This window comes from Dendrobates tinctorius, unplaced genomic scaffold, assembly GCF_039654945.1.
Source record: "Dendrobates tinctorius isolate UK_male_01 unplaced genomic scaffold, ASM3965494v1 ptg000232l, whole genome shotgun sequence".
In the NCBI taxonomy this organism is placed as follows: domain Eukaryota; kingdom Metazoa; phylum Chordata; class Amphibia; order Anura; family Dendrobatidae; genus Dendrobates; species Dendrobates tinctorius.
Window position 1 is genome coordinate 19,197,507 of NW_027361899.1, and position 67,408 is coordinate 19,264,914.

General features: G+C 48.4%; 2 protein-coding genes across 4 annotated transcripts in view; one reads left to right on the forward strand and one right to left on the reverse strand.

Moving 5' to 3' along the window:
• DEGS1 (delta 4-desaturase, sphingolipid 1) overlaps positions 1-9,897 on the forward strand; it is a 15,201-nt gene extending 5,304 nt beyond the window's left edge. Inside the window, exons 2-3 of the mRNA XM_073556397.1 lie at positions 2,284-3,026; positions 7,149-9,897. Coding sequence (XP_073412498.1) covers positions 2,284-3,026; positions 7,149-7,295 — 890 coding nt within the window. The 3' untranslated portion in view covers positions 7,296-9,897. The remainder of the gene's footprint in view (positions 1-2,283; positions 3,027-7,148) is intronic.
• Positions 9,898-25,218: 15,321 nt separating this feature from the next.
• On the reverse strand, positions 25,219-58,306 carry NVL (nuclear VCP like). 3 transcript variants are annotated; one of them, XM_073556399.1, is made up of 24 exons: positions 58,289-58,306; positions 56,353-56,627; positions 55,901-55,974; positions 55,259-55,311; positions 52,901-52,988; positions 52,403-52,460; positions 47,416-47,691; positions 47,119-47,242; positions 38,927-38,997; positions 38,637-38,771; positions 38,041-38,142; positions 37,769-37,886; positions 37,491-37,635; positions 36,478-36,712; positions 36,118-36,336; positions 35,396-35,500; positions 34,886-34,948; positions 33,782-33,901; positions 31,701-31,800; positions 29,579-29,685; positions 28,611-28,687; positions 28,402-28,490; positions 26,699-26,769; positions 25,219-25,526 (listed from the first exon to the last, which is right to left on the reverse strand). In XM_073556399.1, exons 2-24 carry the CDS (start codon positions 56,410-56,412, stop codon positions 25,473-25,475), a joined length of 2,544 nt encoding a protein of 847 aa, XP_073412500.1. In that variant the 5' UTR covers positions 56,413-56,627; positions 58,289-58,306; the 3' UTR covers positions 25,219-25,472. The 3 variants fall into 3 exon arrangements, with proteins under 3 accessions (XP_073412500.1, XP_073412502.1, XP_073412501.1); XM_073556401.1 differs by lacking the exon at positions 58,289-58,306 and having other exon boundaries at positions 38,927-38,994; positions 56,353-56,681; XM_073556400.1 differs by lacking the exon at positions 58,289-58,306 and having other exon boundaries at positions 26,699-26,766; positions 56,353-56,681.
• Positions 58,307-67,408: the final 9,102 nt, after the last annotated feature.

Here is a 67,408-nt window from a genome sequence, read left to right on the forward strand (position 1 = left end):
AGGACGGTCCATAGAGAGGACACCTGCTGTAATTCTAAATGTGGTCATAACAGGACCCGCTGGCAGTCAGTATGGGGGACTTACCAATTGTCCCCTGTTGGAAAATGTCAGGACAGATATGGATTGGGCACTTGGATTTTAACTGCTTCATTATCTTTCTCTCCGGGGGGGGTCGGGAAAGATGGCACTCTGTTTCAGCCATCTATGTACAGGGCATTTACAATGAGGATGGGAATGAACATGAAGGGAATGACCTTTTATAGAACAGGCGCTCGTAGCAGATCAGTGTCACTGTTATTGTAGCATATTTGGCCCCGAGCATAGGATAGTTTGGTGACTTCACTATTCTATGCACATGGTACACATTTTCCTTAATATACTGTCCTATGGGTGCTGGATGCCACCTGAGTCTACCATATTGAAGTTGCCAAATGCCTACCTACATAATGTAGATTAAAGGGATTGTCTTAGGATCCGATACTTGGGAGCGCACCGCTCTTCTGGGTTCTTGTTTTCCTTGAGGCGGGTGCAACCGATGACTTTCAGTTCATTTCGGTAGCATGATTGTGTCTCTGGCCTAATCTCTGCACGCTCTGATGCTGCAAGCAGAGACAGCATTTCCTCTTTGGCATCAGAGTGGTGCAGTGACACGGAGACCGGCTGGATCCAGTAATCTTGCCAGCTTCAGAGCAGCACTTACAAGTTCTATAAAAGAGAGCTTGTAAGCCCATGATCTTTGCCTTGGAAACTAGCCACCACCGATAGACCTGTTTTGGGGCGAAAGCTGTTAGAGGGGTGCAGCCAGGGGGCACTGTTTCTTCCTGCCCACGGGGCGCTGCTTCCTCCTGCCTGGCGGGGCGCTGCTTCCTTTTGGCCCACTCCTACTGAATGCTGGAGGGGTGCAGGGGGAACGGCTTCTTCCTGCCCACTCCTACTGGAGGGGTGCACAGGGCTTTGCTTCCTTCTGTCCCACTCCAGCTGGAGGGGCAGTACGGGGCGCCGCTTCCTCGTGCCCCGCTCTGGCTTTCCCGCTTCTGCTGGAGGGGTGCAGGTGGCGCTGCTTCCTTCTGCCCAGCGGAGGCGCTGCTGCTTCCTGTCCCTTTCCTTACACCTCTAGCCCCTACCCATGTACACTGTATGGTGTGAGCCGTCTCATTGCTCTTCATTATTCTTTGCACCAGTGATAATGATGGTATAATGTGAATGTCATCTGCCATATTTTCCCTAATGGATCTCTTGTGGCTTCCTGTGAATTCCCTGGATATGAGGGAGGAGGTGAATGGGAGGATCGGCCGCCCCTGATGACGGCTGTGGTCTCTGGGTCCATGGATACATGGATATATTCAGACTGCGGCAGATGTTCTGGCTTTTCTTACACTTCAGCTTTTGTGCTGCTGGAATTTGCATTGGGACTGAAATAGCCATCGAGGTTCTCTGTGTACACAGGAGATCAGAGGCTGCGGAAAATAGACCCAGCCACCAATTACCGCTCACCCCATTCCACAGCTGGGAGACTTGCCCTGTATCTGGGGGTCTTACTATACGCCCCCTACCACACCCATACAACTTGCTGCAAGCATGAAAGTTGAGAGTACCATAGTTCAGGAAGTTACTAATTTGTAAAACGTTTTTGGGGACAAAAGCTGATATTTGCGCTTTTAGTCCGTTTCTGTGCTCTACTGCCTCTGGTGTTACTGGAGACCACGAGCTTGTGGAAAATCGGGGGATGAGGGGTAAATGTGCAGCAGGGAATTTAAAGCTACTAGATTCTGTGAATGACCTGCCAGAGTATGGGCAGAGTGCTGTAATCCTCTGCACTGCTGTCTATATCTTTATGGCCTCGTCCACCTTGTGTATGTGTCGTACGTGTCACTCAGCAGAGATAAGACTGTTGGCAGCGTGCACGTGTCTCCTACCTCCTGTAACGCTCGCTCGTTATGTTTGTGTATGCAGGGATTCTGCCATATTGCGGCTCTGGGCTGTTCGTGGTCAGTGTCACCCTGCTGTTCACTAGAGGTGATCAGATTTGGGCCAGTTCTTAGGTCCCCATCAGTTTGTTTTGTAGTGGTCTGCCCTGTGTGGTTTTCCATCTAATGTAAACCTACAACTCCCAGCTTTCCTTCACACCAGCTGCTGGGAGTTGTAGTTTTGAAACAGCTGGAGAGGCAGACATTGGTATTCACTGCTCTGTCACCTCACCGGGGTAGGACATGAGACTATAGGAATGGTCCAGGTCTACACCAAGGTGCCCTCTTCTAATATGTCTGCCCTTCTTCTCCCCAGCTAAGTATCCGGAGATAAAGAGGCTGATGAAACCCGATTCTAACCTGATCTGGATCGTCACGTTGATGGTTGTCACCCAGTTTCTGGCCTTTTACCTGGTGAAGGACCTGGAGTGGAAGTGGCTCATGTTCTGGACTTACGTGTTTGGAAGTTGCATCAGCCATTCCATGACCCTGGCCATCCATGAGATCTCTCACAATTGCGCCTTTGGGAACTGTAAGGCTTTGTGGAACCGTTGTTTTGGGATGTTTGCCAATTTGCCTCTTGGTCTCCCATACTCCATCTCCTTCAAGAGGTACCACATGGACCACCATCGCTACTTGGGTGGGGATGGCATCGACGTGGATATTCCCACCGATTTCGAGGGTTGGTTTTTTTGCACTCCCCTGAGGAAGCTCGTGTGGATCATCCTACAGCCGCTTTTCTACACCATTCGGCCTGTCTGTATCAACCCCAAACCCGTCTCCAGACTGGAAATTATCAATCTGGCAGTGCAGTTTTCCTTTGACGCCTTGGTTTACTATTTCCTGGGTGTGAAGTCTGTGGTTTACATGCTGGTGGGATCCATTCTTGGCCTCGGACTTCATCCAATATCCGGGCACTTTATAGCTGAACATTACATGTTCCTAAAGGGACACGAGACCTACTCCTACTACGGGCCACTAAACTACCTGACCTTTAATGTCGGCTACCACAACGAGCATCACGACTTCCCAAGTGTTCCCGGCAAGAGCCTGCCTCTGGTAAGCAAATCCATTCCCTACCCGCAGCTGTAGATGTATTAGATATACTGTAATGCACCTTATAATGATGCAGATTTTGTCTTTTTTATTTTTTTTCATATATAATTGCATTTACATTTACAGAGATCTTGCCGACAGATCATGAAAATGCAAAAAGCAAATTTGGGTATAAAATGGATTTTTGGTCATTTTTTTACAGATGTTTGAGTAGAAGAAACGTAGGGGGTCAAATACAACTATTTTTGTAAGGGCGGCAGTCTGCTCCATGTATTTTTTTTTTTTTTTTCTTCTTCCTCTGCAGCATGTCTCTTCTATACTGAAACATTTTCCAATCCCACACACACTAGAATAACGGACGGACCATTTCATATTTTAGATAAGGAGAACGGGATCTGGCATATTAAATTTCAACATGTCTGATCCTTTCTTCCCACGCATGAGCCATCACAAATATCTGGCAGCAGATCATTCCCCCTTCATGTTAAGTGTGTGTGTGTGTGTGTGATATATAGATATGGTTTGGCTATAGGGATTGGGCAACCTTTACATTTCCTTAACTGTTTTTTTTTTTTTTTTGTCATTTTCAGGGTCGTGTTTTGTACTGTTACTTCCTGCTTATGATTGGTCCGCATCATAAAGGGGAAAGAAGGAAACACCCCTAGTGAAGACCATCTGATAACACTCGAATTTAACAAAAGAGATCAGATAGTTTTCACTAGGGGTGTTTACTTCTTTCTCTCTGTATGATGCTGACCAATCAGAAGCAGGCAGCAACACAGTGGAAAAAGATTACACCCCTGAGATGTCAGAAAAGAAGAGAATTTAAGCCAGCGCAGTCCCTGTAGTTATATATAGGGACTGGGCTACCTTAAATTTTGCTTTAAAAAAAGAAAAGTGTGTGTGTGTGTGTGTGTGTGTATATATATGTGTGTGTGTGTGTGTGTATATATATATATATATATATATATATATATATATATATATATATATATATATATATATATATATATATAAATATATAAATTTTTTTTTGTCTGTTTGAGAGACATTAGCAATCAAACTATTTGGCTTCTGATGAGTTAAGACCCACTCAGGCTTTAAAAATCAAACAGATCTCACTGGGGACGTGTACTTCTTCCTCCTACATGATGCTGACCAATCATAAACAGGCAGCAACATACTAGAGAGAGAACCCTCCCCCACTGTAGCTTATTGCGGGTTTTTCTGCTTGAGAAATGTAATCACCTTATGTCTGTTCTGCTCTAGCATACTATACAAAAAAGTTGCATTCTATTGTGCTAAAGCATTCCAATGTGAAATATGAATAGCTATACGGCTTCTGAATACTAGAGGAAAAAATGAGACGCTTTACACACAATTTGGCCAAGTTATGTCTACCCATCAACCAACCATCTCATTTTTTTCTAGTATTCAGGAGCTGTATAGCTATTCAGATTTCATATATTTCACATTGACATACTTTAGCACCATAGAGTGCAACTTTTTTGCAGATTATACATGGAGGTAACTGCTCCTAAGTTAGCACCTATTCACACTAGCTTGGATGTGCCAGTCAGTTTTTTTATTTCTATGTTGTGCTCTAGCAACTTGTACTTGCTCTGCAGTGGGATCAAGTTGTCATTATGTCTCACACAGGCAAAACCTGCCTGTTCTGGGCTACTCCTGTGTGAGATGCAATGAGGTTCTGTTATATTCTCACTGCAGAGTGATGGCATGCTGTGAGAATAGCAGAACATTGGTGTGATTACTGACACATTTCTGGCAGATAGTGTGAAGAAAGGGGCAGTACAGCAGAGCTAAAGGAGGAGGAGAGCTGATAGAAGGGTTTGTAAGGTGACACAGCTAAACTCTGCTGTACCGCCCCTCCCCCCACACTGACTGCTCTTTATCTGAAAGGTGTTAGTCATCTTTCTAATCATGGGCAGAGGTTAGATCAGGAGATCGGGGTGTGACTGTCATATCTTGCACACTAAGAAACCCTACTGTAATCTACGCTGGGGGCGTGTTCCCTTTTTGCTGTGTTGCTGCTTGCTTATGATTGGCTAGCATTATACAAGGGGGGGGGGGAGGAGGACACACCCCTAGTGAAAACTATCTGATAACTTTTTCATAAAGTCCCAAGTGGTGTTAACTCATGATGTGTCAAATATTTTGATATTTCTGCAACGGAGAAATGAAATTAAAAGGGGAAAAAAACCTTTTATTCTGCTCTGCAACCGCTATTCGATCGTGTCCCGTTCAACTTGAGAGATTTGGTGAAAGATCCTCTTTAAAGGGGTTCTATAATGTTATTGACTTTCACATGAAGAGGTCAGCGGCACCAGTGACCTCTCCTCTACAAATACCTGGCAGGAGCAAGTTTTGGTAGGAATGTGAAGATGCTACATCATTGGCGCCAATCGCCTCCCAATTTGGGAGAGATCGGAGCCAGAGTTGGAGCTTGTATAATTCTCATAATTTTGAAGTAATGAAGGTTCCTATTTATGGTCTGTGAACAGAGATCTTCAAAGAGCATGAGAAACTCTGATCACTCACTAATGGCAAGGAACAGATGCTCCTCCTGTTTGGTGTTTGTGGTGTCACTTCCCCCTCTTTTCTCCACCGGGCACCCCTGTGTAGGTGTCATGCATGGAGTGTCCCTTCTTAGGTTTTCTTTACTTCTAACTTTTAGTTTGTGTTCTTGGAGAATCCTATGGAAAAGTCCTCTCTATGCTCAGCACCTGGACGCGTTTCCACCCATGGCTTTTCCTTTTCATCTATTTTATAGGACTTTGCAGCTTCATGTTTGTCCCTCAGCCAGGATACAGCGTCCCACCCAATGCTTGTATATGATGACTGCCATTGCCTAGACAACCATCAAAATACATTTCAAAATGTTACCCTTTGCCTAATTATTTTTGTATTTTGGCTTTTTTTTTATCTACAGGGATGAAACTATTAGCAGCGTGGTTTTTTTTTTTTTTTTTTTTCTCCCCTGCTATCTTTTAAGTCCTTTGAGGCATTTAAATATTTGTTTTTAATCTGATTTCCTGATATATCTATTATACCAGCCTCAGTTATAGATCAAATTCGGCCTCCTCCCTGCATAGCAGCGCTGACTGGGTCTCCCCAATGGTCACTGGGTTTGGAGAAGGAGGCACTGTCGGTGCTTTCTATTACTGTACACACAGACCTTGTTCAGTGATTGTGTGTGTGCATGTGTATAGTGATGGAAAAGGCAGAGATGGTAATAAACCACCTGTGCCTTCTCTATAAGGAGTTGTCTGACAGCCAACTCCTGTGATTGCGTGTAGTTGCTATTAGTGATCAGCGAAAGTGCTCTGATGTGTTATCAGAGTATCTTGGGTGTTCTCGACTATGTTAGAGTCCCCACGGCTGCATGTCTCGTTGCTATAGACAGCCGCAACACATGCTGGAATTGCCTAGCAAATAGGCACATAACAAATGTGTTGTGGTTGTCTAACAGCCGTGAATCATGCAGCTGTGGGGACTCAAACATATTATTTGAGCACGGTGAAGACACTGGCTAACACCCGAGCATGCTCAGATAACGTTATCCAAGCCCATTCGCTCATCACTAATAGCAACTGTACGCAAACGCGGGAGTTGGCCTTCAGACACGGCTCCTTATAGAGAAGGCACGGGCGGTTTACGGTTTATCACCATCTCTGCTATATATATATATTACCGAACAAGGTCTCTGTATAGTAATAGGAAACACTGACAGTGCCTCCTTCTCTGAAACCAGTGATCGCCAGGGAGACCCAGCTGCATGATGCCAGCAAATGACACAACCAAACGAGCGCCTCTCCCCTCCCAATGCAAAAGTGACAGGCGCAGGATAATCTCTTTAATGGGAATGACAAGTGCAGCCTTATCTAGGTATAAATGATTTTCTTACGCTCCCCCTTTTCACCCAGTAATTTGCCAGCAGTCAGAGTAGATGAACAGCACTACATTTCCAAATAGCCACAATGGCAACTGGTTTAACAGATTTTTGCATTCACTGACAGCGGAGGATCTACAATAGTATGTTGGAGAGCTGCTTATGTGAAGATCAATTGATATACAGCCATCTCAATTCTTCTGTTTCTTTCTTAGGTGCGGAAGATAGCGGCCGAGTACTACGACCCGCTGCCGCAGTACACCTCCTGGGTGAAGGTGCTGTATGACTTCATCATGGATGACACCCTCAGCCCATATTCCCGTGTGAAGAGGGAACTGAAAGGAGAGATAAATCAGGAATAACTCCTGGCGCCTCTAGGACACGCACTTTTGGCCCACGGGTGGAGGGGTTTCTCATGCACTTCAGTCTTGGGACTATGGACCCCCAAAGTATAACACCAGACCCCCACGTTTTTACACTCCCAAGTGCTTCTAATTTAAGAGCGATCAGAGATAGAAATATATATTTATTTTTTTTTTGTAGTCTAGGCTTTGGTTGTCAGAGTTAAAGCATAATCATGGCAGCCTTCCTGGATGACGGCCGGTGGTGCCGATGGCGGGCCGTATTGTGCACTAGTCAGAATAAGTTGTGCCTCTGTCGGGTCACTGCGTTTTGATCAGCGGCTGCTCATCTTCTAGAAATGTCCCAGTAAGGCCGGGTCCAGGCTGTCATGTTTCACTGCCAATGTACGGACCACAAGGCTATGACCGACAGCGGATCTCCTGAACAGAGTAGCCCAACATGAGGTTATTCAGGCCAGGAGACCCCCGGCCGGACCATCGTTGTGGTCTGTACACAGTGTGAAATACAGAGGTCTGATCTAAAGGAGCACTAATCGTGATTGAGGCTCCGCTAACGGCAAACGCGTCAGATTGCACTAACGCTGCCCCACGTAGCTTCCATTTGTCACATCCCATCGTGGTGGCTGCCTCCAGCCCCTCACGCTATACCCCCCCCCAATGTCAGTGACTGTATAGGACTAGTACTAGATGGTAATCCATGTGTGTAGCTGCAGAAACAGAAAGGAGCTTCTAATAGGAAATATTCAACATTCCCATATGCTGTAGGTATAACCCAACACTGCTGCGGCGGCCATATATCGTCCAGATGGTCATGTATAGGCTGGCACTGTGCATCCCTGCAGACGGCCTGAAGCCTCGGTGCATATAGTGTCAGCCTGCAACATCACATGACCGTGCAGACTACTTGTCACCAGCGCCATATTGTGTGCAATCGGCTATTATGACCCTGGACCATCAGAGTAATGCAAGTCTATATTATATCCTGCTATAGGAGAAGCATGGAGGAGCCCCCTTCTCCTTTATGAGGTTCCTATTGGCAAGTGCCCAAATCCTCAGGGGTTGTCTGGTACTTATATACCGATTGCCTATTCTTACAATGGGTCGCCAATACCAGATTGGAGGGAGTCCGACACTGACGACTTCCATGATTTGCCGTCATCGACTTCTGATATGGCCGGATGTACACCGTGCCAGGACGCGTAGCTCTACACACTATGTAGTGGCCGTTGTTTGGTACTGCAGCTCAGATCACCTTCACTTCAATAGGAGCTGAGATGAAGTACCGAGAATGTCCACTACACTGTGTACGGAGCAGTTCTGGAACTGATAACAGCAGTCCCATGGGGATCATGGGCATCAACCCCCACCTAGGTCCTGGACAACCCCTTTAAATAGATCGATAGGGCATTTTGTTTTTACCAGCTCATAATAAGAAAATCCTATCTCCCTTGAAAAAATAACCTTTTAAGAATGCCCTGAAATGCCAGCAAATCTCTTCCATTGCCTGCATCATAAAACTAAAGAGCCTGTATTGCTTAACGTGTCCTTGGCTGGAGACACTCCACGTGGCTTTCACTTTGCCAGGCACGATTATCTTATCAGGAAGGTGACAGACAGCCCATACGGCCAACCAAGACTCCAAGCGACAACACTGGATTAACCCGATAACCAGAGTCGGGACTTTCACAGGGTGCAGGACTTTGGAGGACTTTGAACCTTGAAATTGGCGTCAAGTGCTAAAGGTTAGGCGTCCTGAAGAACAACCACCCTCAGCAATTATCCCGGCCTGGGAAGATCAAAATATCTTTTCACGAGTGACTTGTGACTGCAGGTTAGCAGCTTTCCCCCTCCCCCACCACCGTCCTCACCCTCTTCACTCCTGTAGATAACAATGGCACTTTTCACCCTGATACTCTATATTGCTGCTGCTTCGGCTCAGCTGATGATATACGAGCCGTGCATGCCAGCGGAGGGACAAAGGATCCTGTGTACATCGCAAGAGCTGATGTGGCATCACATGAAGGAACGATGGCATATATTCATCAGGGTAGATTTGAATCGGCCAGAGGCCAGGTCAGGCAGGTGTGCAGCCAAAACATCCAAAAAAAAAGCCATTTTTCTGGGCTTCACCACCAGCTCTTAGGCATTGAGCTGAATGTCCAGATAATGACCCGGTGTGCAGAATCTATACAGGCCTTCATTATGACTTTTTCCAGTCTCGTCAGCTGTTTGTCACTTCTTTTCTGTATGTATAACAGACACGTGACTATTACATTTCCCATAGAGCAGTAGTGAAATACTCCTCCTTGACTCCTTGAAGCAAGCCCTTGACCGATGCCCTCATTACCCACGGGCCACAGCGAGGACTCGGATATGTGCAAGTTGCCCGACCACTGTGTAATCCGACCTGCGTGGACTGTGGGTCGTTGGTAAGACGGGATCTGGACGGGGCCTGGCCACAAGTTCATTCAACTTTTTTTTTTTTTTGCTTTCTGCAACTTTTTAAACCAAAACGATGTTTCGCTTCATGAAGCTGCTTTTTGTAACTTTTGTCAGTATTATTAATTATGTGTTGACCTATTAAAATGTATTAAATATTCAAGGCCGGGTCCTACTTTTTTTTTTTTTCGGTCTTTTTATTTGCTCATAAATGTGTGTTTTTTTTTGTTTTTGTTTAGAGATTTAGACACCCATGTATATTTGCCCCAATCACCATCGTGGCTACACTTTATGTAAGTGTTATCTAAAGGTCCCCCCTCATACACAAGAGACTAAAGTTTATATCCGGTTCAGCTCAGTCTGTGTACGGAGGCATCGTGCAATTGATGGTCACGTGAGATGCCGTTCATGCACGTCCGATCTGCCGATCTCCTTGTTTTGTTCTCTCGGAGGTTTTGCCGATGTGTCTCCTAGAGCAGTGGTCCCCAACCTTTTTTGCACCAGGGACCGGTTTCAAGCAAGACCATTCTTCCATGGCCCGGCAGGGTGGGGATGGAGGTGTGGCAGGGGCGGGGCTTTGGTCATAAGGGGGCAGGGCTATGGACACGGTTGTAGTGTAGCAGTGCATACTTATAATTAAATAACATTTAGAATGTGACTCAACTCACCATAGGTTTTGAATGAGTGCTCCATCACTCCCTTTTCCCCATCATTGCCTTCACCCCATCACTGCCGTCTCTCCATCATTGCCTTCACCCCATCACTGCTGTCTCTCCATCATTGCCTTCACCCCATCACTGCTGTCTCTCCATCACTCCCTTCACCCCTTCACCCCATCATTGCCTTCACCCCATCATTGCCTTCACCCCATCATTGCCTTCACCCCATCATTGCCTTCACCCCATCATTGCCTTCACCCCATCATTGCTGTCTCTCCATCATTGCCTTCACCCATTACCCCCTCATGGCCTTCTCTCCCCATCACGGTCTTCTCCTCATGTCCCCATCTCCTCCAGGGCCAGGCTCCACCTACACATACAGACACACACACACACACAGACATACATACATGTGCGCGCACACACACACAGACAGACACCACCTCTCTCTCACCTGCCCGCCGCCCGCGCTTCCTCACTCTGACACAGCAGCGGCCGCGCTCCTCTCTGTGTCAGAGACAGGAAGCGCGGCCCCCGGGCAGGAAGCTGGACGGGTCCTTGCAGCTCCGCTCCTGCTATTCCCTCTTGCAGGCAGCGGAGCTGCTTGGATCGCTCCCTGCCCGCCGCTACACATGAGGGCAGTCTAAGAACTGCTGCGCGCCGCCCCAGCCCCCGCTACGCCACTGACCGCCACTGGCTCCCCTTGTGTCCGCGGACCGGCAAGGGCACTGCAGCGGCCCGGTGCTGGGCCGCGGACCGGCGGTTGGGGACCCCTGTCCTAGAGAACCCCGGAGTGCTCAGCCGAACCAGTGCTCCGGTGTATGGGTGAGATGGCTGTCAGCTAAGGCATCTTTAGGCTGGCAGCCATCATGTGTATGGCCAACTTAACAACTAATCTCCAGACTGCTTGCATTTTGCAAGAATAATGTAGCAAACATTTGGTGGAGAATGCGGGCAAATTTTATGTTTTAGGCTAGTTTCACACTAGCGTTTGGAGGCGCAGCGTACGCTCGGCGTGAAGCTCCGTCCCTGCAGCACCTCCGGTCAGCTCCGCCTATCGGCGCATGACACTGCATGCGACCTGCGTACCCTATCTTTAGCATTGGGTGCGCAGCTATGCCTTTGCCGGCGCATGCGTCCTTCTGACGGTGCGCTGACCTGCACCAAACGCAACATGTTGCATTTTGGTACGGCTGGCGCACCGTCAGAAGGACGCATGCGCCGGCAAAAGCATACCTGCGCATGACCTGTGTACCCAATGCTAAAGATAGGGTATGCAGGTCGCATGTAGCTTCATTCGCTCATAGGCGGAGCTGACCAGAGTAGACACGGCAGGGGGCGGAACTTCACACCTAGCGTGCGCTGTGCCTCCAAATGCTAGAGTGAAACTAGCCTTACTCAGTTTTTTTAAATTTTGCTGTGTATTTATCCAGTACAGATGGTGGACCTCACTCCTACCCTCAAAAGCTGAGGCCGGGTTCTGTCCAAATATTGCCAAAATCTATATATATGTAAAAAATAAATACAAATCTTGTTTAGGTGGTCACGAATCATTATACTCAACCTCTAATTTTCATGTTACGTCATTTATCAATGAAAGTTAATAAATTTTGCAGCCTAAAAACTTGCAAAATTGGATTTACCGTAAAATCTATTTTGGTTCCACTTGAAATCGGACCTCGTCCTGCCCATAGTAACAACGATATCGTCGGAAAAGCTCCTTTTCGATCTGTTTATTCTCACGCACGGCGTCGACACATGTTCTCATCTGTACGCCCAGAATTGGGAATTAACCAAGAACATCTGTATTTAAGAATGTCGGATCTGAAAGTGCGATGTCGTGCCACGCCGGCTGTGTGATCACATTAATTTATACATTGCTCAGCGAGCACTCAGAAATAATTTATTGGCACAAACTTATCTCCAGAGCTCCCGTATTGTCGTTTAAGCAGCTTATATTCCCTATTATAGATCATTAATTAGCAGGGAGAAGACCAAACCCACCCAAAAAAAGTGCTAAACTCAATTTATACAACTTGAGGGGGTTAGGCACAAACTGGAAATAGAGGGAAAAATGATGGTGAACACTGTCTAGGGGGGCACTACTACTTCCATGGGGCGGTACTATTGATTGTTACAATGTGGCGGCATGAAGAGGCCACTTTCATGTAGTTTCTGTATCCTGAGTTATTGGTGTTACATAGGACTGCAGGTGACCTCTATTATATCTGTAGAAAGGGCCTTTAAATTTGGCAAGTTTGGTCTCCATTAAGTGCCCCCTTAGAAGCTTTTTCAAGACTCGCAGTAAGGGAAAGGCAGCAGCGAGGACGTGACCCAACACGACGACGCTGCGCAGACATTCCTGTGGGATTGTACATGGGGGAGGGAGGACGCTGGAGGCTTCTTGGCCTTCAGTTTACAAGGTTAAGTAACTGTAGAAGAAAGTCCTTCTGATGTGCGGTTTATAGGGGATGCCATCAGTTTATAATCGGTGGGGGTCCAACAGCTAGAACCCCCAAGTTCTGATCATAAAAATGAAGATCCTGCAATGATGCTTGGGAATCACTGTGCAGGGTAAACAGATGGGGGGACCTTATTTCACAGAATTGGCGGAGGGCCCAGCGATCGGGCCATCACTGTATCCAGCTCGCAGTCTTCTCTAGAATTTAAAAAAATAAAAAAATATGATGTGAAAATCCAGTGACGGCCCATCCTGTAGTCATACTGCGATCTTATGGCTAGACCACCCAAAGACCCACATGGGTGGGCCTGTCCAGTACCTCTGGGTCCCAGCCCTTGTGGGTCTCTCTTTGCTTTGTTTTTAACGCTCGCCTTCCAAGAGGCATTTTTTAATGATCTTTGTCATTAGTTCTATATGTATTGGCTCCCCCCCTTCAGCTGTAGTTTTTATTCACATTTTTTGGTGGGCAAAATGCACAAAAAAACGATTTCTACTTTATTTTTACCATATAGTAAAAAAAATTGAGTAGTTCGGACTGTTGCGCATGATACCAGGTAATTCTTTTTTTTTTTTTTTTTTTTACACTTTTTGTTTGTGGGGAAATTGGCTAATTTTACAAAAAAAATAGTGTAATTTTTTAAAAAAAATCCTTTAATCAATTCCATCTTTAATATTGCCTATTGCGGACTTGAATCTGTGATCCTATGAATTGCTGGAATTGTAATACCGCAGTAGTGCAGTGTATTCTATAACGATCTCCTGTAGTGCCCATCCACAGCCTCCATAGGTACTGTACCAACATGGGATCTTCAGTGGGTTCCTCAGGATACTGTGACCCTGCAATCATAAGGTTTGTGGGGGCACAGTGAGCATTTTCAACCTCTTTGATGCCCCTGTAGGGTCAGACGCGGCCATGCCCCTGTACACAGCAGTGACACATTTTATAAGATTATCTCAGCGCAGGAACATTTTATCTCCACACGTCCAATTGTGGATATTTAATATTTCAAAATCTATTGATTTAAAATGAACTTTTACTCTTGTGAAAACCCTTTTAACTGTTCCAATCAGCTGTTGCAAACTATAGAGCAGGTTTCCCAGCTGCTGGCTCATGCCGGAGTCACCAGTAATTAACGCGGTCTGTGTACTTTGGATTTTAGCAGGACAGTACAGTCATCACTGACATTAGTCACAGTCCTTGTAAGACTGATCTAGAGCCCTTTGTTCTCCGCCCCCACCAGCGCTCACCTCCTCCTAGGTCTCCATCAGCACATAGGAATATGTGAGCCCATGCTGAATACGGCAGATGCCACACAAACAAATCAGCATGTAAAAATCTCCTCCTCCGACTGAGCAACATGCAAAATAAAAACCAGAATATTGTATCCCGAGCCTAAGTGACTGCCGCACCAATGAGCCCCTCGTGTGCAAGACCCCGTATGCTAATAAACACGGTGGGGGGAGCGGGACTCGCCTTTCAACAATTACTCAGACGTGACCACTTTTGCACTTATTTTATCGTTGTTGCTCCCCTAAATATTCATTTTTTTTTTTTTTTGGGGGGGGGGGGTGTATGACTCAAAGAAAGGGTGAGGAGACTAAGGACGCACCCCTGCGGAGCCTGTGCATCATCCTCCCTTGTAGACTGTCAAAATTAGTACTGAATTAAAAGACCCATAATTCTGGGACTCTATGGCGAATAAAAAAAAATGGAACACTTGGGCTCAGCGTGAATAAAATAAAATCTGGCTACTATTGACCTGGAGACAGGTTCACTTGAAGGCCACAGCCCTAAAAAGAATCACGGCAGCGCTCTGTAGCCTCCTCTATACCCATCAGGCTGTTGCGTTCAGGAAAGGAGCTCCACAGCCAATACATAGGTCAATTCCATAAATCCATGTATCACAATTGACTAAGGGGATGTGTAGACTTCTGCAATATATATATTTTTAAATTGCATCTAAACTTAAAAAAAAAATAAAAAAAATTGGGCCACTGTGTCCATAGCTTTAAAGAACAAAATTCTCCTGTTTGCAGTTCCGAAGCAGATTTATATTTACACCTATCTTGTCTATGGGGTAGAACCGGTGCCGCAGCTCATGTCTTTTCTATAGGATGAGAGTGGAATTGCAGATTTTTGCAGCCTTTTTGTTCTTGGAACTAAGCTTGTAAGTTATCCATCCCACCTAACTGCATGCTGGGCATAAGTTACTGATCGCGGGGGGATCTGACCACTGGGACCCCCAACAATCTTGAGAACTGTGGTGGTAGATCGTGGGCACCGTCTCCTCCAGTGAGCGTCTGTGGGACACAAGTTTAGGTTTTTGGATTCGGGATGGATCCCATTGATCCGTTGGGTATCCCATATCGGATACATAAGGGATAACGTAGAATTCGGGTACAATCCTATTAAATTCCAGACACAACCCAACGGGAGGTATTGAACGGATCCTGGTCAGAAGTTAGGAAGCGCTTGTAAGCCCCCACACTGCACGCCAGCCGCGTAGTAATTGACTCTACCGGCCGTATTACCGGAGGCGCCATGCGCCCCGCATCCTCGCCCGGTCTGCCCTATTATATTACCGTGTAATCAGCAGAAATGATCCCCGTGTCCTACTGTTACCAAGAAAACCCAAGACCTTGAAATGTAACCTGAGGATGGAAGAGGTGGAACAAAACATGACGTCTAAAAGGAAATAGGAAGAGTTCTATTCAGTACATACTGTAACCCCATATACAGTGCCAGGAGCAGAGAGAGTGCGTATGGAGTGCCAATAGGAGTGGACACCTTCAGAGGCAATATTATTTAATTTTTTTAACTTAAATGCACTTTTTTGTAAAAAAAAAAAAAAAATCACTTTTAGATCAGGATTTCATTAAAAATGTTGCACTATTTACCTTTTAAAGCAGAATGAGTTAACTGTATTTCCATCAGTGAGCTCCTTCTAGTGTCCCGTTTATCACACTCTTCCTCCTTCCGAGCACCTTGCAGCTGATTTATGACCACAAAGCTCAGCTCAACAATCCGTGAGACCATAAATCAGCCGAGAGGAGCTCGCTTATGGATTCTTGGTTACCTCTTCCACAAACAGAAAGACTATGGAAGGCAAAACAGTGCAATTTGAAAGAAAACTGATTGCAAAAATTACTTTAATAGATTCTTTTACGCACAAAATGAAAGATCGGTAATGAAGTATATGGTAAAGCTGCAGATAATAAACGTTACATTCCATCACTCTACTTTATTAACTTTTATTCGGACTCCCATGACAGCACCACGAGAGAGGGGATCCGCCCTTTAGGAACAGGAAACCTACAGATACAAAAAGGGCGGCACCTCTCCCACGCATCAGTTGGTTTCCTGTTCCTGAAGGGACGGGATCCTACAGAAGACCAGGATCCCAGGCCGGCCGGCCGATACAGGTAGCGGGGGGGTCTCCTACCTCGGCCTGGTGCGGATCCCTGGAAGACGCCACGGTGGCCCAGGATGGGTAGCACGGCGGTGGCGTAGTCAGCAGGGAGCGGCGTCCGGAGGATGTCCGACTCCAGAATAAAGGCCGCCGCCGGTGAGTATGTTTCCCCCCGGGGGCCCCCGGATCCGGCGGCGCTGGTGCAGTGGCCGGTGCGCTGCGGGGGACGCTGCGACCGGGGAGCGCGGTATCCCGAAGCTCCTGGGCGTCCCGCGTGACTTCCGGTCGGGCGGGGTCGCGGTGACGTCAGGGGGCCGCCGGAGGAGGTGCTTCCGGGTCGGCGGCGCCACTGCGCATGCGCGAGAAAAACAAGATGGCGGCGCCCATCGCAAACGCCGATGAGCGTCGGCTCTCCGGCCGGGTGCGGCGCCAGCTGGGGAAGGGAGCCCTATTAGGGGGGGAGGGGCGCGGCACGCATACTGCTGTCCGGAGGAGGGGTATATAGGCAGGACCCGGGCAGGGTGCCTTGCCTTGGCCACATTATTGCGAGCAGTAATGGAGAGCGAGCAGCAGCGGCGGCGGCGGCGGCAGCAGCAGCAGCAACGACGGCAGCAGCGACAAACATCTCTGCCGCCCCTGGATGACCTTCGGCAGGTCAAGCAGAAAAAGAAAGAGTCACGTGACAGTGAACGTGCGGGACGAAATGACCAGTCCAGCCATAAAAGCTCCTCTAAGCAGACAGGAGCATCGTCTGAGAAGAATCCCCCTCATCCTCCGGTACTTGAGAGTGGCACTGGTAAGTGATCTTCGTGAAAGTTCACTCAGTGACGGGGCCCCCCTTCTGTGCTTTATTCTAGGGGAAGAAGGCTTCAAGTAAAACTAAACACAGGGAATGCGCACTCTGTGCATGCCCATTACCGGACTCATGCCCCAAAAGATTGTGCCCCCCCCTGTATTCAGCAGACAGTGGCGGAAGAGTCGCCCGCGGTAGCAGCGAGTTTGAGAGACATTGTTAGGGCAGAAATGAAGTAAACCCTAAAGTCACTGTCCCAGCCGGAAACTATAAAGGGCGGGGTCCCGGTGGAGTCCGATTCCTCGGCAGAATGGAGGAGAAGTAGAGACTCCCAGGCTTCATCTCCCTCGTCCTCCTCAGGAGAAGAGGACTCGGGGCGATTTTGTCTGCCTCTTGACCGGGTAGACAAGCTGGTCAAAGCAGTCAGAGGGACAATGGAAGTAGAGGAGCCTAAGCCCCAATTATCCATGCAGGATGTCATGTTCAGGGGGCTGGAGCAGAGGAAGCATAGAGTCTTCCCGTTAAATCAGAAGATCCAGGATCTAATCCACAGAGAGTGGAAAAAAACGGATAAAAGAGGGTCGCTACCACCAGACCTCAAACGCAGATATCCCTTCGACGATCCGGCAGTAAATACTTGGGACAAGGCCCCCAAATTAGATGCGGCCATTGCAAAGGCATCGAAAAGATCCTCGCTGCCCTTTTGAGGACATGGGATCCCTTCAAGATCCCCTAGACAGGAAGGCAGACACCTTCCTTAAGAATACTTGGGAGATGGCAGCCGGTTCCTTAAGACCAGCAGTGGCGTCATCATGCACAGCCAGGTCCATGATGGTCTGGTTGGACCAGTTGGAGTCACAATTAAAACAGGGTACGTCAAGACAAACAATTCTTGGGGCCCTACCAACAATCCAAGAGGGAGCAGCCTTCCTAGCAGATGCCTCGGCGGATGCAGTAAGAATGGCAGCCAAAGCAGCAGGTCTCTCTAATGCGGCTCGTAGAGCCCTGTGGCTAAAGTGCTGGCAGGGAGACATTCAGACCAGGGCGAAGCTTTGTACTATTCCGTGTGAGGGGGAATATTTGTTCGGCGCAGTCCTGGACGAACTGCTTGAGAAGGCTGGGGACGACAAGAAAAAATTTCCCAAATCTCTGGCCTACATCCTACCGACGCCCATTTGGTAGAAGGAGATTCCGTCTGGGGAGAAGGCCCAATCCTTCGCCTACTAGAGACCGTCCCAGATGGGAAGATAGAAAGAGAAGAGGTACGGGCTACATGTTTAGACGCTCGTCTAGAGATCAAAAGAGACAGAATCAATGACTAGCAATTCCCGTGGGAGGTAGACTATCATCCTTCCTTCCGGCATGGTCACAGATTACAAATAGTGACTGGGTGCGCAATGTAATATCCACCGGGCTTAGATTGGAGTTTACCCAGGTCCCGCGGGATACCTTTAAATCCACTCCTTTAAGATCTTCACCCCTTGAACAAGCAGTTTTAGAAGCGGAGGTCTTGAGCCTATGCCAGAAAAACGTCCTGATAGAGGTTCCGGAAGCTGAGAGAGGAAGAGGGTTCTACTCTCCCTTATTCCTGATCCAAAAACCTAATAAGACATTTAGAACGATCATTAACTTACGTTTCCTTAATAAGTTTTTGGTGAACCGTACTTTTAAGATGGAGTCCATCAATACGACAATAAAAATATTGTTTAAAGGGTGTTTTATGGCAGTCATAGATTTGAAAGATGCGTACTATCATGTACCTATCCATGCAGACTTCCAGCAGTTCCTGAGGGTGGCGGTTTCAATAGATGGCACAGTCCATCATTATCAATATAGAGCCCTTCCCTTTGGTCTCTCTGCAGCGCCCCGGGTATTTACAAAGATAGTGGCCGAAGTGATGGCGCATTTACGGGAGGTGGACATCCTGATTGTTCCATATTTGGATGATTTTTTAATTGTGGGAAAATCAGGGGGCCATTGTACATCCCAGATAGAAAGAGCTAAGTCCAGGTTAGAAAACCTCGGATGGATATTAAACTACGAGAAATCCCGACTCCAGCCCTCAAAAATACAAAAGTTTCTAGGCTTACTATTAAATTCAGAAACTCAGCAGTGTCTGTTGCCATTGGATAAAATGCAAAAGATACAGCAGCAGGTTCTTCGGGCGGTTGATAATCCTTCTATGACCCTCAGACAGGCCATGTCCCTGTTGGGATCTCTAACCTCATGCATCCCAGCAGTTAGGTGGGCACAATTCCATACTAGAGCCCTTCAGAAGGATGTCCTATTTAATAGCAGGGCCTTAAGACACTCCTTACAAGGTCAACTGTTGCTAAGCCCCTCGACTGTCACATCGCTTAGATGGTGGCTCGATGATGAGAACCTAGCCTCAGGGGTGCCCTGGATAACGCAGATAACCCGTGTTATAACCACAGACGCTAGTCCCTTCGGTTGGGGGGCCCATATGGGGGACATAGTGGTACAGGGACAGTGGGATTCGGATACGGAGATCTCATCCAACCAAAGAGAGCTATTGGCGATAGAGCAGACAGTCAAAAAACTCATTATGTACCTACAGGGCCATCACGTGAGGATACTCTCGGACAACCAGGTAGCGGTAGCATATATCAACCACCAAGGTGGAACCCGCTCCGACGCCCTGATGCGGACAACAGAACGTCTCCTTCAAATAGCAGAGGGAAGTTTTCCATCTTTGACGGCGCTCCACATCAGAGGAAAGGACAACGTAAAGGCAGACTTTCTAAGCCGCAAGGCTCTAAAGCAAGGAGAATGGGCTTTGAACAGGGATATTTACCACCAGATTGTCCGCAGATGGGGTCGGCCAGAGGTAGACCTCTTTGCCGCCAGAGAAAACAGAAAAGAAAAATCGTTCTGCTCTCTGAATCCCAGGGAAAATCCACTAGCAGTGGACGCCCTCCTGATAAGATGGAACTTTTCTCTGGCATACGCCTTCCCGCCATTAAATCTTCTACCTCTGGTAGTAAGGAAGATCAGGGAAGATCGGGCAAGAGTCATATTAATTGCCCCCTTTTGGCCCAGGAGGACCTGGTTTGCATGGTTGAGGACCATGTCTGTATGCGATCCCTGGGTGCTGCCGAACCTTCCGGATCTCCTCTACCAGGGGCCAGTCAGTCACCCACAAGTAGCGAGACTCCATTTGACGGCGTGGTCTTTGAAAGGTCACTGTTAGAGGATAGAGGGTTCTCCAAGAAGTTAATTGATACCCTCCTAAAAAGCAGGAAATTGACTACCACTAACATTTATGCTAGGACCTGGAAGCGATTCCTGTCCACCTTTCAGTTTGACGCCAGAGACGGAATTCCCACGAAACATATTCTGGAATTTCTCCAGAAGGGTCTCGAATTGGGTCTCTCCACAAGTACATTAAAAGTACAAGTTTCAGCCTTAGGGGCCTTGTTTGCATGTGATATTGCCAATAACTATTGGGTAGCAAGGTTCATCAAAGCAGCGGCTAGATCGAGACCCATACACAAAGACAGATGTGTACCTTGGGACTTAAATTTAGTCCTTACGGCCTTGACAGAAAGACCATTTGAACCTCTGGATTCGGCCTCATTAAAGATTATATCTCTTAAGGCAGCTTTTCTAGTGGCGATAACATCCGCACGTAGAGTGAGCGACATACAGGCACTTTCCAGATTGCCCCCTTACACAGAGTTCTTACAAGATAGAGTAATCCTAAGGCCAGATCCAGCATACCTTCCCAAGGTAGCATCACAATTTCACAGGACACAAGAGATAGTTCTGCCTTCCTTCCTCCCTAATCCGACCAACCCTAAGGAGCAAAAACTTCAGGCATTAGATATTAGGAGATGCTTACTTAAATATTTAGCAGCCACGGATCCTTGGAAGAAGGAGAACGCATTATTCCTATCCTTCCAAGGTCCCAGGAAAGGTTGTAGGGTATCAAAACGCACATTAGCGAGGTGGATTAGGGAGGCTATCTCTCTTGCCTACACAGCAAGTGGAGGTCCGGCTCCACAGAACCTTAGGGCGCATTCCACTCGTGCCATGGCATCATCTTGGGCAGAAAGATCTGGAGTGTCAATTGATCAGATATGTAAGGCGGCCACCTGGTCATCTCCTTCCACCTTTTTTAACCACTATCGGTTAGACATGGGTGCCTCCTCAGATCTCACCTTCGGGCTAAGGGTGCTGCAGGCTGTAGTCCCTCCCTAAGTTAGTTTACATCTCTGTAATTCTCTCGTGGTGCTGTCATGGGAGTCCGAATAAAGTATTAAGTTACGTACCGGTAACGGTATTTTTCGGAAGCCCATGACAGCACCCTTAGTTCCCTCCCTTGTTCACATATAGGGGTACACTCCTTTAGAAGATTGTCCACAATTTACGGTATGTGGGAGATGGTGTAAAAAAAAAATAAATATATATATATTTCTGCTATATAGGGTAGATAGGTTGTATATATTATATGTTGTGTACTAACCATGGTAGCCTCTCAAGCTCTGTAAACCAACTGATGCGTGGGAGAGGTGCCGCCCTTTTTGTATCTGTAGGTTTCCTGTTCCTAAAGGGCGGATCCCCTCTCTCGTGGTGCTGTCATGGGCTTCCGAAAAATACCGTTACCGGTACGTAACTTAATACTTTTTTTTTTGTGTGTGTGTGTGGGGGGGGGGGCTCACTGATGAGGCAGCACACATCTTTAAGGTATGACCTGACGCATCCTGTGGTCACCACTAGAGGGAGCTCTATGAAGACAGATTTCCTGTTGAGCTCAATAGCTATGTGTGATGCTCCCCCTAGTGGCTGCTGCAGGCATTTTTATTATTTTTTATCTATAGGTCTTTGCATGAGATTTGTGTCAGAAATGCAGCTATAAATATTCAAGAATTAGGGCAGGTCAATTTTTTTTTTTTTCTTTTTATGACACTAAAAAGTCTTCCTTAGAAATCTAATTATGATATTAACTCCAATTCTCAAATACCCCCCAGATGGTTAGGATTTAGCATGAGCAATATTTAAAAAAAAAAAAAAAAAAAAAAAACACCCCACGCTGCTTGCTCCTGTCTTCTGCACCTGCTCCTATAGGTTTTATGGCAGTCACATTGTGCTGCAGGTGATCGTCCCCGACCTTCCACCATGGTGCCAGCAATGTCTTGTGACCTGAGAGCGTGGGGGAGGGGAGCGGCGTATAGAGTTACACTATCACCTCCGGCCGGTAATGGGGCATGGAGGTGACTATAACTGTATGGAGGCTCATTAACTCCGGCACCTTCCTCCACCTCCTGCTACAACCTAGGGAATCTGCCATTTATTCCGCGCCGCTCTGTGTTTGATGCTAAAGAATAGTGTGTTGAATGCATGACTGTCACTGTCTGGGCATCCTGGGAGTTGCAGTTCCCCATCAGCTGGCGACATCACACAAGCAATAATTCTAGCGAAAAGAAGCTTAGACTACTACCCTCCTCAGGATGAATTACTGTGGCCCACCTCCCTCAGCAGCCGGTTTTAGTCAGTAATAGTATCCCATGTACCGTAATTAAAAAGAAAAAATCCCTGGTGGTCTGAGGAAGTAAAGGAGCTGACCACCAGGAAATGTAAAGTTTAGGGAATTAAAGGGGTTAATTTCCCATTCCCTGGTGGTCTAGGGAAGTAACAGGATTAATTTCCCATTGCCTGGTGGTCTAGGGTAGTAAAGGGGTTAATTTATCATTCCCTGGTGGTCTATGGCAGCAAAGGGGTTAATTTCCCATTGCCTGGTGGTCTAGGGAAGTAACAGGGTTAATTTCCCATTGCCTGGTGGTCTAGGGTAGTAAAGGGGTTATCATTCCCTGGTGGTCTATGGCAGCAAAGGGGTTAATTTCCCATTCCCTGGTGGTCTAGGGTATTAAATGGGTTAATTTCCCATTCCCTGGTGGTCTAGGGAAGTAACAGGGTTAATTTCCCATTCCCTGGTGGTCTAGGGAAGTAACGGGGTTAATTTCCCATTCCCTGGTGGTCTAGGGAAGTAACGGGGTTAATTTCCCATTCCCTGGTGGTCTAGGGAAGTAACGGGGTTAATTTCCCATTCCCTGGTGGTCTAGGGTAGTAAAGGGGTTAATTTCCCATTCCCTGGTGGTCTAGGGTAGTAAAGGGGTTAATTTCCCATTCCCTGGTGGTCTAGGGTAGTAAAGGGGTTAATTTCCCATTCCCTGGTGGTCTAGGGTAGTAAAGGGGTTAATTTCCCATTCCCTGGTGGTCTAGGGAAGTAACAGGGTTAATTTCCCATTCCCTGGTGGTCTAGGGAAGTAACAGGGTTAATTTCCCATTCCCTGGTGGTCTAGGGAAGTAACAGGGTTAATTTCCCATTCCCTGGTGGTCTAGGGAAGTAACAGGGTTAATTTCCCATTCCCTGGTGGTCTAGGGAAGTAACAGGGTTAATTTCCCATTCCCTGGTGGTCTAGGGAAGTAACAGGGTTAATTTCCCATTCCCTGGTGGTCTAGGGAAGTAACAGGGTTAATTTCCCATTCCCTGGTGGTCTAGGGTAGTAAAGGGGTTAATTTATCATTCCCTGGTGGTCTATGGCAGCAAAGGGGTTAATTTATCATTCCCTGGTGGTCTAGGGTAGTAAAGGGGTTAATTTATCATTCCCTGGTGGTCTAGGGAAGTAACGGGGTTAATTTCCCATTCCCTGGTGGTCTATGGCAGCAAAGGGGTTAATTTCCCATTCCCTGGTGGTCTAGGGTATTAAACGGGTTAATTTCCCATTCCCTGGTGGTCTAGGGAAGTAACGGGGTTAATTTCCCATTCCCTGGTGGTCTAGGGAAGTAACGGGGTTAATTTCCCATTCCCTGGTGGTCTAGGGAAGTAACGGGGTTAATTTCCCATTCCCTGGTGGTCTAGGGAAGTAACGGGGTTAATTTCCCATTCCCTGGTGGTCTAGGGAAGTAACGGGGTTAATTTCCCATTCCCTGGTGGTCTAGGGAAGTAACGGGGTTAATTTCCCATTCCCTGGTGGTCTAGGGAAGTAACGGGGTTAATTTCCCATTGCCTGTTGGTCTAGGGTAGTAAAAGGGTTAATTTCTCATTCCCTGGTGGTCTAGGGCAATGGTAAATTCAGATTGCACACCGGGTCATGGATAATTGCGGAGTTTCCCACCACCTAGAACCAGTGCTGACTGCTGCGGCCATCAGATGAGGGGTGTCCCAGTCTAATAAAGTAGTGGGCTTTCACTGATACGCTGTCGCTTTATGATCGGAGGGGGTCCGACCTCTGTGCCCACTTCTGGCTCAGCCACGCTTCAGGCCAGACACCACCTTCCACGGTCTTTGCCTCCGCCCCATACAGTCGCTACCTGCCACTTCTGGGTTTCTCCCCCCAAGCTCTGTGGCAGCCGGGGCGCCGCAGATCCACAGTCTATCACTTTATATGCAAGAAGCCCGAGAGCCCTCCAAAGTGATAAGGAACACAGAGTGTGAGTCCCAATGGGGACAGCGATGGTGTCTGTAAAACTGCAGAATATGATGGCGCTGTATGAGACGTAGGCAGTCACAGGACCAGTCACCTCCGGGCGCTGCCTCCATTGTTGGAGCAGAGATATCTTACAATGGAGACATAAGTCACTGCAGACGAGCGTCCGGGAGACAGCGCCGTGATCAGCAGCAGCATGAACCGCGGGATCGCTGCAGGTCACCTTCATATACAATCAGCTCATAAATCATGTAACGCTGGAAACGAGGCAGAACAAAGCAACAGAGATCTGCAAGGTCAGACGGCAGCAGAGAGGACAAGCGGCACAGGTAACATCATAGAGGGAGAAGCCAGGGGGCGCTCACATTACTACACTGTACCTCTGAGCCAAAAGAATAGTGAGTGCAGCTCTGGGGTATAATACAGGATGTAACTCAGGATCAGTAATGTATGTACACAGTGACTGCATCAGCAGAATAGTGAGTGCAGCTCTGGGGTATAATACAGGATGTAACTCAGGATCAGTAATGTAATGTATGTACACAGTGACTGCACCAGCAGAATAGTGAGTGCAGCTCTGGAGTATAATACAGGATGTAACTCAGGATCAGTAATGTATGTACACAGTGACTGCACCAGCAGAATAGTGAGTGCAGCTCTGGGATATAATACAGGAGGTAATGTATAAAAACACAAACTAGACAAATTGCTGCCCATCCTAACCTTCCTTTATTTGCGGCCCAGACAATGTAATACTGGTGTAAATTCCACAATCTTTATGTACAAAGTTGACATCAGGAATGTAGAGCCACGGGTTGCTGCATTAAGAAGAAAGTGATAAAAACACAAGAAATGACTTTTCGCTTCTAACGCAACCGCCACAATGACCCTCCCGATCTGGCGCTGCAGTGGATTCCTCTGTCCGGATCTCGTCCATGTCTTGAGTGCTGGAGGGACACGATCCTCATCGCTCTCCTGCACTGAGGGACAGGCGCAGCTGCTCATACATCATCTGGTCCTATGAAGAGGAAACATGGCAGAATTACATAATGACAAATTTGCTTGTGGATTCCCGGGATCCATCGGCCGAGAACAGACAGGAGCGCATTGCACTTACTGCTGTATAGACCATTTTGTTTCCTAACCACCCACCACTAGGGGGAGCTCAGGAGCTTTCTGTATACTGATTTACTGTTAAAGTTCTGGCCGCTCCAGACAGGGGCGCTACATCTGTCGGGCAAAAGCATAGAGCAGGGGCTGTTAAGTGCTCCAACCCTGCCCAAGAGACACGTGCAACCATCTCCCAACCATTTTGCAGGACTCCTTTAAGTGCCATAGAAGCAACATGAATCGTATACAACACGCTCCCCCTAGTGGTGGCTTCAGGAGGACAGAATGGTCCCTGTGTCCGTCGTTAGTGACTCTGGCTGTATCCGCCACCGGTGGAGCTGCTCGTCTCCAGGGGTAAGAAAGCGACTTGCACGGTAAATATCTGATATTCCTGATGCTGCCCCCCAATACCAGCAGCCCCCATCGCCAGCAGATCAGTGGGATCTGACATCTCAGTGTACAGGGGCAGAGTCACTACACAGAGGTCTCTGTTCACCGCTCTCATCCAGACAAGGCAGGAGGGTGGGGGGCCGCTGCAGCCGGGACCCGTCCTCCTCTGTAATCTGTCACATGAGCCAGAACATTCCCTTCATTCCTCAGTACGAGAGCGAACACTTCACATTATGGTGAAATCTCCTAGGGTCTGATGTGCACAAAGCAGCAATGCTGAGGCTTGTAGTGTTACAACTGCTGATATACATATAAAAAGGAATATTGGGGATTCTCCCACTGCACAGATGTCAGCAGAGACCGGTTCCCCTTCCCTGGTTTCTTGGAACTATACATATGTATTTTTTAAAGGGAACCCACAGCAATGGCGGCTCCGCTCTGGAGGACTCGGCGTCATCATATATTTCATGGTGTCACACTGAGTTGAATGGCTGGCGTGTAATCCCAAACTTTCCCCATAGGGGTCACTGCAGGTGATCACCAGAGGCTTCCATCACTGGAGCCATCGTTATAGAAGATGCTACCAGATGGCGAAACGTGAGAAAGGATTCCCCCCCCCTACAGTACGAGCAAAGGACAATGACAACAAGCAAAAAGCTGCATCAAAGGAAACAGTGACTGAAGACTCACCATCTTTGAGACAGAAGGTTTCACCTTCTTAAAAGCTTCATCAAAGTGCTTCTTGTACACAAGGATCTCTGCTAAACAGAAAAATGTAAAATCAGGTGCAGTCACTGTGTATATACATTACTGATCCTCAGTTACATCCTGTATTATACTCCAGAGCTGCACTCACTATTCTGCTGGTGCAGTCACTGTACATATATTACATTACTGATCCTCAGTTACATCCTGTATTATACTCCAGAGCTGCACTCGCTATTCTGCTGGTGCAGTCACTGTGTACATACATTACTGATCCTGAGATACATCCTGTATTATACACCAGAGCTGCACTCACTATTCTGCTGGTGCAGTCACTGTGTACATACATTACTGATCCTGAGTTACATCCTGTATTATACTCCAGAGCTGCACTCACTATTCTGCTGATGCAGTCACTGTGTACATACATTACTGATCCTGAGATACATCCTGTATTATACACCAGAGCTGCACTCACTATTCTGCTGGTGCAGTCACTGTGTACATACTTTACATTACTGATCCTGTGTTACATCCTGTATTATACTCCAGAGCTGCACTCGCTATTCTGCTGATGCAGTCACTGTGTACATACATTACTGATCCTGAGATACATCCTGTATTATACACCAGAGCTGCACTCACTATTCTGCTGGTGCAGTCACTGTGTACATACTTTACATTACTGATCCTGAGTTACATCCTGTATTATACTCCAGAGCTGCACTCACTATTCTGCTGATGCAGTCACTGTGTACATATATTACATTACTGATTCTAAGTTACATCCTGTATTATACTCCAGAGCTGCACTCACTATTCTGCTGGTGCAGTCACTGTGTACATACATTACTGATCCTGAGATACATCCTGTATTATACACCAGAGCTGCACTCACTATTCTGCTGGTGCAGTCACTGTGTACATACATTACATTACTGATCCTGAGTTACATCCTGTATTATACTCCAGAGCTGCACTCACTATTCTGCTGATGCAGTCACTGTGTACATATATTACATTACTGATTCTAAGTTACATCCTGTATTATACTCCAGAGCTGCACTCACTATTCTGCTGGTGCAGTCACTGTGTACATACATTACTGATCCTGAGATACATCCTGTATTATACACCAGAGCTGCACTCACTATTCTGCTGGTGCAGTCACTGTGTACATACATTACATTACTGATCCTGAGTTACATCCTGTATTATACTCCAGAGCTGCACTCACTATTCTGCTGATGCAGTCACTGTGTACATATATTACATTACTGATCCTGAGTTACATCCTGTATTATACTCCAGAGCTGCACTCACTATTCTGCTGGTGCAGTCAACTGTGTACATACATTACTGATCCTGAGTTACATCCTGTATTATACTCCAGAGCTGCACTCACTATTCTGCTGGTGCAGTCACTGTGTACATACATTACTGATCCTGAGTTACCTCCTGTATTATACTCCAGAGCTGCACTCACTATTCTGCTGGTGCAGTCACTGTGTACATACATTACATCACTGATCCTGAGTTACATCCTGTATTATACTCCAGAGCTGCACTCACTATTCTACTGGTGCAGTCACTGTGTACATACATTACATCACTGATCCTGAGTTATATCCTGTATTATACTCCAGAGCTGCACTCACTATTCTGCTGGTGCAGTCACCTTTACTCACCTCTTGGGACTGCAGGATTTGCGTGTAACATTTCGCTCCGTAGGGCGCTTATTGACGCCTCCCGTATGAGAGCAGACAGGTCGGCGCCCCTGTGCAGGGCAGAACACACATTACATCGGTGTCACAAAATATTTCTTCCACAATGTTGTTTGCACATTTTGGGGTTTTTCTGACAACGTCCCATCATATACTGGATGATATATACATACGTGAAACAATCACATTTCTCATCGCAGGCGATCACTTCTAGATCAACGTCCGGACCCAGCGGTGGCCGAGAACCGTTCTTAAAATAAATAAATAAATAATTGAAAAACAAAACAATACAATTCTATTATTTCCATTGGATGATCTTGACTAAAAATGTAAAATTTGCATAATTAAATACAAGCTGTGGAATTCCGACATCTCGCCCAAATCTAATGCCCTACGCCATCGGTTTCAGGATGTAAACGTTTCCTTGGAGGGGCTCTCCACTTCAACATTCACTACTTGCTAAAGGAGCCACCATGAATACGAATGTATCAAAAAGTGTCTTCCACCTCTGCTGGACTGATAGTAAAAAGCTGACAGTAAGTTTTAGTTCTCCCTGCAGTGCCCCCACAGGGGAAATAAAGTATTACACGCTGTCCTTTCATATCAGAGACAGGACAGGTCCTCCAGAGAAGCTCTTTAGAAAAATTTTCCATTCTGACGGGCAGATGAGGGTCTTTAACAGGGAACATTTGTAAAAAAAAAAAAATGAGTTATTAACATCAAGGTATCCCCCTTTTTTTTGGCAATTACTAATTTTAAAGGGATGGGTAACCGCATTCAGAGGGTGATCAGAATGCCTGTTACTCCAGGATCTGATATTATCCAGCTTGGACAACCCCTTTAATTGTAAATCAGTCGTGCAAGAAACCCACAGCCATGGTGGTTAAATACAGCAAAGATGTGATACAATCATGTGAGCCTCCCCATGACCCATGGCGCTGTGTGGGCTTAAACAGGTTGAGAGCATTTAGTGCAAAGCTAGGTACAAAAATAGTGATTAAATAGCTTTCCCTGAGCTAATCAGATAAAAATCAGCAAATACAGGTCACTGCCTTCTACACGATCAACAGACTCATCCTCCGCTGCTGCCATCATTGGCTACAATGTATCAACATTAAATAAACGATTACTGATTAGTTACCTTAGTTATCGTCCTCAGGATGGCAAGCCGATCACCTGGAGGGGGAAGACCTACATACAGGGTCTTGTCCAGCCGCCCAGGTCGTAGAATGGCTGGGTCAATAATGTCTGAGGAGAGGAAAGGAAACAAAAACAATGACACTTAGGCAACACGGCCTGGCAGCAGAACCAGATCTCATCACACGAGTGTCAGGTGCAGATATATCATGGCCCAAGTCAAAGGTTTCCCTCATCTGTTGGTGATGAGATCTCTAGTTTTGACAAAAGGTACAAAAATCGTACTGTGTAAATGAACAGGTACGATGCCAGCAGCAGGAGAGGAATGTGTTGACTTTATGTGCGGCAGTAACCTATCTATAAAAGCACAAGTGGTCACCTCTGAAAGAATAAGGCTGGTAGTGTAATAACGAGGCCGAGAATGGAACAGTGCAGGTAATGAAATAGATTATGGCAGCAGAACAGGAATATGTTTATTTTGTAGGAGGCAGTGACCTGTAAATACTTGTATAAGGATGACAGCAGCAATAGGGGGTTATGACGATACCTGCAAATTACATTTGATTATGTTGTAGGATTAAGACTGTATGCAGCAGTGTATGACAAGGGTGAGAAAGATAATAATGACAGCAGGAGATGACTGTGCAGATTTTTGGGGTGGTCATTGACCAATGTATACATGTTATTGTGTTTGCAAACCTATAACTAAATGTATAAAAGTTTAGGTCACAAAATGATAGCATTAAACACAGGAGCCAATGAGATCAATGACAGCAGCTGTAGAGCAGCGTACTGACTTTGTGCAAGGCAGTGACTCACATAAACCTGTGAAGTAGAAGAAGAGTAACGTGCTGACTTTTTGGGAGGCAATGACCAGAATATATTTATTGTTATTTCTGCAAGTATAATGCTTTATGGGACAGAACAGAGTCATGATGTGACCGACAATGGAATAATGGAATCAGTAAGGATAACAGCAGCAGAAGAGCAGTGTTCTGACTATTCGGGAGGCAGTGACCTGCATATATTTGTCATTATGTCTGTATCGTTGATGCTATCAGGGACAGGGATTGTATCATATGTGGCTGATACTAAAACAGTGGAGCTAATTAAAAAAAAAAAAAAAATATGATAGCAACAGCAGGAGAGTAGTGAGCTGACTTTTTGTGAGGCAGTAACCTGTATTTACTTTACTACTTTTTCTATAAGCATAATTCTATATAGGACAGAGGGTAGGATGTGATGTGGCCTATCAAGGAACGAAGGAGCCAATCAGAATGATCACAGCAGCAGGAGGATAGTGTGCTGATCTTGTGGGAGACAGTGACCGGCCCTCTAAACAATAAGTAGCGACAGTACATGCATTGTTATGTAGTCAGAGCCTTAATCGGGTACATATAGCATATACAGGTAGGTGTTCTGTCCCTTTAATTCGATCGATCAACAACGCGTCTATTCAGGTGTCAGAGGTCGCGGTGAACAAGCTCATACCTAGAAGTGAGGATTTCCTCACTCAGAGCCTCCGCTGCCAGAGCAAACAACAACTCCTGGCATCCGACCTCCTCTTATCAGCAGCTGGGCCTCAAACGGAGGCTCATGGACCTCCGGCCTCTTCTCCAACCTGCCACGTGTACAAAGAATGGGAAGCTGCTGCCCTCTAAGGCCAGACCAGCCGTCTATAGATATTGTGGAACTACAACTCCCAGCACGCCCCGACAGCAGGTATCCTGTCCGGAGTTGGAGTTTCACAGCAGAATTATAAGATCAATGATGAGAGCTGTCTGGGATTTACGGACGTGGACAGGGAAAAGGGACAGTATTGGATGGCGGATAGTAAGGAAAGAGTGCGAACCCCTGACCCAATCAACTTTTACTGAATAACAAACATTCTTATTTTCTTTTTTTCAATTATTTTGTCCAAAGTGCAGTTATGAAATTTTTCAGATCACTTTATTAGGAGCCCTGAGCAAATCAACTGCTGCTGCTCTTCCTCCCCTCCCACAGCGCGAATCTCACAGAGGCCGACGCTTCAGCTCCATCTCCCTCCTCCCCTGCTGCGCTTTACTTTTCGGAAAAACAAAACATGGGTTAGATGTTCTCTGGTCAAACATAAATGCGAAGCTCACCTGGACGATTAGTGGCAGCCATGATAAAAACCTGCCGTCTTGCCTCCAGGCCGTCCATCTCCGTCAGCAACTGGTTGACAACTCTGACACTAGAACCAGACTATGAAGAAAAAAAAGAGAGGGTAGGCAATAGAGCATCAAATGAAATATGGCAGCATGCGCTGTATGGTGCCTAGGGGTGCAGTGTCCGAAAAGGAACTGCCTCTGGTGGTTCCTTTCCCTGACATTAGGGGGCATAAAAAACTTCTGATTTCTTAAAAGGTTAAAACACCCTTAACTTATGTGGTTGAAGGTTTTTTCCCCTTTCCGTTCCGTCTGCTTCTTACATTTCCGGACATGATTGCTTATGCAGCTGCGGGCAGAGTGCTCAGTGGGCCTTCCCCAAGAAGCAGTCTTCTCCCTCCCAATCTGACTTACGAGGCATATTAAACCTTTCACTTCTTAAAAGTGCTAAAAACATCTTTATGTTATGAGGTTCAAGGTTTTATCCCCTTCCATTCCGGACGTGATCGCTTGTGTTGCTGCAAACCGAGTGATCGGAAGGCCTTCCCTGTGACGCGGTCTTCTCCTTTCTCAATTTTGCCTTGGGGGGGGGGGGGGTATTTAGCTTTTTAAGAACTGAAATATTTAATAAATCCGTTGCGTATGCACCATGCTTTCCTGAACATGTTTACTTGTGTAGCTGCGGGCAGAGGACTCAGTGGGTCTTCCCTATAAAAGTCATCTTCTCCCTTTCATACTTCTCTTATGAGGCTCAAGCTTTATCCCCTTCTGTTCTTTATGCGCCTTGCACTTCTGGACACGACCTTTGTATCACTGCAGGTGGCTGATTGGAGGGCCTTCCCTGTGAAGCTCTTCTCCTTGCTCAATGTCATAGTCTATTTGCATTGGGGGCGGGGCGGGTATTTTAGCCTTTTAAGAAGTGGAAAAGTTTAATAACATCTCTATCTGATGAAGTTCATGGTTTTCTCCCCTTCGGTTCCTTTTGCCCCTCACTGTCGCAGACACGCTCGCTCGGGCAGTTGCAGGCTGAGTGCTTAGAGGGCCTTCTCCCTTCCATCCTGACCCATGCCCCAGTCTATTTGCCTTTACCCCTTCACTTTTTTTCCATGGCTGTAATAGCTGAAAGGCAACTCTGACATCTCCTCAGGTATACAGTATATATACTGCTGTGCGTATATAGCATTGCCCACCCCACACTATAGATTCCACTACAGTGCTCACAGGGGTGTAATTAGAAAATGGGGAAGGAGAGGTAATATATGACTGCAAGACCAAGCAAACACGCATGGAGCTGCAGCTGTGCACATATAGATCTGCATGAGAGCTGTATACACAAAACGGCAGCAGATTTTTAATAAAGACTAACTGCAAAGTTTTAATCATTTTTAATTCAAGGGAGCGGAAAATGAACATCCTGTACATCTGCAGGGTCTGGAATTGCCTTTAATGCCAACCTGCAAAATTAGTTATTGGCTTCTCTCCCCGGGGCTCAGAACAATGAGTGTTTTGTACTCTGTTTAATATGGATCAGCGCCAGCGAGTCAAATAATTGTGGAGCTGTAAGTCCACTAGTGCATACACGAGTTACCCAATAGCAAAGGGTGTTTACTTGGTACTTCGGGGCCCCAATGTAGAATCTGTCCCGGGGGGCCACACTTACATTTGTATCACTGACGCCTCCTTATGAGCAAGAGGAGCATGTGGGTCCCCTTTGAGCACCAGAGCCCACATGTAAAGCATGAAACAGACAAATCCGTTTTGTGTACGCAGCTCCGGTGCAGAACTATGTACCGAAACAGTTACAGGCCCATCTCATCTCACAGGTGTGACTCTCTTCCTTTATTTTCCTCCTCTTCTTGCCGACCTTCATTCGGTAGGTAACCAACAAGAAAGAGATGGGATCTGACTACAGAGTCTGGTGACCCAAGTCTGCACAGGAGATGCAGCCACAAAACGGCAGATTTTGCATTGAAAGCCATTTGCAAAATAAGGGTCAAAAAAAAAAAAAAAAAAAAAAAAAAAAAATGGGGATACAGAACTTGACATACAGTGACTTATAGTGAAAAAAAATCACTTACTTCATGGCTCGATCTTCGAGGGCAAAGAGCGTCGATTTCATCAAAAAATATAACGCACGGGGAGGAGTTGGAGGCTCTCTGGAAAACCTGCCGGACGGCGCGTTCACTTTCACCAACGTACTGAAAAAAGGAGGAAACTCAACCATTACTGTGTATTGTAAAAGAAAAAAGTTACAAATGTATACACAATATATTTTTTTCAATATATATTTATTTTATTTTTTAATTATATATTTTCTCTCTATATATAATATATATTTTATGCCCCTTTAAGTGAGTGATGTGGCGTACCTTTTTCTTTAAATCGTCGCTCCACTTCCAGAACTAATCCTTCGCGCAGGACTCTGCAGAATAATCGTTCCATCACTCAATTTCTTCCCGTTTATCCCGCGGCACGGAGCGGTCCAGAACTGCGCTGCGGACTGCGCACATCTAGGCAGCGCCCCCCCGCTGCAGTCTCCAGTGCTGCGTCCTAGGATCTCACCGGCCCTGATGACGGTGGTGGAGGATGAGCAGGACGGACGCCGCTGGGTTCTGTGCAGTCCGCAGCGCGGTGCTCGGCCGGTCCGTGCTACGGGACCACAGCAAAATCCTCCAGTAGAGCGATTTATAAGAACCATTAGACTGATAGTCCTGAGCGAGGATCGGTTTACTTGTGGAATCTGCCTTAAAAAAAAAAATGGTTACCCATATACAGCCACCCTATTAGTTATTAGAGAGTGGCCCCTTTTTTGGGATCTCGACAAATAGTGTCCCCCCCTCTGGCTCTGGAAGACCTGACATGTGACCCAGACTGAATATTAAAAAAAAATGTAATACTTTATTTCCCCTGTGGGGGCACTGCAGGAAAAATTAATACTTTTTGCCAGATTCCACAGAACCTTTATTTTTTTGGGGGGGGAACCTCTTCACAATAAAGGGCCGTCCAAAGTGGATATTGTATAATAAAACTGGGCAGGGACCTAGGACCTTCCCATTTGGTAGGAGATCCCCATGTGTCCATGCAGAGCAGCAGTCATAACTTATGGCAGTCGGGGCTGCTCCAAGACTACAAATCCCAGCATGCCCTGAATAATTCACAAATGGCGCCAGGATCCGACTCACCATATTCAGCAGCTCCGGCCCCTTCACCGAGATGAAGTTGAGTCCAGACTCGTTTGCTACGGCCTAAAACACAGAGGGGCAGAGGTGGGGGGGATATTATACCCATCAGTTACGGGGACAGGCAAGCACGATAGGCGTTTCCATGGTTACAGACTACATATAAGCCCTGCGTAGTCTGACTCCGGCGGTTACGTGTTACTTTCTTCTGTCCGTCCGCTACGGCTTAATAAAGCCACAAGATGCATGTAAGGAAATATGCGAGAGGCAGATACAAGGGCGTAACCCGCAACAACAGGGTCAGGCTGCACGAGTCTGCAACCTTGGAGACATATAGGTCAGCGCAAGAGCTGTATACATAGAACGGGAGGTTTTTTGCAAAATTCCTTCATTTCTTTAGATGTGGAAAGCAATTATATTGAAAAAAAAAAGTTGCAAAAGTATGCACACCCGTAAATATAGCAGGAGATAAAAAGACAACACCGGTGACATGAATGCAGCATGTTTTTATACCTTGGCAAGTAATGTTTTTCCACAGCCCGGGGGTCCGGCCAGTAACACCCCTGCGGGAGCCATAAGTCCAAGCGCCTTGAACTGCTCTGGATTCCTCACCGGTGCCTGGAGACAGAAAATACCAGAATGTGACGGACGCCGCCATCATCGCACTCATCACATTTGGAAGATGCCGCGGTAACGGAGGAGCAGAACGTGCCGCAGCGTCCAGTTATACCGACTCTCCGAGGAGTGGACACACCGCCGACCCCATACACCCACTGTGGTGGTCCCGCAGCCACCATGTCCTCTCCATTATGTAGGAGACGGCTGCATCCAATCAGTTGCCTGCACTGCATGTGACTGCTCGGGTCAGTGATTGGCTGCAGCGGTCACAATGATGGATGAGTCGTCATCACCGCAGCGAACCATCAGTGGTCGGTGAATAAAATAATGGTTGCTTCTTCGTTTTATAGCCTCCTCTACTCTGACAACTTTTTTTTTTGTAAAATATGTCATACTGACCACCAGCAGTCACCACTAGAGGGGGCTCTCCCGCATATGATTTTTACATTGAACTTAAAGGGGTTTTCCTAGAGGTTTCACGTCTTTAATGTTCTATCCACAGAGTTGAGACCGCTTTTTCTTAGCCTTTTGTAATACACTGGTGCGTCATGCTATTTTGCGTGGTGCAGCCCAAACTAAAAGGTCAATATAAAATATCCCAGCGTTTGTCTCCTCACCAGTATGGCCATGGTCAGCTCCTCTCGGATTTCATCCAGCGCTCCGATATCCTCCCAGGTGACATCCGGGACTGTGGCGAAACCTTCTCTCTTGGCTGACGGTTGCACCGAGGGGAGCGCGCTCATGAAATCGTTCATCTCAATGCACAAACCCTGCAGCTGCTCCTCCGGGAAAGGCGACTGCTCCATCAGCACCTCGAGCAACCGCTGCAGCTCCGTCTATAGAAGGGAAAAAAAAAATGGAATCCGATACAGGCTGAGATCAGGACGCCACCTCAGGGGGTCATTGGCCGAGAAAATAAGAGGGCACCACCCCTGGGGCATGGACAATAGGGACCAGAGGAGATCTTCTGCACTCACCTGAGCCGGTGGCACTTCTGGAGCAGGTAGTTTCGCCGTAGGATCCTCCATCTCGGGCTCCTCTGCTGTAGGTCGTTGCTGCAGCTGGATCAGCGCTCTGTTCACTGCACACATCGCTGCCTCTCTGCAAAGCGCCATCAGGTCAGCGCCGACGTATCCCGGCGTCAGATGAGCCAACCGCTGGAAGTCGAAGCATTCTGGGAGCCGGAGCTTCCGACACAGCGTCTTCAGGATCCTGAGAGCAATGACACGCAGACATCAGGGGGCGGCCACGTCAGGATGGCATTTACAGCTCAGCTTTTCTGATAGGTAGCTGATGTGGCAGAGCCGGACGCTGCATTACAAGCTACGGCTGCAGTTTACAAGTCTTAAATATCCGAAGGAATACTTTATTCTTATAAAAGAGAAAAAAAAAAGACGCCATATCGACCCCTGGAATCTGATTCTCACGTCTGCACTGTTGCCCAACGAGCTCCTTCGGACTAGAAGAGATGCGCTGCCACCAGTCAGGACGTCATTTCTCACGCTCTGATTGGCACAGATGGCTCCATTTTCTTTTATAAAAATAGAAAACCCCTTTAATTTAGCAGTGGACTCTTAGCTCCCTCTAGTGGTGGGTGCACGCATTTTTTTTTTTTCCTGTGCACAAACGATGGCACGGGTCTGGCTACCATCCCGGCTTTCCTGAGCAAGGGGCTGACTGCAAGGCCCCACCCAGTAGTCACCGGAGTCAGATGGTTGGCGTGTGACCGACGGGGGAGGTGAGGGACACAGAAAACTATGTGATATCAATTATCACAAGAACCAGAGAAGAGAAGGGGCCGTCGTGTGCGGATGTTACTTACTAGTTACGGCGCCCCCTACTGAGCTTCTGTTACCTTCTCACTATGTCCACCTAATGAGTCCAGTTTGGGTGGTCACACAGGCTCAGTACCACCTCATGGATCCAGGGGGCTCCATACTACACCCCTTTTTTGCAGCCCTTCGCCCATTTCTTTGACGGCCTCACTCACTTTAGTCTCGCCCCTTCGTCTGGAATCCCCAGGCAGATCTCCCGGTCGAACCTTCCCGCTCGCCTGAGCGCCGGGTCTAACGAATCGGGCCTGTTAGTGGCTCCGATGACGAGAACCTGAGCGGTGACTGACGGATTGTTCAAGTCTGGAGAAAGAATGTGACAACACTGATATGGTGGTCCGAAAGGACGCAAACCCCCCCCCCCCCCCCCAGACAGCACAGAGACGGATGGGACGCATTGAGTCTTGAGGTCCAAGCTCCCGAAGCAGACACTGACCGTCCATACAGGTGAGCAGCTGAGCCACGATCCTCCGCTCCATGTCCTTAGACGCCACCTCTCTCTTGGGAGTTATGGCATCAATCTCGTCGATGAACAGGATGCACGGAGCGCTGCTCTGCAACGGAAAACATCAGCGCCATTACCAATCCGGAGGTTACTATTCCTTTTCTAACCCCAACAGGATTAAACTGGACAGAAGAGACTATGGCAAAGAAAGCACAGAACAATGCATCCCGCAGCAGCACAGAGCAATTAAGCCATGGACGCACCAAAGCTTGTTCAAAAAGGCTCCTCAGCTTCTGCTCGGACTCTCCCGAGACCCCGGACACCATCTCTGTGGCTGCGACCTTGAGCATCGGTAAATCCAGTTCCTGGAGAAGATATTAAACATTGACTATTATAGGGCCGATGAGATATAATACAGATCGAAACTCGATTGGTGCAAGCAGAGCAGACGCACAGGGGCCCAAGATGGCGATGGGGGCCACTACTACGTGCAAAGCTGCAAGCAGATCCTGTAGAAAGCACATAAAGGGTGAATAATGATCAGGGGGCTGCAAAGGGCCCATATACTGTTCTTGCACATGGGCCGTCTTCTGTGTCCGCCCGCCCCTGTATATCATCTAATGTCTTACCAGAAAGCGGCACATCAGGTCCCTATACATAGGATATGCCGGATTCATTCTGGTCATTACAGCCCATCACTCACTACCAGCTTTATTGTGTAGACTGGGAAAGAGTTGGCAGAGTCATCTCATTATTGAGGGGGAAAGTCTCGTGGTATTGTCTTACTAAAAGGCATTTAGGAGATTGAAGGTAAAATTTTCAACTCAATCACAAAAATACACACTAAAAAGCCTCTTACCCCAGCAATCGCCTGCGCCAGTAATGTCTTCCCGCATCCCGGCGGACCGTGTAACAGAAAACCACGGGGAGGCACCACCCCCAGGTGCTGATAGATTTCAGGGTGACGCATATGAATCAGCAGCTTACAGACTTCCTGTAAAGAGAGAAAAACCAGTGATCAGAGAGCGTGCGGGGCAGCCGAGGTGTGCTCAGTATAGAAATCCAATATAACTACATCACTAGATACCAGCATCCATCTCCATCATTGTCACTTCCAATATAGAGCAATGAAGTTGGGGCCAAACGTACCGTCAGGGTGTCATCATTTCCGCCAACATCTTCAAAGCGAACAGATGATTTCTGCAACTCAATGGTTTCTGCTTTAAAAGGAAAAATCACACAAGAAAGAATATAACAGAAGCTATAAATTCATAGTGCACTTTTTTCTTTAAAACAATTTAAAGCCGTGTGCATGATATTACAAATACATTATTTTACAAACATCCTGTATTTATGCAGGGGGCATTTATGCACACTTTATCGAAGTACAGTTTATCAAAGTGCTGGCAGTTATAACATGGATGAATGTGACACGCATCTCTATTCTTTTCATACAGGTAACCAGCTCTTTCAATCTCTGCTCTGAATCAACTCCTGTGTTTCTCCACTTCATTCAATGTCAGCAAGCAGTTAATCCTGAACGCTATATGTGTGTGTTTTCAACTATGCCAACTTATATCTGGTATATATTTTTTTGTTTTAACTTACTCTGCTTGTCCCCTTATGTTGCGAGGTCAAGAAACTTTTCAAAGTGCTTTATGATCCATGTAGTACTGGACATCTGTTTATTTGACCACAACATTTTATTGGGTCCTGCTGTCTCAATTTAGTTTGATTGATTAATGAGAAGAGAGAGAGCCCAAAAAAAAGTTCTAAGTCTTAGCCTCCTATATATTCAGGCATAGCTTGGGGAGGGCATTTATGAACACTTTATCGAAGTACAGTTTATCAAAGTACTGGCAGTTATAACATGGCAGTTAGACAGGGCAGGAGACAGGTTAGGCTACTTTCACACTAGCGTCGGCCGACGGACGTCGCACTGCGTCGTCCCGACGTATGTCGCACTGCGTCGTCCCGACGTACCGTTGCACGTTGTGAAAGTTTTGCACAATGGGGGCAGCGGATGCAGTTTATCAACGCACCCGCTGCCCCATTGTAATGTCCAGGGAGGAGGGGGCGGAGTTTCGGCCGTGCATGTGCGGTCGAAAATGGCGGACACGACGCACAAAAAAAGTTACATGTAACGTTTTTGTGTGTGTCGCGGCCGCCAAAACACGACGCATCCGTCGCACGACGGATACGACGTGTGGCCATACGTCGCAATGCGACGCTAATGCAAGTCTATGGAGAAAAAACGCATCCTGCAGGCAACTTTGCAGGATGCGTTTTTTCGCCAAAACGACGCATTGCGACGTACGTCGACCGACGCTAGTGTGAAAGTAGCCTAAGACATTTATATACATCTACTCCCTGTACGTTTGGATTACAACAAATATACACCATATGCATTTGTGTAATTTATATCCTGGCCGCTGCATTCACACACATCCACCGCCCTGGCATTAACTCTCTACACTCCATCCATATCGGCCCCTCGCTCCTTTCCTCTCCTATGTATAGCACTCACGCTATTTTCACATTGTTAAATTGCACAGATCCAGTCAGTCCCACCATTCAACATCAGAGACGCTCTCACAAATCACTTAACCATCTGCTCACTCTTTCTATCCTCCTTCTCCTAGTCGCAGGAGACATTGCTCCCAACCCTGGTCCCCCATGTTATAGAAAGTCAAACCCCCCAACTGCTACACTCAGAAACCCCTCTAATCTTATTAATATTCCCTGCATGCCATCTGTCTCTCTTAATTGTGCCCTTTGGAATTCTCGCTCAGTGTGTAACAAACTCTCCTTCATTCATGACTTTTTCCTTTCTAATTCTCTTAACCTCCTGGCTCTTACTGAAACCTGGACCCAGCAGTCAGACACTACCGCTGCTGCTGCTCTTTCATATGGTGGACTTCACTTCTCTCATACCCCAAGATCAGACAATAGAGCAGATGGAGTCGTTGGTCTGCTCCTATCATCAAAATGTACCTTTCAGGTTATCCCTCAAGTACCCTCACTTGTCTTCCCTTCTTTTGAGGTCCATACCATCAGACTCTACACCCCCTTCTCCATGCGAGTGGCGGTGGTGTATCGTCCTCCCGGCCCCTCCCATCAGTACCTGGATGATTTTGCCACTTGGCTTCCACATTTTCTCTCCTGTGACATCCCTACCCTCATCATGGGAGATTTCAACACCCCCATTGCTCTTCCCCTCTCCCCATCTGCTACTCACCTTTTATCTCTAACCTCCTCGTTTGGCCTTTCGCAGCTTACTAATTCTCCAACGCATGAAGACGGAAACTCCCTCTACTTGGTCTTCTCTCGGCTTTGTGCAGTGGATGATTTTGCAAACTCCCCTCTCCCGCTCTCTGACCACAACCTTCTTTCATTCTCTATCAAGAACTGCCAGGCTGCTCAGGTCACCCCCACTGTCCAGACTTATAGAAACATACAGGCCATTAACACCCAGAAACTTATGAAGAACTTGTAGTCTTCATTTGCCCCTATCTCCTCCCTCTCATGTCCTGATTCTGCATTGAAGCATTACAATGAAACACTTCAAAGTGACCTGGATGAATTTGCACCCCCTATAAATAGAACACCACAACGCAGACGGCGACAACCCTGGCACACGGTGCAAACACGTTTCCTGCAGCGATGCTCCAGGTGCGCCGAACGTCTGTGGAGAAAATCCAACCTACCCGAAGATTTCATCCATTATAAGTTTATGCTTAGAACATACAACACTGCCCTTCACCTCTCCAAACAAACCTATTTCAACACCCTCATCACCTCACTGTCCAATAACCCGAAACGTCTCTTTGACATGTTTCATTCTCTACTCAACCCAAGAGTACAGGCCCCAACCACGGAGCTCTGAGCTGACGATCTGGCCAATTACTTCAAAGAAAAAATAGACCAGATCCGACAGGAAATTATCTCCAAATCCCCTCATACCATGCACTGTCCTCCCTCCCCCACTGCATCTAGCTCATGCTCTGATTTTGAACCAGTCACAGAAGAAGAAGTAAGCAGGCTCCTTGCATCTTCTCGCCCAACCACTTGCACCAGTGACCCATTTCCGTCACATATCCTCCAGTCCCTTTCCTCTGCTGTCACCCCTCACCTAACCAAAATATTTAACCTCTCTCTCTCTTCCGGTATCTTTCCTTCCTCATTTAAGCATGCCATCATACATCCACTACTTAAAAAACCATCCCTCGACCAAAACTGCGCCGCTAACTACAGACCTGTCTCTAATCTTCCCTTCATCTCTAATCTCCTGGAACGTCTGGTCCACTCCCGTATTATCCGCTATCTCTCTGATAACTCTCTTCTCGACCCTCTCCAATCTAGTTTATGCTCTTTACACTCTACTGAAACTGCCCTCACTAAAGTCTCTACTGATCTACTAACAGCTAAATCAAATGGTCATTACTCCATGCTAATTCTCTTGGATCTCTCTGCAGCATTCGACACTGTGGATCATCAGCTCCTCCTCACTATGCTCCGTTCCATCGGCCTCAAGGACACCGTTCTCTCCTGGTTCTCCTCCTATCTCTCCGACCGCTCCTTTACTGTATCTTTTGCCAGTTCCTCCTCCTCTCATCTTCCCCTTACTGTTGGGGTTCCTCAAGGATCGGTTCTAGGCCCCCTCCTCTTCTCCTTGTACACTGCCCCTATTGGTCAAACAATCAGTAGATTAGGTTTCCAGTACCATCTCTATGCTGATGACACCCAATTATACGCTTCTTCTCCTGACATCACGCCAGCCTTTCTAGAAAACACTGGCGATTGTCTAAACGCTGTGTCTAACATCATGTCCTCACTATATCTGAAACTGAACCTGTCAAAGACTGAACTTCTTGTGTTTCCTCCCTCTACTAATGTATCTATACCCGACATTGCCATTTCTGTGTGTGGTTCCACTATTACTCCCCAGCAACAGGCCCACTGTCTTGGGGTCATGCTTGACTCCGAGCTTTCCTTTGCCCACCACATTCGATCACTGGCTCGCTCTTGTCAACTGCACCTCAAAAACATTTCTAGAATTCGACCTTTTCTTACTTTCGACTCTGCAAGAACTCTTACTGTTTCTCTTATTCATTCTCGTCTCGACTATTGTAACTCTCTTCTAGTCGGTCTCCCTCTTACCAAACTCTCCCCTCTCCAATCTGTGTTGAATGCTGCAGCCAGGATCATATTCCTCGCCAATCGCTACACCGATGCCTCTACCTTGTGCCAGTCATTACACTGGCTACCCATCCACTCCAGAATTCAGTATAAACTTATTACCCTCACCCACAAAGCTCTCCATGGCTCAGCACCACCCTACATCTCCTCCCTTGTTTCAGTCTACCACCCTACCCGCGCCCTCCGTTCTGCTGATGACCTGAGGTTAGCATCCTCAATAATCAGAACCTCCCACTCCCATCTCCAAGACTTTACACGTGCTGCGCCAATACTTTGGAATGCACTTCCCAGGTCAATACGATTAGTCCCCAATCCCCACAATTTTAAGCGTGCCCCGAAAACGCATTTATTCAGACTGGCCTATCACCTCAACACATTAACCTAATCTATCCCTGTGTGGCACAGCCAAAAGTTTTACCATAACCAGGTTCCCCGCATCCTGTTCCCAAATGCTTTATGCATCCATTAGCCCTCTGTGTCTGTACTGTTACACACTTATTATGGCTGGTCCATACAATCAGGGCAACTGTTACCACCCACCTTTCCTGTCTACCTCTTTCCTCATAGACTGTAAGCTTGCGAGCAGGGCCCTCATTCCTCTTGGCATCTGTTATAATCTATGTGATTATTGTTATGCTGTAATGTCTATTGTCTGTACAAGTCCCCTCGGAAATGTAAAGTGCTGCGGAATATGTCAGCGCTATAGAAATAAAATTTATTATTATTATTATATTGCAGAGCTGCACTCACTATTCTGCTGGTGTAGTCAGTGTGTACATACATTACTGATCCTGAGTTACATCCTGTATCCTGAGTTACATCCTGTATTATACCCCAGAGCTGCATTCACTATTCTGCTGGTGCAGTCACTGTGTACATTACATTACTGACCCTGTCTTACATCCTGTATTATACTCCAGAGCTGCACTCACTATTCTGCTGGTGCAGTCACTGTGTACATACATTACTGATCCTGAGATACACCCTGTATTATACTCCAGAGCTGCACTCACTATTATGCTGGTGCAGTCACTGTGTACATACATTACTGATCCTGAGTTACATCCTGTATTAAACCCCAGAGCTGCACTCACTGTGTACATACATTACATTACTGATCCTAAGTTACATCCTGTATTATACTCCAGAGCTGCACTCACTATTCTGCTGGTGCAGTCACTGTGTACATACATTACTGATCCTGAGTTACATCTTGTATTATACTCCAGAGCTGCACTCACTATTCTGCTGGTGCAGTCACTGTGTACATTACATTACTGACCCTGTCTTACATCCTGTATTATACTCCAGAGCTGCACTCACTATTCTGCTGGTGCAGTCACTGTGTACATACATTACTGATCCTGAGATACACCCTGTATTATACTCCAGAGCTGCACTCACTATTATGCTGGTGCAGTCACTGTGTACATACATTACTGATCCTGAGTTACATCCTGTATTATACCCCAGAGCTGCACTCACTGTGTACATACATTACATTACTGATCCTAAGTTACATCCTGTATTATACTCCAGAGCTGCACTCACTATTCTGCTGGTGCAGTCACTGTGTACATTACATTACTGACCCTGTCTTACATCCTGTATTATACTCCAGAGCTGCACTCACTATTCTGCTGGTGCAGTCACTGTGTACATACATTACTGATCCTGAGTTACATCTTGTATTATACTCCAGAGCTGCACTCACTATTCTGCTGGTGCAATCACTGTGTACATTACATTAATGACCCTGTCTTACATCCTGTATTATACTCCAGAGCTGCACTCACTATTCTGCTGGTGCAGTCACTGTGTACATACATTACTGATCCTGAGTTACATCCTGTATTATACCCCAGAGCTGCACTCACTGTGTACATACATTACATTACTGATCCTAAGTTACATCCTGTATTATACTCCAGAGCTGCACTCACTATTCTGCTGGTGCAGTCACTGTGTACATACATTACTGATCCTGAGTTACATCCTGTATTATACTCCAGAGCTGCACTCACTATTCTGCTGGTGCAGTCACTGTGTACATACATTACTGATCCTGAGTTACATCTTGTATTATACTCCAGAGCTGCACTCACTATTCTGCTGGTGCAGTCACTGTGTACATACATTACATTACTGATCCTGAGTTATATCCTGTATTATACTCCAGAGCTGCACTCACTATTCTGCTGGTGCAGTCATTGTGTACATACATTACTGATCCTGAGTTACATCCTGTATTATACCCCAGAGCTGCACTCACTATTCTGCTGGTGCAGTCATTGTGTACATACATTACTGATCCTGAGTAACATCCCGTATTATACTCCAGAGCTGCACTCACTATTCTGCTGGTGCAGTCACTGTGTACATACATTACTGATCCTGAGTTACATCCTGTATCCTGAGTTACAGCCTGTATTATACCCCAGAGCTGCACTCACTATTCTGCTGGTGCAGTCACTGTGTACATACATTACTGATCCTGAGTTACACCCTGTATTATACTCCAGAGCTGCACTCACTATTATGCTGGTGCAGTCACTGTGTACATACATTACTGATCCTGAGTTACATCCGGTATTATACCCCAGAGCTGCACTCACTCTGTACATACATTACATTACTGATCCTAAGTTACATCCTTTATTATACTCCAGAGCTGCACTCACTATTCTGCTGGTGCAGTCATTGTGTACATACATTACATTACTGATCCTGAGTTACATCCTGTATTATACCCCAGAGCTGCACTCACTATTCTGCTGGTGCAGTCACTGTGTACATTCATTACATTACTGATCTTGAGTAACATCCCGTATTATACTCCAGAGCTGCAGTCACTATTCTGCTGGAGCAGTCACTGTGTACATACATTACATTACTGATCTTGAGTTACATCCTGTATTATACCCCAGAGCTGCACTCACTATTTTGCTGGAGCAGTCACTGTGTACATACATTACATTACTGATCCTGAGTTATATCCTGTATTATACCCCAGAGCTGCACTCACTATTCTGCTGGTGCAGTCACTGTCTACATACATTACTGATCCTGAGTTATATCCTGTATTATACTCCAGAGCTGCACTCACTATTCTGCTGGAGCAGTCACTGTGTACATACATTACATTACTGATCCTGAGTTATATCCTGTATTATACCCCAGAGCTGCACTCACTATTCTGCTGGTGCAGTCACTGTGTACATACATTACATTACTGATCTTGAGTTACATCCTGTATTATACCCCAGAGCTGCACTCACTATTCTGCTGGTGCAGTCACTGTGTACATACATTACTGATCCTGAGTTATATCCTGTATTATACTCCAGAGCTGCACTCACTATTCTGCTGGTGCAGTCACTGTGTACATACATTACATTACTGATCCTGAGTTACATCTTGTATTATACTCCAGAGCTGCACTCACTATTCTGCTGGTGCAGTCACTGTGTACATACATTACTGATCCTGAGTTACATCCTGTATTATACTCCAGAGCTGCACTCACTATTCTGCTGGTGCAGTCACTGTGTACATACATTACATTACTGATCCTGAGTTACATCCTGTATTATACCCCAGAGCTGCACTCACTATTCTGCTGGTGCAGTCACTGTGTACATACATTACTGATCCTGAGTTACATCCTGTATTATACTCCAGAGCTGCACTCACTATTCTGCTGGTGCAGTCACTGTGTACATACATTACATTACTGATCCTGAGTTACATCCTGTATTATACCCCAGAGCTGCACTCACTATTCTGCTGGTGCAGTCACTGTGTACATACATTACATTACTGATCCTGAGTTACATCCTGTATTATACTCCAGAGCTGCACTCACTATTCTGCTGGTGCAGTCACTGTGTACATACATTACATTACTGATCCTGAGTTACATCCTGTATTATACTCCAGAGCTGCACTCACTATTCTGCTGGTGCAGTCACTGTGTACATACATTACTGATCCTGAGTTACATCCTGTATTATACCCCAGAGCTGCACTCACTATTCTGCTGGTGCAGTCACTGTGTACATACATTACATTACTGATCCTGAGTTACAGCCTGTATTATACTCCAGAGCTGCACTCACTATTCTGCTGCAATCTTTTCTCACCTTTCTTCTTCAGCAGAGTGGATTTTATTTCTTCATCCACATCGTCCATCATCTTTCCTCTCTGGGATTTCTTCATTTTTCTCTTTTTCTTCTCTGTCTCTAGAAGAGACGCTTCGGCTGATCGCTGTCACAGACGGAGAAAACATTTTTTTACATTTAAAAAACAAAGATACTTGTGTTTTACTGTTTAAAATGATTGAGCCAAGTGTTGCATTAGTTTGGACACAGCGTGCAGATTTGAAGCCATTTTTCCAGCCCCCCCTTCTGCCGCGTGGGTGATATAACAGGGTCCGGTACCTCATTATCCCCCGCTCGCTGCCCCCCGTCTCCATCGTCGCAGAGATCTATAAGGACGTTCCTCTCTGGAGGTTTGCTGGGCGTCTTGTCAATGAACCATCCGGCCCTGGGGGGCCTCGATTCCAATCCATCGCCTGATCCCTCAGCTCTAGAGGCTTTGTGTGGAGCCGGGGTGCTGGTGTCCGGAGCCTCATTTTTGGAGGGGGAGTCCATGGTGCAGTCAGGGTTTCCTCTCCGGTATAATGACAGCAGCGAGCTGTTCATGTGATTTGTGGACTAGAAATGAAGAAAGACCGGAGTAATACGTGCATCGCTTCACGGGTCCGAAACGAACACTCGGGATCTGTGACCCCCGGGACAACAGTGAGGGGCAGCAAAGAACACTTGAGTCAGATTCCCCAGCGAGGAGGAGGACTGCTCTCCTGTAGTGTCAGCTCTTATGTGCAGGGTCCTCTCTCCTGTAGTGTCAGCTCTTATGTGCAGGGTCCTCTCTCCTGTAGTGTCAGCTCTTATGTGCAGGGTCCTCTCTCCTGTAGAGTGTCAGCTCTTATGTGCAGGGTCCTCTCTCCTGTAGTGTCAGCTCTTATGTGCAGGGTCCTCTCTCCTGTAGTGTCAGCTCTTATGTGCAGGGTCCTCTCTCCTGTAGTGTCAGCTCTTATGGTCAGGGTCCTCTCTCTCCAGTAAAGTGTCAGCTCTTATGGGCAGGGTCCTCTCTCTCCAGTAAAGTGTCAGCTCTTATGGGCAGGGTCCTCTCTCCTGTAGTGTCAGCTCTTATGGTCAGGGTCCTCTCTCTCCTGTAGAGTGTCAGCTCTTATGTGCAGGGCCCTCTCGCCTGTAGAGTGTCAGCTCTTATGTGCAGGGCCCTCTCGCCTGTAGAGTGTCAGCTCTTATGTGCAGGGTCCTCTCTCCTGTAGAGTGTCAGCTCTTATGTGCAGGGTCCTCTCTCCTGTAGAGTGTCAGCTCTTATGTGCAGGGTCCTCTCTCCTGTAGAGTGTCAGCTCTTATGTGCAGGGTCCTCTCTCCTGTAGAGTGTCAGCTCTTATGTGCAGGGTCCTCTCTCCTGTAGAGTGTCAGCTCTTATGTGCAGGGTCCTCTCTCCTGTAGAGTGTCAGCTCTTATGTGCAGGGTCCTCTCTCCTGTAGAGTGTCAGCTCTTATGTGCAGGGTCCTCTCTCCTGTAGAGTGTCAGCTCTTATGTGCAGGGTCCTCTCTCCTGTAGAGTGTCAGCTCTTATGTGCAGGGCCCTCTCTCCTGTAGAGTGTCAGCTCTTATGTGCAGGGCCCTCTCTCCTGTAGAGTGTCAGCTCTTATGTGCAGGGCCCTCTCTCCTGTAGAGTGTCAGCTCTTATGTGCAGGGCCCTCTCTCCTGTAGAGTGTCAGCTCTTATGTGCAGGGCCCTCTCTCCTGTAGAGTGTCAGCTCTTATGTGCAGGGCCCTCTCTCCTGTAGAGTGTCAGCTCTTATGTGCACGGTCCTCTCTCCTGTAGAGTGTCAGCTCTTATGTGCACGGTCCTCTCTCCTGTAGAGTGTCAGCTCTTATGGGCAGGGTCCTCTCTCCTGTAGAGTGTCAGCTCTTATGTGCAGGGTCCTCTCTTCTGTAGAGTGTCAGCTCTTATGTGCAGGGTCCTCTCTCCTGTAGAGTGTCAGCTCTTATGTGCAGGGTCCTCTCTCCTGTAGCGTGTCAGCTCTTATGTGCACGGTCCTCTCTCTTGTAGAGTGTCAGCTCTTATGTGCAGGGTCCTCTCTCCTGTAGAGTGTCAGCTCTTATGTGCACGGTCCTCTCTCCTGTAGAGTGTCAGCTCTTATGTGCAGGGTCCTCTCTCCTGTAGAGTGTCAGCTCTTATGGGCAGGGTCCTCTCTCCTGTAGTGTAAGCTCTTATGTGCAGGGTCCTCTCTCCTGTGAAGTGTCAGCTCTTATGTGCAGGGTCCTCTCTCCTGTAGTGTAAGCTCTTATGTGCAGGGTCCTCTCTCCTGTAGAGTGTCAGCTCTTATGGGAAGGGTCCTCTCTCCTGTAAAGTGTCAGCTCTTATGTGCAGGGTCCTCTCTCCTGTAGCCTGTCAGCTCTTAGGCTGAGTTCACACGTGGCGTTTTTTTCGCGTTTCCGCGGCGGTTTTAACCGCGCGATTTTGCCGCGAAAACACGAAAAATAAGCATCCCATGCATTCCTATGGGATTCCGCAATGCTGTGCTAATGCTGCGGTTTTTACCGCGGCGGAATCGCTTTGCGGTAAAAAATGCAGCATGCTCATTATTTTGCGGAATCGCGGCGATCCCGCACCCATAGGAATGCATTGTTCCGCTTCCTTCCCGCATGTGGCTGTGCACACCATGCGGAAAGTAAGCAGAACAATTGCGGATGGTACCCACGGTCCGGAGGAGAGGAGACTGTCCTCCGGGCTTTGGGTACCATATCCCTGTAAAAAATAGAATTATAAAATAAAAAATATTGATCTTCTCACCCTCCGGCGTCCCGCGCAGCCTTCCCGCCTCTCTCCACGCTCCCGGTCCCAGTAGTCCTTTGCGAAAATGCCCGCGATGGCGTCCGATCTCGCAGGATTGCGAAGTCTCGCGGTCATTCGCGCGACGTCATCGCGGGCATTTTCGCAAAGGATTACTGGGAACGGATGCGCGGGACGTCGGAAGGTAAGAATAACACCATTTTTTATTTTTACATTCTATCTTTTACTACTGATGCTGCATAGGCGGCCTCAGTAGTAAAAAGTTGGTCACACTCGTCAAACACTATGTTTGACGAGTGTGACCAACCTGTCAATCAGTTCTCCAAGCGATGCTACAGATCGCTTGGAGAACGCTAGCAGTTTGCAAGCTAATTGTTAAGGGTTAATACAAAAATCAGAGTTGAAGTTTCTTTTTATCCATTCAATGTAAGGTTTCGTTTCTCCGTTTTTGTTGCTGTAAGATAAATTTTTATAATTGGCATGGGCTGTCATGAAACCAGATTGTTCTCATCAGGTGCAAAGATAAGGGAGGTGGGAATGTTAAACTCTGAAGAATATGCCATTATACTACTTTCTACGCTATCTAGGTACGGACATACTGTATATGTAGTTTCCGGTTTTCTTGCAATATTATTGGCTTATAAAGTGAAATGATGCTATTGGTACTTGAGAACCTTGCATAATTAAGCAAAGGATTATAAAAGATGTGACTAAAATAAAGGGGCTTAGTGATCTGCCTCGATCCTCCCGTACAGAGACCCCCGTCTCCGTGTGGTCATTTGAGTTGCTAGCAACACTGGAATAATTTGGATATCACTGGCTCAACCGTGAAGGGTTAATTTAGCCCTCCCAAAATAGCTACCTCGACATACAGATCGCTTGGAGAACGCTAGCATTTTGCAAGCTAATTACGCTTGCAAAATGCTAGTTTTTCCACGGGAAAATCGCGGGAATTTAAAATGCGATTTTCCCGCGGAATGGAATTCCGGAATTCTAGCGGTAATTTCCGCGAGAGTTCCGTTACGTGTGCACATAGCCTTATGTGCAGGGTCCTCTCTCCTGTAGAGTGTCAGCTCTTATGTGCAGGGTCCTCTCTCCTGTAGAGTGTCAGCTCTTATGTGCAGGGTCCTCTCTCCTGTAGAGTGTCAGCTCTTATGTGCAGGGTCCTCTCTCCTGTAGAGTGTCAGCTCTTATGTGCAGGGTCCTCTCTCCTGTAGAGTGTCAGCTCTTATGTGCAGGGTCCTCTCTCCTGTAAAGTGTCAGCTCTTATGTGCAGGGTCCTCTCTCCTGTAGAGTGTCAGCTCTTATGGGCAGGGTCCTCTCTCCTGTAGTGTAAGCTCTTATGGGCAGGGTCCTCTCTCCTGTAAAGTGTCAGCTCTTATGTGCAGGGTCCTCTCTCATGTAGCGTGTCAGCTCTTATGGGCAGAGTCCTCTCTCCTATAGAGTGTCAGCTCTTATGTGCAGGGTCCTCTCTCATGTAGCGTGTCAGCTCTTATGGGCAGAGTCCTCTCTCCTATAGAGTGTCAGCTCTTATGTGCAGGGTCCTCTCTCCTGTAGAGTGTCAGCTCTTATGTGCAGGGTCCTCTCTCCTGTAGAGTGTCAGCTCTTATGTGCAGGGTCCTCTCTCCTGTAAAGTGTCAGCTCTTATGTGCAGGGTCCTCTCTCCTGTAGTGTCAGCTCTCATGTGCAGGATCCTCTCTCCTGTAGAGTGTCAGCTCTTATGGGCAGGGTCCTCTCTCCGGTAGTGTCAGCTCTTATGTGCAGGGTCCTCTCTCCTGTAAAGTGTCAGCTCTTATGTGCAGGGTCCTCTCTCCTGTAGTGTCAGCTCTTATGTGCAGGGTCCTTTCTCCTGTAGATTGTCAGCTCTTATGGGCAGGGTCCTCTCTCCTGTAGAGTGTCAGCTCTTATGGGCAGGGTCCTCTCTCCTGTAGAGTGTCAGCTCTTATGGGCAGGGTCCTCTCTCCTGTAGAGTGTCAGCTCTTATGGGCAGGGTCCTCTCTCCTGTAGATTGTCAGCTCTTATGGGCAGGGTCCTCTCTCCTGTAGATTGTCAGCTCTTATGGGCAGGGTCCTCTCTCCTGCAGAGTGTCAGCTCTTATGTGCAGGGTCCTCTCTCCTGTAGATTGTCAGCTCTTATGGGCAGGGTCCTCTCTCCTGTAGATTGTCAGCTCTTATGGGCAGGGTCCTCTCTCCTGCAGAGTGTCAGCTCTTATGGGCAGGGTCCTCTCTCCTGTAGATTGTCAGCTCTTATGGGCAGGGTCCTCTCTCCTGCAGAGTGTCAGCTCTTATGGGCAGGGTCCTCTCTCCTGTAGAGTGTCAGCTCTTATGGGCAGGGTCCTCTCTCCTGTAGAGTGTCAGCTCTTATGTGCAGGGTCCTCTCTCCTGTAGATTGTCAGCTCTTATGGGCAGGGTCCTCTCTCCTGTAGATTGTCAGCTCTTATGGGCAGGGTCCTCTCTCCTGCAGAGTGTCAGCTCTTATGTGCAGGGTCCTCTCTCCTGTAGAGTGTCAGCTCTTATGGGCAGGGCACTCACGGGCTGATCTGTGTAATCATCGGTGTCCGTGGAGTCATCAGAAGGAAATTCCAGATCCCTGCATAAGAGAAGATAAGCACACTGTAGTTTTTTCCACATCTGCATCCATTAAACTCTGTGCACACGATGCATTTTAAACTCTGGTGAAGCCGACAATATTTTCAAGCAGAAGACGCTTCATGAAAATGCTGGCGATGTTTTCACTTGGCGTCTAAGGAAACTTTATATCCTTAGCAATATTTCAGTCGGGTTATAGAGAGGATATTCCTGAAAATGACGCCATGCGCACAACATACTCCTCTTGTATGGAGTGGACGACTACAACTTCCAGCAAATTCTGACAGCCAACAGGAAAGTCCCATTCTGAAGATCACTAATCTAACAATTACAGTATTCCCGACATTATAGGAAGAAAATTAAAGGGAATCCCCCCAATTTGTCTGCAGTAGCCTAACTTGTCCACAGAACTCGCGGCTGGTTGAGTCGTTGCCCGCTTACCCGTCACCTCCTGTCTTCGCCCGCTTTGCCAAATGTGATTCTTCCAGATTCCCACCATCTTCATTTTCATCACAGATAACTTTAAACACTAGAAAAGAATATAAAACCTTAAGCCACCAAACGCGTCATCTATGACACGACCAGCATGCGATCACTCTGTGCCCATGTGACCAGCGCTGCCTTTCCAGTACTACTGATGGTGGCGGGTATGAGAGAGGGAGACCCTACGTGATGTGATTAGGGGCCACACCGTACACGGACACAGCACAGGGCTCCCTGTCCATGCTTCATCCATATTAAAACATCATCAAATGAGGTGTAATGACGTGTGAAGGGGAATGGTGGTGGCACTGGGGGAGGTGGGACGCCTCTGACAGGCCAGCTCCAAACGCATTGGCTTAAAAGTGTATTCCGGCTCCTCACTGTTCTGCATCGGGAGATGAGCGACGTCGGTGACGCCATGACTGACAGGTATCGGGCACACGTCCTATCAACTAGCGCAAAATAGATTCACGATACCTGCCAATCACGGACGTGAGCCAGCAGAAAACTGCTCTTCTCCTGATGCGGAAGTTTGCCCCTTTAAACACAGAGTTGTGGACTCTCGTTCTGCTGATTCAGCCGATGACGGAAGATGCAAATATTGGAAATCAGAGCAACAAACTCTCTGAAGAAAGAGCTATGGATGTGAAGACGGCTGCCATTCATTGTCAGCAAACAGAGGCATGGCTTCTGAGACCGAGCTATACACCTCAGCAGCCGCCTCCGCCGCCACACACACACACCTCAGCAGCCGCCTCCGCCGCCACACACACACACCTCAGCAGCCGCCTCCGCCGCCACACACACACACCTCAGCAGCCGCCTCCGCCGCCACACACACACACCTCAGCAGCCGCCTCCGCCGCCACACACACACACCTCAGCAGCCGCCTCCGCCGCCACACACACACACCTCAGCAGCCGCCTCCGCCGCCACACACACACACCTCAGCAGCCGCCTCCGCCGCCACACACACACACCTCAGCAGCCGCCTCCGCCGCCACACACACACACCTCAGCAGCCGCCTCCGCCGCCACACACACACACCTCAGCAGCCGCCTCCGCCGCCACACACACACACCTCAGCAGCCGCCTCCGCCGCCACACACACACACCTCAGCAGCCGCCTCCGCCGCCACACACACACACCTCAGCAGCCGCCTCCGCCGCCACACACACACACCTCAGCAGCCGCCTCCGCCGCCACACACACACACCTCAGCAGCCGCCTCCGCCGCCACACACACACACCTCAGCAGCCGCCGCCGCCGCCACACACACACACCTCAGCAGCCGCCGCCGCCACACACACACCTCAGCAGCAGCCGCCGCCACACACACCTCAGCCGCCGCCACACACACTTCAGCCGCCGCCACACACACCTCAGCCGCCGCCACACACACCTCAGCCGCCGCCACACACACCTCAGCCGCCGCCACACACACCTCAGCCGCCGCCACACACACCTCAGCCGCCGCCACACACACCTCAGCAGCAGCCACACACACACCTCAGCAGCAGCCACACACACCTCAGCAGCAGCCACACACACCTCAGCAGCAGCCACACACACCTCAGCAGCAGCCACACACACCTCAGCAGCAGCCGCCGCCACACACACCGCAGCCACACACACCTCAGCAGCAGCCGCCGCCACACACACCTCAGCAGCAGCCGCCGCCACACACACCGCAGCAGCCGCCACACACACCTCAGCAGCAGCCGCCGCCACACACACCTCAGCAGCAGCCACACACACCTCAGCAGCAGCCACACACACCTCAGCAGCAGCCACACACACCTCAGCAGCAGCCACACACACCTCAGCAGCAGCCACACACACCTCAGCAGCAGCCACACACACCTCAGCCGCCGCCACACACACCTCAGCCGCCGCCACACACACCTCAGCCGCCGCCACACACACCTCAGCCGCCGCCACACACACCTCAGCAGCAGCCACACACACATCAGCAGCAGCCACACACACATCAGCAGCAGCCACACACACATCAGCAGCAGCCACACACACATCAGCAGCAGCCACACACACATCAGCAGCAGCCACACACACATCAGCCGCCGCCGCCACACACACCTCAGCCGCCGCCACACACACCTCAGCCGCCGCCACACACACCTCAGCAGCCTCCGCCGCCACACACCTCAGCAGCCTTCCCTCCATCTTATGGCTCAACACCCCTTCCCTGTATCGGCCATGTGTGTACAGCACATTTACAGAAGCTCTACCTCTGCTTGCTTACAGTGATACGCATGTGTTCATGTGATCAGTGATGTCCTCGGACTTCTCACCTTTCTCTACTTGGATCCTGAAGGCGTTTCTCTTCCTTCTGCCGTATTCTGAACTGGAGATAAAAGACAGGTGCGTTATATGCGTTATACGACGCCGAGAGGAGCAGAACTGCGGCCCTGACACATGCGGCAAGTGTCCTTATAGGGTCACATGACTCATATTGCAGTATGTCGGACGGTCACCTTTTAACCCACGCTGCCCGGTGCGCAGCAGAGGATGTCGGGATACCCTGCTAATTAAAGAGAGTTCTGGCCACTACTTCCTAGTTCTGTGGCCCTTCTTGCCTGTAGCCTGCGTGCATGTATTCCCAATGGGAGGAGAGGACAAAGCTGCTGATGCTATGAGATCAGAGGAGTCTCTCACCTCTATAAACAAAAAGGCCGGGGCATGAAATCCCAATTTTCCTCTCCCCGACCATAGGTTGTGGCGATATCACAGCCCAGCTCCATTCACTTCAATGGGGGTTAACATGCAATAACACATACAACCTATGGGCTCAGGGTGGCGCTGTTTCTGCAAGAAAGCAGCCATGTGAACCTGGACACCCCCTTTAAATAGAAGCTTTGCTGAAGAGGGGACGAGCTACAGACCTAACGCAATGGGGCCCGTGTGGATAATGCACATAGGCGCCCGTGTGTTACCTGTAGGTTTCCTGGAGGTCGGCGGCCACGGCCGTGAGGTTCACGTACCCGCCACATCTGTTACTGCTCAAATACTGAGGGAAAATAACAAAATATCACAAAAATAAGTGTCGGAAAACTCAAGGTTTGTGATACAGAAGTGTGATAGAAGGGGAGGGAGGAAATCAGAGCTGCAGTGTAAAGTATAGAGGAGGGGACCGGTCACAGCTCGAGCCTATGCAGACTCTCAGGACTCAATTAGACGCAACGACAAAGCAGCAAATCCGAGCTGGAGGCGCTGCAGTGTAAAGCACGGGGGAGGGAAGGACACAAGCGGCAGAGAAGTGGTGAAGAACTACAAGTACCACATGCTTCACCAGCCACTACTCTATGACTCCCCCCTGAGTGTGAGAAGACATGGAAAAGCCCTAGAATAAGGGGCCCCCGGCTAGACCCGTGTCAGGGGCCACTACCTGTGACAGCCGGTGCTTCAGCCTCCTGTCTATCCCCGGGGACACGTGACGGATCTTCATGGTCGCACCGACCCCGGTTCACAGCTCCTAAACTCACGTGTGAGCCTAGGGGTCCTCACACGTAGCTGCCCGCCTCGATGCCTGCCTCCTCCGCCGCCTATCAGATAGAGGCTTTTCACATAGGTATCCAGAGCATTGCCTGTCCCGCGATCCGCACATAGATCCACCCTTCTCCTAGCAGCAGGGGATCTTCTCAGTCTTTACGCAGCTTCTTCCTGCAGAAAGTCAACGAAAATAGCGTCACTGCAGAGCAAATGACGTCATCACTCCTGGGGTCCTAGGGGTTTCGGGTCGGAAGGATGACCTAAATCACGTGATTCTCCCTTCGCCAATAGCTTTCTGTGATCTGCACTGTGCTCCGGACATTGTGACCTGGGACCAGATCTCAGCCACGTCCTGCAGAGAAACCGCCATGCCTGACACCGGGCGTGCGATTTCAGCACGAAATCTGCGTCTTTTTCCCTGGGTCTTGTTCACACTTTGCGTTTTACAGCACCAGCACAGTGACTGAGATTCCTGAGTGTCCTGCACATACGGCTCATTATTTCTGCATTTATTTCCAGTGGTGGTCTCTGAATCTATATAGAGATCTACTTGGCGGTCTGGGAGCGGCTTTTATTTTGGAATCTACTTGGGGGTCTGCATTTATATAGGGGTCTCCTCAGGGGGTCTGCATTTATTTAGAAATCTACTTGGAGATCTCCTTTTTAGGGATCCACTCTGGTTTCTGAATCTAGGGATCTACTCCAGGGTCTGCATTTATTTAGGGATCTAATACGGTTTCTGAATTTATTTAGGGATCTATTTGGGGGTCTGCATTGATTTAGAGGTCTGCGAGCTGCATTTAGTAATCCACTATGGGATCTTGAATTATTCAGGGATGTGATTTACAATCAGTTTTTAATTTTACTTAGGAAATACATTTTTCTTCCAGGAGCTCCACAGCGCTGATGAGGCAGAGAGACCCTGATGGAGGGTGAGAGACCCAGATGGAGGGTGAGAGACCCAGATGGAGGGTGAGAGACCCAGATGGAGGGTGAGAGACCCAGATGGAGGGTGAGAGACCCAGATGGAGGGTGAGAGACCCAGATGGAGGGTGAGAGACCCAGATGGAGGGTGAGAGACCCAGATGGAGGGTGAGAGACCCAGATGGAGGGTGACAGACCCAGATGGAGGGTGACAGACCCAGATGGAGGGTGACAGACCCAGATGGAGGGTGACAGACCCAGATGGAGGGTGACAGACCCTGATGTAGGGTGAGAGACTCAGATGTAGGGTGAGAGACCCTGAAGTGCGATGAGAGACCCTAATGTAGGGTGAGAGATTCAGATGTAGGGTGAGAGACCCTGATGTAGGGTGAGAGACCCTGATGTAGGGTGAGAGACCCTGATGTAGGGTGAGAGATTCAGATGTAGGGTGAGAGATTCAGATGTAGGGTGAGAGACTCAGATGTAGGGTGAGAGACTCAGATGTAGGGTGAGAGACCCTGATGTAGGGTGAGAGACCCTGATGTAGGGTGAGAGACCCTGATGTAGGGTGAGAGACTCAGATGGAGGGTGAGAGACCCTGATGTAGGGTGAGAGATTCAGATGGAGGGTGAAAGACTCTGATGTAGGGTGAGAGACCCTGATGTAGGGTGTGTGGGGAATAGATAGCTCAGCTAGGATCTTTGCTTTGGCACAAGCGTGTGGCTATGAAGTCACTTCAGCAGACTAGCAATATGGACACGGCATATTTATTGTGCACACTTGTTATCCAATGTTACACATGCCAAACATGAAATAAAACGTCTAAGGCCGTCTGGCCACTAACTAACAATAGCAGGCTAACTACAAAATAAACCTATATAACAGCAAACAAGTCCATGAAATCTTACTGTGTCAGCTCCCAGCTCAGCAGACAGACTGAGAGATCCCAGCTCCTCCTGATTATATCAGCTGGACCGGTCAGGAAACCAAAACCTGGATTGAATTAGTGGAGGGGGAACTACCAGTCCTTTCCATGCTGATCACTAAGGAAACCAGGACTGGATTACAGTGAAATAAACTGGCTTCATCATCAGTACAGGGAGACATGAAATGAAACGGGGAGAAACATACCTGTTTTCTAGTACCTCTCCCCTTGGCACCTCACACACCCCCCTCCTCTGTTCGAGCCCGTGGGGTCGGACACGACGAGTCACCAAGCAGTGCGTTCTAGACAACGCATCTGCATTTCTGTGCGCTGTGCCCGCCCTGTGCTCAACGGAAAATGTAAACCCTTGTAATGCTAAGAACCAGCGTGTCACCCGCACATTGCCTTCTTTTGCCCGGGACATCCATGTTAGGGGCGAATGGTCCGTCACTAGCCTAAACTGGCGACCTAGTAAATAATAGCGCAAGGTGCACAGGGCCCATTTCACAGCCAGGGCTTCCCGCTCAACTACACTGTAGTTCTTTTCTGCTCTCGTAAGCTTTCTGCTTAGATAGGCCACTGGGTGTTCCTCGCCATTTACTTCTTGAGACAAAACCGCGCCGAGGCCCACCCCAGAGGCGTCCGTTTGGACAATAAACTCCCGTTTAAAGTCTGGTGCAACCAACACTGGTTGGTCACAGAGGACTGTTTTCAATCGCTGAAAGGCCTCCTCTGCTTCTGCGTTCCACTTTATTGTGACAGATTTCGACCCCTTAGTAAGATCTGTGAGAGGAGCTGCGATGGTCGCAAAATGTTTGATGAACCGCCTATAATAACCAACGATCCCTAAAAAAAGCTCCAACCTGTTTTTTGGTTACCGGTCGTGGCCAATTTTGAATAGCATCCACTTTATTGGCTTGAGGCTTCACGACGCCTCTCCCTATGCTATATCCCAGATAGCGAGCCTCTTCCAATCCCAACGTACATTTCTTGGGATTGGCAGTCAACCCAGCTGTTTTTAGGGAGTCTAAGACGGCTTGTACTTTTGACAAATGCGTGTCCCAGTCATCGCTAAAGATAATGATGTCGTCCAAGTACGAGGATGCATACTGGCCATGGGGTTTTAGGACAATATCCATTAGACGTTGGAAGGTGGCTGCGGCACCATGCAACCCAAATGGCATATCTCAGTACTGGAATAATCCCTGGGGCGTAACAAAGGCAGTTTTCTCTTTGGCTGATTCCGTGAGGGGAATCTGCCAATAACCTTTTGTTAAGTCAATAGTGGATATGTACCTAGCCGAACCCAGTCTCTCTATCAGTTCATCGACTCTTGGCATCGGGTAGGCATCGAATTTCGATACTTCGTTTACTTTCCGAAAATCGTTACAAAATCGGATAGTCCCATCGGGTTTGGGCACCAGTACGATAGGGCTAGCCCAATCACTCCGGGACTCCTCAATGACCCCGAGCTCTAACATCTTCACTTCCCGGGCAATGGCTTGTCTCCGAGCCTCCGGAATTCGATATGGTTTTAGCCGTACCCGCGCCTGTGGATCAGTAATAATGTCATGTTTAATTAGGCGAGTCCGGCCAGGAAGTTCCGAGAAAATATCTGCGTTCCTCTGTATGAACTCCCTGGTCTCTCGTTTTTGGCTTTCGGATAGCGTGTCTGCAATACCCACTTCTGGCGGAGCTACCTGGGGGTCCTTTACCTTAGAAGGTGGTGCCCCTCGAGGCCCATCCTCAAGGGCAGCTCCTGCCACCAGACTCTCCCTGTCCCGCCAGGCCTTAAGCAAGTTTATGTGGTATATTTGTTCGGGCTTTCTCTTGTCTGGTTGGTGTATCTTATAATTTACTTCACCTACTCGTTCCAGCACTTCGTATGGTCCCTGCCATTTCGCAAGAAATGTATTCTCTATGGTAGGCACCAATACCAGCACCCTGTCTCCGGGTTGAAAGACTCGTGTTTTTGCCGCTCGGTTGTATACCGTGCTTTGGGCATGTTGTGCGCGCTCTAAACACTCTTTAACTATTGGCATAACTGCTGCAATTCGGTCCTGCATAAGTGTTATGTGTTCAATTACACTGCGATAAGGAGTCACCTCTTGTTCCCAAGTCTCCTTGGCAATATCTAACAGGCCTCTAGGACACCGCCCATAAACCAACTCAAAAGGTGAAAAGCCTGTGGAGGATTGGGGTACCTCACGTATAGCAAACAGGAGGTATGGTAGTAGGGCATCCCAATCTCTCCCGTCCTTATCCACCACCCTTTTCAACATTCCCTTTAAGGTTTTGTTAAAGCGCTCCACCAAACCGTCAGTCTGAGGGTGATATACTGAGGTACGCAAATGGGAGATTTTTAGCAGTTTACATAAATCCTTAAGTATACGAGACATAAAGGGGGTCCCTTGATCCGTAAGCATCTCTTTCGGAATGCCGGTGCGGGAAAACATATTAACCAGCTGCTTTGAAATTGATTTCGCATTGGCATTCCGCAAGGGCACTGCTTCGGGATAACGCGTGGCGTAATCCAATACTACCAAAATGTACTGATGACCCCTGGCAGATTTAACTAATGGACCGACTATATCCATTGCTATCCTCTCGAAGGGCACCTCTATTATTGGTAAGGGCACTAAGGGGCTTCTAAAATGTGACATAGGTGCGGTCAATTGACATGTAGGACATGACCGACAGTACTGGGTCACGTCTCCCACTAGACCCGGCCAAAAGAAACGTTGCAGAATACGGTGTTTTGTCTTTTCTACCGCCAGGTGTCCTCCCAAGGGATGTTTATGTGCCAACTCCAAAACTACCTGGCGAAAGGACTTAGGTACCACTAGTTGTTCTACCACCACCCCTCGCACCTTGTCTATGTGATACAACATATCCTGCTGCACCGCCACGTGTGGGAACTCGTTTTGAGCCCCTGGGTACAATGGTCTTCCCTCGGAGACCTTTATGTTTTCCCACGCCCTTGCTAGAGTAGGATCCTGGTGCTGAACGGTCCCGAACTTACCACGGGCCACCTCAAGGTCAGGCATTTCTAAAACATCCTCTAGCTGGTCTGCCTCGCCTGCATACACAGCCAGAGGAGAGTCCACAGATTCTAGTACTTCCTCTGAGATGAGTTCTCCGTCGTCTTGCTGCAATGGTTCAGGGGCTAGCTCCGGAGCACCGTCTTCAACTAGAGGGTTCATGCCACTTTTGAAGTTCCACAAGTCCCAAAATAAGGGAAAGTCTCTCCCCAGGATTACACTGTGTCCCATAGACTTTATGACTGCCGCCTGATGTCTTTTGGTCCCTACTGGCGTGGCAAGAGTAACCCAGGCAGTGGGGTAGTTCTTAGTATCCCCATGGATGCAACTAATGCCCACGGTTAAGTTCGTTAGGGCGCTAGAGTCCACCAAACTGGCATGTACCAAAGTTACTTGACTGCCGGAATCCAAGACGGCATTCACACTATAACCGTCAACCTCGACATGGCACACGTGTTGTTCATTTCCCGTGAGGGTCTCCGCCACACAGACTGACTGCACATATAATGAAAGACGCCTCATAGCATTACAGTCCATTGGCTCTGTAGTCATTGGGCAGTTAGCTGCTACATGGCCAAGCCCGCGACATCGCCAACATTGTATAGGCCCTTGTCTCCTCGATGGAGATCCCAGACGAGGTCTGCTGGCTTGATGTGAGCCCGTACCACCTCCATAGTCCTTTGTAGGTCTGCTACCCTTCATTGTGACGTTCTCTTCTTTTGAATATGGAGTAGGTTTCGCAGGACTCTCCAGCGATTTCTTGGGGAGCCAGTGGGGTGCTAACGTCCCTTGGAGTAGGCTTTCAGAAGCATTGTAGCGTTCGACCACATTCACCAACTGGTCAGCGGTAGTTGGGTCACCCTGTCCAACCCACCTCTGGATCTTAGCGGGTAAGGACCGCAGGTACTTGTCTAGAACAACACGCTCCACCATCTGTGCGGACGTCAAAGCCTCCGGTTGCAGCCATTTTTTTACTAGATGGATGAGATCATGCATTTGTGAGCGGGCTGGCTGATGCTCCACAAAATTCCATAAATGCACCCTCTGTGCACGTACATACGTGTTTACTCCCAGCCTTGCCAGGATTTCGCCTTTGAGTTTGATATAGTCCATAGCATCCGCTCCACTCAGATCGTAATAGGCTTTTTGTGGATCTCTGCTCAGAAATGGAGCCACTACCTCAGCCCATCTGTCCAGTGGTAAGTGCTCACGTTCTGCAATACGTTCAAACACGGTGAGGTATGCTTCCACATCATCGTCTGCGGTCATTTTAAGCAAAGTCTTCTGTACGGCTTTCTGCGCACTAGCAGCGCTTTGTGCACGGTCTCCCTCATCTTGGGGTTGCCGAACCAAGGCCTGCTTTATTGCCTCCAACTGCTCTTGCTGCATCTGGTGTTGCTGCTCCAGAGCCTTCTGGAAGCAAGGATTAGTCTGCTGTTGCTGCACATTTGCTTGCAATAACTGCTTCACTAGTTCCTCCATATTACTGGACTCTTGGCTCTTCAAAAGCGCAGAAGCTTTCAGCCAGGACATACACAGCGTTTTCTCTGCAGTCACAGTCCAGCAGCCACAAGTGCCCACATTCGAAACACCATTTGTGGGGAATAGATAGCTCAGCTGGGATCTTTGCTTTGGCACAAGCGTGTGGCTATGAAGTCACTTCAGCAGACTAGCAATATGGACACGGCATATTTATTGTGCACACTTGTTATCCAATGTTACACATGCCAAACATGAAATAAAACGTCTAAGGCCGTCTGGCCACTAACTAACAATAGCAGGCTAACTACAAAATAAACCTATATAACAGCAAACAAGTCCATGTAATCTTACTGTGTCAGCTCCCAGCTCAGCAGACAATAGACTGAGAGATCCCAGCTCCTCCTGATTATATCAGCTGGACCGGTCAGGAAACCAAAACCTGGATTGAATTAGTGGAGGGGGAACTACCAGTCCTTTCCATGCTGATCACTAAGGAGACCAGAACTGGATTACAGTGAAATAAACTGGCTTCATCATCAGTACAGGGAGACATATGAAATGAAACGGGGAGAAACATACCTGTTTTCTAGTACCTCTCCCCTTGGCACCTCACAGGTGAGAGACTCTGATGTAGGGTGAGAGACCCTGATGTAGGGTGAGAGATTCAGATGTAGGGTGAGAGACCCTGATGTAGGGTGAGAGATTCAGATGTAGGGTGAGAGACCCTGATGTAGGGTGAGAGACCCTGATGTAGGGTGAGAGATTCAGATGTAGGATGAGAGACCCTGATGTAGGGTGAGAGATTCAGATGTAGGGTGAGAGACCCTGATGTAGGGTGAGAGATTCAGATGTAGTGTGAGAGACTCTGATGTAGGGTGAGAGATTCAGATGTAGGGTGAGAGACCCTGATGTAGGGTGAGAGATTCAGATGTAGGATGAGAGACCCTGATGTAGGGTGAGAGATTCAGATGTAGGGTGAGAGACCCTGATGTAGGGTGAGAGATTCAGATGTAGGGTGAGAGACCCTGATGTAGGGTGAGAGATTCAGATGTAGGGTGAGAGACCCTGATGTAGGGTGAGAGATTCAGATGTAGGGTGAGAGACCCTGATGTAGGGTGAGAGACTCTCATGTAGGGTGAGAGACCCTGATGTAGGGCAGTTTTGGATTTGCTGTTTTGGTCTTCATTACTGCTTCAGCTTTTGCTCCTCTGATCATCTCTTTCTTAGCGGAGTCTCCATTCTGCTCAGCACTTGATCATTTTCATGAACCTCTGCCTTAGGCCGCTTAGGCCGGTTTCACACGTCAGTGGCACCGGTACGTGTAGTGACAGTTTTCTCATGTACCGGAGACACTGACAGACGTAGACCCAGTCTAATGAATGTGTCTATGCAGATGTCAGCGTATTTTCACGGACCGTGTGTCTGTGTTCAAAATACGCTGACATGTCCGTTTTTGTGCGACAGCACGGATCTCACGGACCCATACAAGTCAATGGGTCCTTGTAAATACGTACCGCACACGGATGGTATCCGTGTGCGTTTTTAGAAGTGATAGGGTTAACATTGAAACCAATTTTTTCAATGTACAGACACACGGACAGCACACGGATCACACAAGGATGGTACACACGGACATACAGATAGCACACGGATCACACACGGATGGCCTACGTATCCACACGGACAGCTCCGGTACCGTTTTTCCGGTACCGTAATTATTTAGACGTGTGAAACTGGCCTTATCCTGTAAACGTAAAGAAAATAGGGCGACACTGCCGCCACATTGTGGGCTAATAGCTCCTGTCCTGCCATCCAGGAATATGTTCCCCACTGCTGCCAATAGAGGGCGCACGCACACACACTGATCCCATTGACTTCTATGGAAGCTGCAGATATTTGTGATCAGTGCACTCCCTCTAGTGGCGGCTGCATGAAGCTACAGTGCAGGAATGTGCAGCGCCAGCACCTGGTGAACCCCGGGGACCATGTTGCCTGTGGGGGGCGCACTATTCAACATTTCAATTTGCAGCATGTTCCATCCGAAATATCTCATATGGTGAACGAAGAAACGAAAAAAAAATCAAAAAGACAGAATTGCTGTTTTCTGGAAAAGAAAATGGAATAGAAATCAGAAAGTCATGTAGATGCCAAACTCTACTGACCAGAAAGTAAAAAAGGTATTGTGCCTGGAAGAAGTGACAGAAAACTGTAAAGAGGAACATGGACTGTCACCAGGGGCCATAAGCAGGGCTGTCACTCAGGGCTCTCAGGTCCGTCACTCAGGGCTCTCACTCAGGGCTCTCACTTAGGGTCGTCACTCAGGACCGTCACTCCTCAGGGTTCTCACTCAAAGCTCTCACTCAGGGCCGTCACTCAGGGCTCTCACTCAGGTCTGTCACTCCTCAGGGCCGTCACTCAGGGCTCTCACTCAGGTCTGTCACTCCTCAGGGCCGTCACTCAGGGCTCTCACTCAGGGCCGACACTCCTCAGGGCCGTCACTCAGGGCTCTCACTCAGGTCCGTCACTCCTCAGGGCCGTCACTCCTCAGGGTTCTCACTCAGGGCCGTCACTCAGGGCTCTCACTCAGGGCCGTCAGTCAGGGCTGTCACTTAGGGCCATCAGTCAGGGCTCTCACTCAGGTCCGTCAGTCAGGGCTCTCACTCAGGGCCGTCAGTCAGGGCTGTCACTTAGGGCCATCAGTCAGGGCTCTCACTCAGGTCCGTCACTCCTCAGGGCCGTCACTCAGGGCTCTCACTCAGGGCCGTCACTCAGGGCTCTCACTCAGGGCCGTCACTCCTCAGGGCCGTCACTCAGGGCTCTCACTCAGGGCTCTCACTCAGGGCCGTCACTCAGGGCTATCACTTAGGGCCGTCAGTCAGGGCTCTCACTCAGGTCCGACAGTCAGGGCCCTCACTCAGGGCCGTCAGTCAGGGCTGTCACTTAGGGCCGTCAGTCAGGGCTCTCACTCAGGGCCGTCACTCCTCAGAGCCATCACTCAGGTCCGTCACTCCTCAGGGCCGTCACTCAGGGCTCTCACTCAGGACCGTCACTCCTCAGGGCCGTCACTCAGGGCTCTCACTCAGGGCCGTCACTCCTCAGGGCCGTCACTCAGGGCTCTCACTCAGGGCCGTCACTAAGGGCTCTCACTCAGGGCCGTCACTCAGGGCTCTCACTCCTCAGGGCCGTCACTCAGGGCTCTCACTCAGGTCCATCACTCCTCAGGGCCGTCACTCCTCAGGGTTCTCACTCAGGGCTCTCACTCAGGGCCGTCACTCAGGGCTCTCACTCAGGGCCATCAGTCAGGGCTGTCACTTAGGGCCGTCAGTCAGGGCTCTCACTCAGGTCCGTGTCAGTCAGGGCTGTCAGTCAGGGCTGTCTCTTAGGGCCGTCAGTCAGGGCTCTCACTCAGGTCCGTCACTCCTCAGAGCCGTCACTCAGGACCGTCACTCCTCACGGCCGTCACTCCTCAGGGCCGTCACTCAGGGCTCTCACTCAGGGCCGTCACTCAGGGCCGTCACTCCTCAGGGCCGTCACTCCTCAGGGCCGTCACTCAGGGCTCTCACTCAGGGTTCTCACTCAGGGCCGTCACTCAGGGCTCTCACTCAGGGCCGTCACTCAGGGCTGTCACTTAGGGCCGTCAGTCAGGGCTCTCACTCAGGTCCGTCAGTCAGGGCTGTCAGTCAGGGCTGTCTCTTAGGGCCGTCAGTCAGGGCTCTCACTCAGGTCCGTCACTCCTCAGAGCCGTCACTCAGGACCGTCACTCCTCAGGGCCGTCACTCAGGGCCGTCACTCCTCAGGGCCGTCACTCAGGGCCGTCACTCCTCAGGGCCGTCACTCCTCAGGGCTCTCACTCAGGTCCGTCACTCAGGGCTCTCACTCAGGGTTCTCACTCAGGGCCATCACTCAGGGCTCTCACTCAGGGCCGTCACTCAGGGCTGTCAGTCAGGGCTCTCACTCAGGTCCGTCAGTCAGGGCTCTCTCTCAGGGCCGTCAGTCAGGGCTGTCACTCAGGGCCGTCAGTCAGGGCTCTCAATCAGGTCCGTCACTCCTCAGAGCCGTCACTCAGGTCCGTCACTCCTCAGGGCCGTCACTCAGAGTACTCACTCAGGACCGTCACTCCTCAGGGCCGTCACTCAGGGCTCTCACTCAGGGCCATCACTCCTCAGGGTTCTCACTCAGGGCCGTCAGTCAGGGCTGTCACTTAGGGCCGTCACTCCTCAGAGCTGTCACTCAGGGCTGTCACTCCTCAGGGCCGTCACTCCTCAGGGTTCTCACTCAGGTCCGTCACTCCTCAGAGCTGTCACTCCTCAGGGCTGTCACTCCTCAGGGCCGTCACTCCCCAGGGCCGTCACTCAGGGCCGTCACTCCTCAGGGCCGTCACTCCCCAAGGCCGTCACTCAGGGCTGTCACTCCTCAGGGCCGTCACTCCCCAGGGCCGTCACTCAGGGCCGTCACTCCTCAGAGCCGTCACTTAGGGCCGTCACTCTCGGCCGTACACATCTCGAAGTAATTCTAATAAGGCGACGTACGCAAGTAGCAGGATTTGTTTTCTCTAGCAACCAATCAAAACCTTTCTTTTA

Bases quoted from the DNA above. Each gene is read 5' to 3' on its own strand.
- NVL (XM_073556399.1), bottom strand. From the start codon at position 56,412: ATGAAGATCCGTCACGTGTCCCCGGGGATAGACAGGAGGCTGAAGCAC. The intron at 36,337-36,477 runs GTGAGTGCAGAA...TCCCTTCTATAG, and splicing joins CAGAAGTGCCACCGGCTCAG to ACGGAGCTGCAGCGGTTGCT. The intron at 31,801-33,781 runs GTAAGTGATTTT...TTTTCTTCATAG, and splicing joins CTCGAAGATCGAGCCATGAA to TCTGGTTCTAGTGTCAGAGT.